The sequence below is a fragment of the Tympanuchus pallidicinctus genome, unplaced genomic scaffold, assembly GCF_026119805.1.
Source record: "Tympanuchus pallidicinctus isolate F22 unplaced genomic scaffold, pur_lepc_1.0 scaffold2, whole genome shotgun sequence".
NCBI classification, from domain to species: domain Eukaryota; kingdom Metazoa; phylum Chordata; class Aves; order Galliformes; family Phasianidae; genus Tympanuchus; species Tympanuchus pallidicinctus.
Window position 1 is genome coordinate 32,457,440 of NW_026294721.1, and position 71,458 is coordinate 32,528,897.

At 43.0% G+C, this 71,458-nt stretch overlaps 1 protein-coding gene and 1 long non-coding RNA gene across 3 annotated transcripts; one reads left to right on the forward strand and one right to left on the reverse strand.

Moving 5' to 3' along the window:
• Positions 1–1,016: 1,016 nt before the first annotated feature.
• Positions 1,017–12,200, reverse strand: PITX2 (paired like homeodomain 2). Of its 2 annotated transcripts, XM_052682534.1 has the most exons (4): positions 12,106–12,200; positions 10,039–10,094; positions 3,678–3,883; positions 1,017–2,282 (listed from the first exon to the last, which is right to left on the reverse strand). In XM_052682534.1, exons 2-4 carry the CDS (start codon positions 10,082–10,084, stop codon positions 1,719–1,721), a joined length of 816 nt encoding a protein of 271 aa, XP_052538494.1. In that variant the 5' UTR covers positions 10,085–10,094; positions 12,106–12,200; the 3' UTR covers positions 1,017–1,718. The 2 variants fall into 2 exon arrangements, with proteins under 2 accessions (XP_052538494.1, XP_052538493.1); XM_052682533.1 differs by lacking the exons at positions 10,039–10,094; positions 12,106–12,200 and adding an exon at positions 4,898–5,211.
• A 10,152-nt stretch (positions 12,201–22,352) lies between these two features.
• Positions 22,353–46,603, forward strand: LOC128080424 (uncharacterized). Its single transcript, XR_008206672.1, has 3 exons — positions 22,353–22,611; positions 34,047–34,239; positions 46,557–46,603. It is a non-coding gene; the product is annotated as an uncharacterized LOC128080424 (long non-coding RNA).
• The last annotated feature ends 24,855 nt before the right edge of the window (positions 46,604–71,458 follow it).

A 71,458-nucleotide genomic window follows, 5' to 3' on the forward strand; every position in this document is an offset into this window, starting at 1 on the left:
CTGCCTGCCTCAGAGCGGGGGGATCCCGGTATCGGGCGGGGGGAGCTTATCCCGTGGGCCCGATCTCTCCCCAGGCCTCGGTCCCTCTCTCCCTCTTCCTATCCCGCCGCTCATTCCCCCCGGCCCGCCGGGAGGTGCTCACTCCCCGCCCCCCTGCGCCCCGACGGTCCCGCTCCGGGGGGCGCCCGCCCGGGGGTCTCAGCCCGGCTGCCGCGAGTTCCCCCCCGCTCCCGAGCGCGCTCCGCTCTCTGGAGGGACCCTCCGCTCACTCCGCCGAGCCTCCCGGCAGCCCGGGTGGGAACCGCCGGGAGGGCCGAGCGGCAATTCATCTTGATTTGCCTCATTGTCCGGAGCTCGCGAGCTATAATCCCGTATAATTTCAGGAACAAGCAGGTTTAGAATTAATGGGTCACCCGTATTTAAAACAAAACACGCGAGAGCACGACCTTTCCCTCGGAGCGCGCGGCGCGGCGCGGCGCGGCAGGAAGCGGGGGCTCACCTCTCACCCCGCGCCGCGCTGCGCCCGCTCTTTGTTTCCGTACCATCCGCGCGGGGCTTCGGAAATAGCGATGCAGCGCTGCGTGAAGGAGCTGCCGCTCCGCTGAGAAGGTGAGCGTGGGGGGCGACTGCCGCACGGGAGCGGGTTGTTTTGCGGACGGGCTTTGCTTCTTCTTCTCGATTTTTTTTTTCTTTCTTTTTTTCTCCCCCTCCCTCTTCTTTAAGGCGATAAAAGCTCTCTCTGCGGCTCTACGGCCGCCAATTCCCGAGCGCACCACTGCAACCGCTCTCTTGGGGTGCGCAGGGGGACAGACAGAGGGATATCCTCCGCTCTGTGCCGCGCACCTCCAGAGGGAAAAGGGGTTTTCCATATGTATTTTTTTCCGCATGAAAAAGCGCGTCGTTGTTTCGTACCGCGCTCAAAAGCGGCGCCGCAGGAGTGCAGCAAAAGACATCCGCGGCTGCGGAGCGGCTGCCGCTGCGCGCCCCTTCGGAAATAAAGCGCTGGACAGAAGAAGTGAATGCTGCATCTTTTACTCCCATGAAATAAAACACATTATTTTTCATGTCGGCTGAAAAGTAAAACGAGAATATTGTACGAAATGTTATACACAGGGCATGTTTTACATTGCAATATCAGAAACATCTTTGCATCCACCAGAGGTACTATTCTAAAACCGATATTCACACAATGTTTTTTTTTTTTTAATAATTATATGTTAGAAACATACAGTGTCGCATTTAGTATATACATTCCCTTGCTCGCAAGCGAAAAACTCCTAATCGCTTCTGTGTAACATGCTTTATTTTAAAGCCTACCCTTTTAAAAACACTGTTGTGATATTACTAACAACTGCTTTTATAAAATTAATTTGACATTTCGATATATATACATCCTTTCCGTCATTTTTTATGTTAACAACGCTAAACTTAAAAAATAACAAGCTTATAGGAACATTAAAATGTCATATCATATCCAGTCAACCATTTGTCCGTATATATATATATATATATATATGTCCTTGTAACTGCTGAAATACTCTTAGCGAAGATCTCCCGATCCGTAGAGGTCCTTTGAAAACAAAGGAACTATCTCAATTCAGTGGTTTCCTTTACTCCCTTCTCTCCTCTTTCTCCTCTCTGTTTACCCCCTCTCCTCCTCCACGGTGCCCACCGCTCTCCAGCGCAGCTCAGTCCGTGGCAGCGGGGTTGGGTTGGGCTCACACAGGCCTATCCACGGCATACTGGCAGGCGCTCAGGTTGGACGCAGGGTTCTGCACACTGGCGTAGCCAAAGCTGGAGTGCTGCTTGGCTTTGAGTCTCAGGCTGGCCAAGCTCGAGTTACACGTGTCCCTATAAACGTATGGAGGCGTCGGAGGGGCGTATGGACAGGCCGGCGTGGGCACCGCTGAGTTGAGGGAGGGGTTGCTCAGGTTGTTCAAGTTGTTCAGGCTGTTGAGGCCGGAGCCGGGCACGCCGGTGACCGCCGAGGGCACCATGCTGGAGGACATGCTCATTGAGGAGATGGAGTTGGGAGGGGAGAACATGCTCTGGGAGGACAGCGGGTTGACATTCATGGAGTTGAAGAAGGGGAAACTCTTGGTAGAGAGGGAGGCTGAGGTGAGGCCCTTGGCCGCCCAGTTGTTGTACGAGTACCCGGGGTACATGTCGTCGTAGGGCTGCATCAAGCCATTGAACTGCGGCCCAAAGCCGTTCTTGCACAGCTCGGCCTGCTGGTTCCTCTCTCTTTTCCTCCATTTGGCTCTGCGGTTCTTGAACCAAACCTTTAGAAACGGGGGAGGGGGGGAGATGGAGAAGCGTGTTAGTGGGGGCTGCCCCGAGCCTACCATCCCCAGATGGGTACAGAGCTTCTCCCATAGATGGCTGTGCTCTCATTCCAACCACAGGAAAGAACGTGGTTTTTTTGTTTTGTTTTGTTTTTTACTCCCCTTCCCCTCTCCCCCCCCCCCCCCCCCCCCCCGTTTATTTTTCTTTCTGTCTTTCTGTCCTTTCTTCTTTTTTTTTTTTCTTTTTTTTTTTCTTCCCCCCCCCCCCCTCTCCGATTCTCTCTCTCTTTCTTTTATTTTTTTCCCCGTTCCTTGGCTCAATCCAAAGCACCACCATCCAGGGGAAATACAAGAGTGCAAAAACGGACGGCAGAGAGCCTGGAAAGCGGCGGAACTTTAAGGCAATGTTTCCTATTACGGGGAGGGAGAGGGAAGCCAGCAACTCATAAATCGTTGCTTCACTTGGTTAAAGCTCCGAGTTCCCCCTGAGAGAGCTTCCAGAGCCGGGAACCACTTCTAAACAAACTCGTTCGACCGCTCTTTAGTAAAAAGGAAAAAAAAAAAAAAAATAGGGGGAGAGAGGCGAGGGGGGGAGAAAGAAAAGAAAATCGCTTCTTAACAACGTGCTAAATGAGGTCTGAGGGAGCCTCCCCGCAGACAAAGGGCAGCGCGCTCTCTCCAATCCACACGCGGGTGTCTGAGCGCCGGGCGGCGGCGGCGAAGCCGCGGAGTCGGTGTGGATTGGAACCCCGGGGGGTGCGGAGCCGGCGGCGGCAGAGCGGAGCAGGGAGCGGAGATCAGCGCCGGGCACACCGACGCACAGTTCCCAGCGCCGCTCCGCATTGCTAGCCTTCTGCCTTCTCCAAGAGAAGAGGTTTAGGTGTTGTTTTGTTGGTTTGTTTTCCCGAACATTTGGGAGGTTCGGTTCAGCTCACTGTATATCTTTTAATTTATTTTATTATATATTATTATTATTATTATTATTTTCCCAGCTTTTGCACGCACGCAGGATGTGGCCTCGGGAAGTCCGCAGCGCACCGATGGCTCCCATAAATCTCAGAGAGGGGAAAGGGCGGAGAGGCGCTCGGCGAATTGCGAAGCGAAAGAAAATGCGAGGATGGGCACGTCGGGAGCGAGGCCACGGCCCGCGTGTGTTGTACATCTTTTTCTCGTTAGAAGCCGCGCAGGTCGCAGCCTGATCCCGGCCGCTCTCCCGGCCAGTGGTTTCCGTAGGCTCTCGTCGGAAGGAGCGGCACCGTGACGGCAGAAAGCTCCGCGGGGGGCCGCGCTCCGCAGCGAGAACAGAGCCGGAGGGCCGAGCGCCACTCTCCGCGACGACCCGAAACCGAAAGAGGCCGCGGATCTCTCTCCCCGCTCCGCCCCCAGACTCACCCGAACCCGGGCCTCGGTGAGGTTGGTCCAGACGGCAATCTCCTCGCGGGTGGACATGTCGGGGTAGCGGTTCCGCTGGAAGGTGGCCTCCAGCTCCTGCAGCTGCTGGCTGGTGAAGTGCGTCCGCTGCCGCCGCTGCCTCTTCTTCTTGGAGGGGTCCTCGGGCCCTGCATCCTCACTCTTGCCCTGCTGGCTCTTCTCTTTCTCTGCGAGGGGGGAAGAGAAAACAGCGGGGCGGAAAACAGGGGCACCTCAGCCTCCCAAGCCTCGCCCCGCTCCCCGCGGACTGCCCCCGCGCCGCTAATCATTAACCCGCGCCCGGCCCCCGCCAGCTCCGCTCTCCTCTGCGGGTTTTCCGCCGCCCGCTACGGGAGTTGCGTTCTCCCATCCGTTTGCGCTCCCGACGCCGGCGGTGTTCCTCTCTCCGCGTACGCGTAACGCGTTACCGGCCGGAGGACAGCCGAAGTGCGGCCCGTCCCCACCAGCGCTGGCCGCCCGCCTCTACCCGCAGCGCTCGCCCGTTGTCGTCCGTTACCGCTCATCCTCTGTTCGTATCACTCGTTTGTTTATACCTGTGTTGTTCACCCTATTGCCTCCGTATTATTCACGTTCCGTAACAGTGTTATCCGCCCGTCTACATCCATGTTATTTGTGTATCCTACATCCTTTTATCTGTACCATTCGCCCATCTGCCCGTATATACACATCCCCGCCTATACACATCCACGTTACTCGCCTATCTGTATCCATGCTGCTCATCATACGGTCGCCTATTTGTATCCACATTACCTCCTTTCTGTACCCACATTACCTGCCCACTGTATCCATGTCATTCGTCCTCAGTATCCATTTCATTCACCCATCTGCACCCACACGATTCGACATATATTCGTAAGCCTGTACCCATTTTATCTGCCCTGTGTACCCGTACAATTCGGCCATCTGTATCCACGTTATTCACTATATATTCACCTGTCTGTTATCCACATTACTGAGCCTTCTGTATCAATATATTCCGCCCTCTGCGTCCTAACATTCGCTCATCTGTACTCACTTCACTCTCCACGTTGTTCACCCATTCGCTCCCCCATCACTCGCCCTCAACACACGATCTCTCGCCCGCTCCACTTACACCGTTCTCCCGCAGCAGTCACCACCCGCCCCGAGCCAGGACCGAGGCGCTGCGGGCCGGGGGCTCCGCGCCGCTCGCCGCCTCTTACCTGCGGCTTCGGGACTGGAGGTGTCGGAGATAGTGTGCACCTCCAGCCGGTGCTTGGCGGCCTCCAGGGAGGAGCGAGCCTGCCCCGGCGCCAGCGCCGTCGCCATGGCCAGCGCGGACTGCTGGTGATGGCAGGAGGACGAGGAAGAGGAGGAGGAAGGTGAGGAAGAGCACAGCTTATTATTCCCGGCTCCCAGGCGCTCCAGGCTTAACGGGTCCTTCATGCAACTCATCGGCGAAAGGACGCCGAAGCCGACGGGCGCGCCCGGGAGGGCTGACGGGAGAAGGAGCGCGTGTGCCCGGGGGGGCGGCCCGGACCGTCGCGGCGCGCCCTCCTTGGGCGGCCTCCCGGGGCTCTGCTAGCGCCTGGGCGGGCGGGCGCGCCCCGGAGCCCCCGCCGCCCGAGGGGGCGCGGTGGCGGCAGGCGAGCGAGAGGCTCCGGTCCCGCAAGAGCCGTCACGGCCACACCGCAGTTCCCCGGCAGGCGGCCCCCGGCCCGCCGCGGGGCTCGGCGGCGCTCCGCGGGGCGCTCCGCTCCGCCGCCCGCGCATGGACCCGCGCCGCGCCGCGGCCAGCCCCGCACCGCATCAGCTCAGACGCTTCCCTCTTGGCCTGACATCTTAAACCGGTGGCGGCCTTCCCCGCGCCGGCACGTCACCCGCGCCCGCCCCGCTCCGCCCCCGCGCCGCCTCCCGCCGCCCGCCCCCGCCGCGCCCCGCCCCGTCCTCCCGGGCCTCCCCCGCGGCGGCACCGGGCTGCCGGAGCGGAGCGGGGCGGCCCCGGGAGGAGAGGCCGGGCTCCGGCCCCGGCTGGGCAATAAGAGCGAGGGCCTTGCGGCGGGTGGGACAGGCTCGTGGCCGCTGACAGCGGCGCCGGCGGTCGCGAATGGCCCTAACGAGCGCGAAGGCAACGAAGAGACGACGGCCGAGAGCAGCTCTCCGCGGCGCGGTTCGGGAAGCCCCCACCTCGCAGCCACCGATGCGGGAAGGGCTGCGCGAATCCCGGCCCCGAGCACGCGTAATCTCCGCGCCTCCGCCCGGACCCGCCGGAGAAGCCTCCCGCTACGGCCCCGCGCCCTCCCCGCAGCAGTGCCCGCCCCGTCCTCCTCCCCCCCTCCGGGGCTCAGGTGCCGCCGGCCCGTGGGACAGTTCCTCCTCCTTCCTCCCCTCCCTTCATTCCCCCCTCCGAGGTCTCTCCGCCCGCTGATGTTCGCACCGTTCCTCGCAATGGCACTTATCGCCGAACGGCACATATTCCTTTGGCGGGCTGTTAGTAAAGAAGGTTAAATTAATTTACATTCTGCTCATTATCTGCCGTTTAAATGACGCGTTTTTATCCCCGAGATTTGGCAGCGAATCTCTTTCCTCAGACCCCACAGCGTTTCGGCGGAGACAACGCTCTTACATTTGTAGTGGATTTTAATCTGATAAGACTCTAATTTGCTTAAGTCTCTTAAATAGGGGGTTTAAAATGATTCTAGCCGTTTTCTTATTGAATTTCCTCTAATTCCCCCAAGATCATAAAGTATATGTGTAAAGTAAATATTTCCTCCCTCCGCACCGGCAGCCGATGACCTATAACTGAGTCAATACGAAGCCGGCTCCGCTCCGCGCAATTTGTTTACCGATCCTGTCCCCGCACCCTTCCCAACCCTCGCTACCGCTGTCGGACCCCCCCGGTGCGGACCCGGCCCTGCGTCCTCCGCTCCCACCGGGGGGGGGGAAAGCAGATCCCCAAAAGCGAGGGGGTTTAGGCTCTTCCTCCCTCCTACAGCCCCGCACCCGGCTGGGAGGGGAGCGGGCAGGCGGCGTTAGTTGTCATGGCGACCATAAATCACCTAAATCCAAAAATACCCACCTAGAAGCTGAGATGAAGCTTTTATTTCCCAAGCGAAATAATATTTTAGAAGCTATCAGCCAACCGAAAAACAAGCTCATTGTAGGCACCCAAGCCATATATTAGCGCTAAAGGTTCCAATTAAAATGTCAGAAGTCTTTTTTTTTTTTTTTTTTTTTTAAACTTTTCCTTTCCCTCTGGCAGCTCCCATCCGTTCTCGGGCCCGCACTCCTCTTTGCGGGGCCGCCCCAAAGCCCAGCCCGGGGTGCCGGGCGCAACACCTAATAATAGGGACCGAGGAACCCTTCCTTCTCCTTTTGCTATTCTTTGGTTGTATTCGGTTTATTTTTATCTTATTCTGAGTGTTATTTTGCCCCCTTCCCTCCTCCCCACCCACCACCTCCCGCAGGTCTTTACTTTCCCACTTTTCCTTTATCTCCCTATAGGATCGTTGTGTAACCCTCTCCCCGACCGACACCTCGGGGTTGCGCAGTCCCGCTCGCTTTACCGGCTGCTCCCCTCCCTTGTTGTCTCCCGCCTATCTCGGATTACCGCGTATTCTCCTCGATGAAGAGCCATTAATTACCCATTCAGTCAATATTAGGAAGACTACAGAGCTTTTTACATAGGATTAAGAAGACATCAGATTGTTCCATTAGTATATTCCTCCTCACGAATAAGCTTTCCTTATACATTTCGTTTTCCCTGGAGTGAGGCTAACAACTGCTGCATATATTATTCTCACGCGCCGGCTGGGAAGGAAAAAAATAAACCACAATTGATGCGACAGCCGAAACGCGGTATCAAACTTTCGGGTGAGGGGTCTGTCCCCGTCCGGCAGCGGGGGGAGGCGGGGCCACAGCACACACCGGGCACCTTCCGTGGGGCTGGGCGTAAGGCGGGATCACTGCTCCATTTTTCACTTTTTTTTTTTTTTGTTTTTCTTTTTCTTTTTTTTTTTTTTTTAAGCGATATGAAGTTACTGAGTGTTCAGCTCAAAGAACGATTTCTTCTTCTTTTCTGCTCCTTTTTTTTTTTTTTTTTTTCTTCTTCCCCCCCCTCCCATCCGAGGGGTTGAAACAATCGATTCGCGCTGGTGCCGCTGATACGGGGCGTACTGTAATCCCAGTGCTTTATACTGGGAGGTGGCCGCTGTTGTAGCGACACTCGCGTTAGCGATTGATGGGGAAGGAATTCTGCAGCACAATTCGGGCAGCTAACGAATTCTATAGATTCTATTCGTTCAATTAAAAACGCACAGGTAGAATCTAAGCATCCCTTGGCCCTTCATAAAAATTATTCGAATAAGCCCCTCAGAAGCCAGCCTTCCTGTTGGGTGCTTTTCCAACCATATGCACCCAGCAGCAATTTTTCCGCCTCTCCAGGTAATCAGGGCACCCGCCTTTGCCACTCTCGGCTGTAGCGCTATTTTCGCACTTGACTATTTCCATTTCCCCGGGAGCAGCGGTCCCGCTCCCAAGCCGGAGCCCCGGAGCCCCAGAGCCCGCCTCGCTTGCGGCATCTCCGCCCGAATTTCGTTCCCTCCTCCCGCAGGAGCGCTGCATTCACCCGACGCTCGCGTTCGCGCTGCCGTTAGAGGCATCCGTAGGCAGCAACTCCTCGCCGTGCGTCCACCTATAGCTCCCAACCCGCGCAATCACTGCGTCGCGCTGCCCGTTCCCAAACATGCGTTCCGACAGAAGCAGTCCCGGACGGTACCCTCACTATTCCACTATCCTACGTCTGACGCACAGAAGGACGAAAAATTTTTCTCGGAGTAAACTACGTAAAACCTGAAGTTTTGATGCTCAGGCACAGCCCGCAACCGACGAGCACCGTGGGATTCATAGCGCAACGAAACGAAGGGGGAAAAAAAAAATCGATAAAACCTCTGCGCAAACCTCGACGGAATTCGAAGACAAATCGCAGAGATTCGGGCTCTGCCCTGCACGTCGGGGCGCTCCGAGAGCTGCCACCCGAGCACATCTGCCCCACAACAGCAAGTTGTACAACCCAGCGCTGCTCCATGGGTTCTTGTTCAATTAATGGCATTCAAGCTATTCGGGTAGAGATTTCCCCCTCAGCCCGACGGGTGGGACGCAGAACGGATGATAGGGGAACGAGGCAGGGCATTGTACGTGCATGACAATAACCCGCGTTCCTAATTGAAGGTTAAGAAAATATCCGTTTGTTTCTCGGCGGGAGAAGTAAAAGTGAGCATGTCAGCGAGCGCATGGTGGCATTACTTTTGTAAATATTTTGAAGAGTAAAGCTGGCAGGGAAGGGCTCGTAAATTTCTTCTATCGGAAAGGTTCCCACTTCCCCATTAGCTTGCGCTCAGAGCTCTGATTAAGACCACCTGTTGGTCGGGAGGGAGGAAGGCCCTCCTTATTTCCCAACCATACATAAAGCGATGTCACCCTTCCTTTCCACGTTATTTAACACTTATTACCGGCAGAAGGACAAAGTGCCAGCACCCGGCAAAACCGATTTGAGCCCAATTCAACATGGCGTATGTTTCCGGGATTAAAACTTATTGGCTCCTAAAACCTGCACGGCCGGGATCACCCCGCATTTCACTCTCTGCCGCCCCCGATCCTCACCGTAGTGCCTGGGGGGTTGCGATGTCCGATGGCCTCATGGTGCTCTGAGCCTGAGGCTACTCCCAGAGCAGCACTGAGCCGCGGGGGTTAACGCGGCATTCCCACAGGGGAGTGTTTAACCACGACACTGGCAAGGCGTGCATTATTAATTCCGTCTAGTTTCCTGTATTATTAATTCAGGTTAATATATTTTATTTAAACAAAATTACGTTTATCTTGGATTAAACAGTCTCTTGGAATACAGAGCGCTTGTTTTCTTCTTTATAATGTGTTTGCCTGGGTGTTTTTCTTTATCACCCCTTGGGCTCGCCCACCCTCGGGCCCCCTGCAGCGGGCAGAGGATGTGAAGGCGGTGTGGCACCCCTCAGCTATGGGGAGGTTATGGGGGGCTAAAAATGGAAACAATTAAGAAAAAAAAATCCCCAAGCTAGCAGAGAGAACCCGCCGGCAGCGGAGAGGCACGGTGCGAGCGCTGCGAGCGTTTCGGGGCGCTGCTGGAAGCGGGCGGCTGGGGGAGGGTGCGCACCTGGAGGCGCCGCGCGAGCGGCCGGCGGCCGGCAGGGGGCGCCATAGTGCCGCGCAGGCGGGCGGCCGGGCGCGGAGCGGCGAGGCCCGCGGAGGAGCTGTGGGCGGCGGGTCCCTGCGTTCCCCCGGCGCCTCCCGGCTCCCCGATCGGAGGCCGCGGGGCGGTGGGTTCTCTTACCTAGCTGCACGCAGGCTGAGACAAGTTTACGGCAGTTGGACTCCATTACCCGTTATCTGCAAAAGACGAAGCGGGTTGGGTTGTTAAAGCAACGAATCGAGGACTACAGTTACATATATAATAAATATAATAATCACAGCACTTATAATAGCAATTATAATAACAACAGGTGCCCAGGAGCCCCGTCGCAGCCATGCTGACGTGACCTCCCCCCACGGAGAGAGGTCGCACCCGGGGAAAATAGAGCGCAGCCCCCGATGCGGCTCCCGGCCCGGCTCCCTCCTGCCTCCACGTTTTGGGGATGCGGAGGAAGGTCCCCAGCCCCCCCGGTCCGAGCGGCTGGGCGGTAAAATCATGGGATTAGTGCCTGATTGAGATGTCTGTTCGGGAGATATTACAAAATTCATTATCACAGCTCTCTACTAACTCGATATGAAGTAACACAGATGGGATTTTATTAGTCCAGGCTTCCAGTGTTTACTTATGATAATTTCGGGGACAATTTGCATGTCACCGTCGCTTCGGTGCGCTTCGTTGCTGCCCCTTTTGTAACGCCCAAGCCGGGCCGGGTCTCGGCAATACCGCAGATGTGACCGGTGCCGGCGGGCAGCGCTCCGTCCACCCCGGCAGCTACGAGAAGGAAAGAGGGACGGGAAAACCCAAAGCAAAGTATCGAGAGGCACGGTACGAGCCTGGCGGTCCCGGGACGCCGTGACACAGCGCTTCTGCCCGAGGCCGACGCGGCTCCGAACGGACGCTGGGCCTAGCGCCGGGCACGGCCTATTTGGGACGCGGCCCGCAGCCCTCGTTCTCCTCCGGCTGCCCGAAACGAGTCCTGCACAGCCAGCGGCCGCCTGCCCACCTCGGGGTCTCGCCTGACCCACGGACGGGACAGCGGCCACGCCGGGGGGGAAGTTTGTTCTCCGTATTCACCCGCTTCGATGAAGAAAAATGCCTTTGCAGGGCCGATTTCTGCTCCTTGACTGTAATGCTCCTTCCCTTTCTCACCCTCTTCATTTTGTTTCTTTCTTTTCTTTTTTTTTTTTTTTTTTTTTTTTTTTTTTTTTTAATAAAATTCGTATTTTTTGATAAACCACATTGCAGAGCAGGTCCAAGAGGAACGAGAAGCATTTCCCTATAGTCTGCAGCGCGGTGCCTCAATTGCAGGCGGCTCTGCCCTCCACCTATAGTGCCGTTGCTAGTGCCGTATCTCTGCACACTCCTCGTTCACAATTAAACATTTCTGCAGGCTCACACTAGCAGCCCAGAGAGTTCCCTTCCCTTCCGTTCCCTTCCCTTCCCGGGCCGGCTCCACTAGGGAAGAACCTGCTAGCAGAACTACCATTGTAAAACCTGCAAGACGCGAACAACGAAGCAGTGTCACACAATGTATTTTTATCTCTTCTTCCCCCGACCCTCCTCGCCCCCCCCCCCCCCCCCCCCTTTTTTTTTTCTTTGTACCTATTGCTATTCTTTAAGAGACAAAAAAGAAAAAAAAAAGGAAAAAAAAAAAAAAAAAAAAAAAGAAATAAGCTGAGTCTCCCGGCACGCATCCCAACAACTCCCGAAGCACGGAGGGCTGTGGGAGCGGCTTTACGCCGGGATTTCGGCCCACGGTCGCCGCCTCCACAACGAAAGCGGCTCGGAGCGAGGCCGTCCACCCGCCGGTGACTGCCGAGACCGCCGTCCCGGGGACACCCCCACCGCAAGGCACGGGCTCCCCGGCCGCAGCCACCCCACGCAGAGACGCGGCCGGCTCTGCCGTACCCGCCCCAACGGGGAAAGCCGGGACGCAGCGGCAGCAGCCGTTCCCAAAGAACTCCGGCTCTCGACGGGCCAAGAGAAGCCGTTTAGAAATTAGGATCGAGAGGGCCGACCGCTCGTAATTGCCTTTCGCAGGAGCAGGGCCAGGCCCACAGGTAACCGCGGGCCTGCTCCTGCAAAGAAGGAGCCTCTCGCTACCCCCCGAGCCCGGGCAGCCTCCGGGGACGGGCAGCTCTGGCTTCGGCCCCGTCCCGTCCCGTCCCGTCCCGCCCCGTCGTGCCCCTCTCTCCGTGCACCACTCACCGGGGCCGGCCGCCGTTCGCCCCGCCGCTCTGCTGCTGCCGCTACCGCTGCTGCCGGGGGCGGCGGGGCCGCGGCGGGCTCCTGCGCTGGCTGCGGGGCTCGGAGCCGCCACCGCCTCCCTCCGGCCCCGGCCCCCGCCCCCGGGCCTGACGTCACGGAGCCTCCTCCGAGTGCCCCGGGGCCGGGCCGGGCGGCGGCTCCGCGGCGCTACGCTGCGCGGGGCCGGGCGCGGGCGCAGGGGGCAGGCGGCGGAGCAGCGGCGGCGGCGGCAGGAGGGCTGGGTGGCCGCAGAAGAGCCGAGGTGAGAGAGAGAGGGCGGCCGTGGCCCCTCCGCGCCCGCGTAGAGCGCGCCCCGCCCGCCCGGGAGGCGCGAGTTTGTGTGCGAGAAGTTTCCCAGGCCGGGCCGGTCCTGCTCAGGTGTAGAGACGTAGCGCCGGGCTGTGGCGAGAGGTCTCTGCTTCCACCCACCTCCCCCTGTCCATTCTTTTCTTTTCTTTCTTTCTTTCTCTTTTTTTTTCCTTCTTTTTTTTTTTTTTCTTTTTTTTTTTCTTTTTTTTTCTTTCCTTTTTCCCCTCGCTTTTTTCTTTCTTTTTTTCTTTTTCACTTTTTTTTCTCTTTTCTCTTTTTCTCTTTTCTCTTTTTTCTTTTCCCTTTCTGTTTTTCCCCCATCTTTTCCTTTCTTTTTCCTTTTTTGTCTTTTTATCTTTTTTCCTTTTTTTTTCTTTCCATTTTCCCCTTTTTTCCTTTCCTCTTTCTTTCCTCTTTCTTTTCTTTTCTTTCCTTTTTCTTTTCTTTTCTTTTCTTTTCTTTTCTTTTCTTTTCTTTTCTTTTCTTTTCTTTTCTTTTCTTTTCTTTTCTTTTCTTTTCTTTTCTTTTCTTTTCCCTTTTTCTTTTCCCTTTTTCTTTTCCCTTTTTCTCTAAATCCGCGGGGTTATTGTTCTCATCCGACCACCAACGCAGAGCCGAGGCAGCGAAAATGCCCCTCTGCCCCGCGCTGCTCGTTCGTGCCGGGATCACTCCTGGCCCCGTTTGCCCCGAACGGCCCCGACCCAGCGGCGGAGGGAGAGGTTTTCGATTTTAAGCCGTTTTCGGCTTTTGAGAAACAAACGAAGTCGGATGTATTTACTTAGAACAAACCAAACGGAATGCTTTTTTTCGCAGCATTTTCATAGTTTTGTTTCTGGAGGGACTATGCGGAAAAAAAAAAAAGAAAAGAAAAAAAAAAGGAAAAAAAAGAAATGATACATTTTCTTTACACATTTTCTCAGTTCGAGGGCAGCACTAGGTCTATCGGTGGCTGTTTTGAAAAGATTTCAGCCGCGGTGCATTGGAGCTCTCTGCTTCCCGGCCCCGCGCAGCGCAGCATAGCGGAGGGGTTGCAGCTGCAGTTACCGTGTGCCCCTCGCCGATGTGAGGGGTTCTATGGGAGAACCGAATGGACGGAGCGTGCCCTCGGATGCCTGTTTCTGTCCTTGAGACCGCAGAGCCGAGTGAAACACATTTTTCCCTGCGCATCCGAGAAAGGAGAGGCAGCACTGCCGGCTCCCAGCCGGCGTTTCCCGGGGTTTAACGGGGAGTCGCGCGGGTGCGCAGCCCCGCGGGGCCGCAGCCCGGCCCCACTCTCACCCTCGTTACCCCTCTGCAGCCCAAGTGAGCAGCTGGTGGGAAATGCAAATGGCTCCTGGAGGAACAGAGGAGAGCGGGTGATTTTCATTCCCTCCTCGAGTGTGTGGAAGGAGCTGGACATACGTTTCACGCTCCTAATCCTTCTTTTACATTTTTAGTCATACTCCTATTAAACAACTAATTAATGCCCGGAGTCACCGGGGAATACATTAGACATGCTGCTGTGGAAGAGGGTCCAGGGTGGCTGGAAACCGCGGAGCCGCCTGAATGCCCGGATTCCAATTTTTTCTCTCCCCTTCTGTCAAAAAGAGAAACGGAAGAGCACAACCGGGGCAGCAAAGGCCGCTCAAAGAGCTGCCACGGCGGTGACAGCCCGAGGGCGGCTGACGGAAAGGGCTCGGCCCGGGGTTCTCTTCCGAAGAAATGAAAATTAAGACTCCCCCCAGCCGGCAACGTGAGGCAACGAAACGTCCCTCGGTGTTTTCCATCGGCCTCCGCGGAGGTACCGAAGGAGAGCGGAGTTCTGCTGCGCAGCGCCGAGCGCTGGATTGCCTTTGCTGGCAGACTGTGCTCCGTCCCTCTGCCCTCAGCTCCCCCCCCCCCCCCCGCCTCTCTGCGCTCCTTATCTGGAGGCGAACGCGTATGGAGATACCTAGGGCGGCTCTGTTAACGCGCTCAGACGCTATCGATCTGTTGGGCTGCTCGAATATTTTCTTCCCGTCCAGAGTCGGTTTCAAAATTGCTCATTCGGACGGCTGATCCCGGCGTTACAACACAATGATTGTTCCAAAATTAAGCGTTTCGAACGGACGCAGCGATTTGCATATAAATTACAGGGGCCCTGCCTCGCGTTTTCCGGCCGTTTTATCATCGGTTCGAAATGAGTGCTTAACCACTCGAACTAAAAGAATACCTAATGAATTGCCCAATTAGGGTGCTCCGTGGAGCCCGCTCGTTAGGTACATCGGGGCACGCCGGGGTGAGGACGGCAGTGCGGATGGGGCGCAGTGATCTCCCTATGCACAAAGTAACCTCAAGCCCCTTATTTGTTTTTCTTTTCTTTGATCCCTTACTCCTCTCCTATTAATTCTTTCTTTCTTTCTTTCTTTCTTTTTTTCCAGAAGGAGAGGGAAGAGGAGACACCACCCGGGCCCTCCAGTTCTGCGATATCCCGGGGCAGTGGGTGGCAGTAGCCCGTGTCGCGATAGTGTGCGAGCCGAGAGCTTACCTTCGTCATGAGCATAGGCATAAAGGCGTCTCCGCTACGAGAGGCAGCGCACAGCGCGAGAAGTTCAGAAAAAGAGAGCGGCGGTGCGAAAATCTGTAGCCTCGGGGGCTAGCCGGCAGCCCCTTTCATTTCAAGCGCTTATTGATTTGCTGTTGTCATCTTTGGCGACGCAGAAGGACACTTGAAAGAATTTCTGATGGGGCTCTGATCTGAGAAACGAGATGACCTGACCGGGCTCTCACCAAATTCTTAATTACCACATCAACTGCCTTAAAAATAAAAAGGGAGAGAGGAGGAGGGAGAGGGGAAAAAAAAAAAAAAAGAAAAAAAGGGGGAGGGGGGGGGGGGGGGGGGGGGAATCTCTCTGACAGCAGCTGAATTTGCTTATCGAGAACTTTTTTAACCATTCCCAAACTCTCCTTCCCACCTCCGCGGCCTCAGCCTTATCCTCGCCCCCACCCCGCTACCCGAGCGAGTCCCGGGGCCGAGGTAAAACGCAGCCCACCGCCCCCCCCCCCCCCCCCCCCCCCCTCTCCCTCCCGCCCCAGAGCAGCTCCGCGACTCCTTCCCCCGGCAGAGAGAGGAGCTGCCCTGGGGCTGGGAAGGCAATGAGGACGGAGCAAACGCATCGGGTTGGGGTGGAGAAGTGTGGAGAGAGGTCAGCACGAGGGGGGAAGGAGGTGAACGTGTGTATGTATGTGTGTGTGTGTTGCACCCACCAGACATGCAAGCCTGCAACTTGTCTGCAGCCAGATAACAGAATATCAAAACTGGATGCATACATCTTTCCAAAAGGAAAATTCATATGAGAGTAACAACAGAAACCTGTTATCAAAGACACCAAGAAGCACGTCGTGCGTGGTGTTGCTCGTTTGCAGGCATATAGGACTGAGAGATGACAGCGGGGCTTTCCAATAGGGCTGAAAGGCAAGGAGCTGCCTTTGTCCCACATGGTGCACACACACAGGCACATTCCTTCTTCCTGCTCTGGCTGCTGTTTCTTCAGGACAAAGCAAGCTGTTGCTTACAGGCATCTTCCTCCTTTTTTTTTTTTTTTTTTTTTTTTCTTTTTCCCCTCCTGTTTTGTATGTGTTCACTCCTTATTTCAGAGTCAGAAAGCAGAGTCAGAAGGATGGGGTTAGCACCTATGCTGGCTTCTCTCATTCTGTCCACTCCATAGCAGCATCCCAACCCAGGTTGTGAATGCTCAGAGGGCTCCTGCTCGGTGTGTGGTTACTCTGTGGATTACTCTGCAGGATCGCTGCCTTTTCTCAGCACATGGCAGTCTGACCAGCTCATGTCTCACCTCTGAGCAGGGCTGATGATGTCCATGTCATCAGTGTGTGCCACCCATCACTCATGAGCCAGCTACTGAGCTACAGCAACCAGGATTGTCTGGTTAGACCTAAGCCTTACACTCCCCGTTGAGCCTCATCTCCTCACAATCTGGTTTGTGCAGTAGCAACACTTATCAGTGAGGATTAGATGGCCTAGCACTGGTTTTCAAGCCTCATTGTATGGATTCAGTCGTTTGTGACAGGACTTTTCAGCCCATAGCTTGCTCATATCCCATGTCCAGCTCAGTGTACTTAACACGTCTTTCTTCTCCCTCTATCTGACTTTGCAGTACTGTCATTGGACTTCTTTCTCAGTAGTGTCATGTTGTAGTTCAGCAATTGAATGAAACCACCCCTTGTTTCCTTGTAGGAGCTGGATTCAAATTTGGGGGATTTGAGAGCTTAGCAGAGAAACCCTAGAAGGGGTGCCACTTGGAGGGTTTTTTTTTAGCATGGCTTTCTACACTGCTTTGTACATCTTGTCCAAAGCTTATGGAAATCCAAGATCTTCATGTAGTTGCTTAATTCATTTTCATCCGTGCTTGGTGAAATTAGACGTTCTGCTAAGCGCTGCAGGTGTAGGCTGAAGGGGATGTCACATTTTTCAAAAAACAGGTATAGCCCAACAGTACTGCTACTGTTGGGGTGTCCCAGCTCACTGCCTTCCTATTGCTCTCATCCGGAAACCACGCAGGTGTCACACCTTCTGATGGCTGCGGCGTGCTGGATCTCATTGCTCATGCTGTGAGTGTTCGCACTGTTTGTGCTCACTCTCCTTGCTATGCTTGTCACATAGCTGCTTCTGCTGGACTTCGTGTTTTTTTGGTGCTACTCCATCCCTCAAGCTGTAAAATGTTCAGCTTGAGGTGTTTGTGTGTGGTGCTCGGCTCTGGTCTGAATGCTTCTGAATGAGAAGAGTGAAAATAATGCCAGAATGACTTCAAAATATCTGAATACCATAGTTTTGTTACAAGAGAGTATTTCTTATTACTTTTATTATATTTATTGGTTGTGAACTGATTGTGAAGAAGCTTACTGAAGATGAGGTAAATATGCATCACTTAGGCTTTTTCTTCTTGCACAGTTTTTGGGACGTCTGATGTCATGATTTGCGCCCAGCCTGTCTACAGTGTTCTACATGGTGTATCCAGAGTATCTAGTAAGTATCCAACAGATATCATGTCATTCCTCATGTCAGTCCTCACAGCAAATCACTTTCTCATCTTTCTGTTTTCCAAGGCCTTCAAGTTGCCACTGATTTATCTCTCTCTCTCTCTTTGTGTGTGTGTGTAAACTATCTTAAATCAGAAGAACATGTCAGAAATCTTCCATCTCTCAGCACAGGTCTCTTTCCCCCATCACAGCTTCTCACTGAGGAAGCAGAAAAACCCAAGCAAATTTCATCAAAATAAAATTATCCAAAAGAATTTTGTTTGCTTTATTTTTTTTTCTTTCTTCCTAACAGAAGTAGAATTTCTCTACAAACCTGAAACTGCAGTGGTCATTAAGATCACTGCAGTAGTGCTGCAACTGCAGCTTAAACCCCGTGCTATAAAATATCCCATATTTTCTCTGTGGTGGTTTTTCCTTTTGCTTGCTTCACTTTCTGCCAGCCATGAAGAGAGAAAGCCTATGTTTCAGGCTGCACACCTTCTTATGTTGAAACTTTCCCTGTGCTGGATGGTCATGAGCAGTGTGACTTCATCAATCCAACACTTCTGTGGGGAAAATGGCACCTGGCCTTCTTGAAAGCCATTCTGTAGTAGTGTTGGGATAAATCAGTGCATGGGCATTGCCCAGCTACTGTCTGTTGGCGGTGTCCCCACCCTGATGTGGGTCACCACAGGCCCCTGGGGTGTCCCGGCTGATGTCCCAGCTGATGTGTGCCATCCATGAGCCCTCAGACCATCCCTGCTCTGATGTGAGTTACCATGGCCCTCAGCAGTCCATTGTGGCAGTGGTCCTTCAGGGTAGCTGCTCCCATTCTCCGTGGAGGCTCTGGAGTATGTCTCTCACCTCATGTCTGCCACTTTTTCTTGGTAAAATTGTTTGGGAAAGGGTCTGGTGTGCATTTGTGCAATTTTGAAATTTCAAGGCAGAAGACTTTGAGGCATAACAGTCAGGTTTTGGTACGCATTGAGGTTGTTCCACTCTGTGGCCTTCAGAGCCCACTAGAAGCAGGCAGGCTCATGGATGTCTCAGGCAGCTCTGCCACCACCATGGTACCATGGCTGCCCCTGCTGCCACTGCCACCGTCGTGCCTCTTCACAGGGAAATAGTGAGAGACATGCCATGGTCTGACCCCAGGCTGCTCACTGGCTGTGACAGGGGCAGGAACACTGACATGGTGTCCCTGCTCTCCCCACAGAGCCCAGAAGAGTTTAACATATTAACCAGCGATTGGGGAAACCTCTTGTGTAAGAGCAATGTGGTGGCACCCAGTGAGCTTCTCTTTGCCTGGGAGTGCAGCCAAGTTGCTTACTCACTGTAACGTACCGTGTCAAAGAGCTGGCTCCTTATTAGACAGTTCTTTTAAAAAGTGTTTCGCTTGGAAACATAATGGCAAATTTTCTTCATCAGTTCAGCATTGCTTCATTTTTTTTTTTTTAAACTTGTATTTTTATATGAAGCTGTTCTGGCATCCCCTGTCAGAGAAAACCTTAAATGCTTTTAGAAAAATATTTGTTCTGATGGAATTTATGATGTGATCTGTTATTCAAATTTATAGTTAGCTTAACGTGGTAGTCTGGATGAAATGGCTCCTGATGACATTGCAGCAATCACATAAAGCCATACTTAGGCATGTTTGGACAGCTTATCAAAAAGTGTTTGGAAACAGAGCGTAGGTATAATAAAATGCAAAGAAGAGTTGGAAAGATCTCCGGCTAAAAAAAACCCAAACAACACACACCAAAGCCCTAAACTGTAAGACGAGTTTATATACAGCCTATAGGAGTGCCTCTGCTTCACCCAGGCAAAGAGACATTGACTTTGAAGCTGGGCTTGGAGAGGACAGTTAAAAGGTGCTTCTTTTTGGCAATGGTGAAAAAAGGGAATCCGAACGTGTTTGTTGTGTCCAAACCGCTCCAGCAGACAAGGAAGGAGAAGAGATCTGAGGGCAGGTTTCCCTCCTTTCAGGAGCCTGGCTTCCCAGCTGTGAGATGCTCACAGATGCTACCCTGCTGAACGTGAGCAGGTCCTTCACAACATGGAGCCTGCTCCTGTCTCATGGCCTTCCCTGGGAGTGGTAGTACTGCCTCATGAGGATGACTGCCACGTACAGCACCGCTCTGCTCAGAGAGGCCATTACTTATCTGTCAACTGTAGCTAACTCAGCTCTGTGGATTAATAGGAATGCATGTTTATGGATTTGCTTGCAGTAACTACAGTCATTGATCTCATGACTGAGCTCTTTCTGCAATGGGTATATCGTGCTTTTTCTGTCTGCTGTCTACTGGCCTTATTTTGTGGGCTTATTTTAGCCTGGGCTTATTTACACCACCATTGCTGGGGATGAGAGCCATGCTGCCTTCCTGTGCTCCTTAAATCAACACAATCCCCATGCACCCTTTGGGGAGGAAATCAAAAGGCCCTTTAAATTTGGTAGGCAAAAGTTATTGGGGTCGTAAGGAGATCTTTCTGCAGCTCATTTCCCTATCTTTCTCTGCTGCTGGGTAGCTATTGCTGATCCTGGTTATTGTTTCCCCTCTTGATTTCTGAGCCCCAAACATTTTCACACAACCCACTTGACTTTAATTTATTTTCTTTTTTGCCTTGAAGCGCTGGGAATGCAGGGGCTGTGAATGCTTTGTGGCCACAACCTCCCAATGAAATGAAAGCCCACGTCAAAGCAGGGAGGCTCACAAAACACTGGACAGTAAGAACAGCCAGGAAGTTAATTCTGTCCTCTTGGATTTTAAAAGCTACTGAACATACCTGTGATTATAAGTGAGCTGTAGGTCAATAAAAATGTCTGTTAGTGCTTTCATTATAATCTCAATTGTTGGGAGTTTACATAGCACAAACATTTGCTTTGTGGTAAAAGCACAGCATGTAAGCCTTTTGATCTACACTCAGTGAAAAAAATAACTTTTTGCTTTGTTTTCATTCCCTCCAAACATGCTTTACAAACTGGATTACAGCAGGAGTGATCTGATGTTTGAGCTATAAAACACGGCATGAATATAGATGACATTGGCCACTCCTACTTTGTTTAGTTGGGGAGAAAAATCCTTTTAAAAGGCATGATAAGATCTCCTCTGACTACTCTCAGTAGCAGACTCTACCGTCTCTGCAAAGAGATGAGAAAGTCTGAAATATAGCCTTCCCCCCAGGTATAGCTGGGTGATGAGTAATAGGTGGGGGCACTCCCTCTGCTGCTCTGAGACATGTGAGAGGGCAGAGAGACATTCAAAACGTGGTGAGGGTGAAAACTTTGATATTCTTCAGTTCATAGAGGGCAAGGACACACACACACTAAAACAAAACCAACCAACCAACAAAAACAACAACAACAAAAAAACAGCCTCAAGTTGCCTTTCTCTCCTTCTTTCCCTCTTTCAGTTTAAGACTCCTCCGATGAAAAAGGAGTGAAGCCCATTTGTGGCTTCTCCATGCCTTCCCAAAGAGCTCAGCAATGAAATGCTGAACAGCTGAGCTCCTTGGCACTTCGCAGATGAGGGAGCGAGAGAAAAAATTTCCAAACACTGAAGTAGGAGTCACAGCTGCAGCAGACAGCATAATTTTTTCAGGGAACAGGCAGGTACACAGCTGGGCAGTGGCTGGGCAGGCTGAGCAATCAGGAGTGGGCAGGGAAAAGAGCGTGATAGGCAGCAGCATCATTGCATGCCAAACTCCAGCTCTTCCTGGTACCCAAAAAGGCCTGGCAACATCAGCTCTTGTGCAGTGGAGGCAGTGCCTGCCCAGTCTGTATCAAATGACAGGCTGTTTTTTTGCAAACCTGTCTGTGGGCTTTCCTAATCTGCTGAATGAAACACAAAGCGTTCCATTTTGGGGCTGCTTGTCATGCCTGCTGAGCTATGGTACAAACAGCAAGTAATCCTTTATTTGCAGATGATAGGAAGATATAAAAGGAAGGCATATTTAGATCATTCAGGCATTCCTTAAAGTTTTTTTGTGCTTGACTTAGAAGGATGAGCTACAAAGCTGATTACGATCTTCCTGTCCCAGAGCCCTGCCAGAGGGCTCACTTCTGGAGCTTTTCCACTCCAGAGCCCAGGTCTCACACATCCACTTTAGCTTTCCCTTTGGGGGATGTTTACACACAGATTCTACGAGGATTAGAATTTAGCCTGATGTATTTTCCTATGGAAAACATACCCAAAGCAGAACCCCACTTGCCTTTAGATAGCAGGTCTTACTTAGAAAGTGTTAGTATACCAAAAGTTCTCAAGATTTGAGAAATCTCTTGTTATTTTGCCTTTCTCTTCTTCTGATAATCATAGAATTGTTTGAGTTGGAAGGGACCTTTTAAAGTCCATTTGGTCCAATTTCCTGCAGTGAGCAGAGACACCTACAGCTCCTTCAAGTGCTCAGAGCCCCTCCAGCTTGACCTTGGGTGCCTCCATGGATAGGGCATCCCACCTCTCTGGACAATCTGTGCCAGTACCTCATTACATTTACTGTAGAAAAAAAAATTCTTATATCCTATCTAAATCTCTTTTTGTTTGAAACCATTCCTCCTTATCCTGTCAAGACTTATCTATGCACTTACCAGTGTTTGCTTTTTGCTTTTTTTTTTTCCCCTCCCTATTTTATTTTTATTTAAAAAAAAAAATTGCATCTTCAACACAAAAGTGCCTCCCTGATTAGCATTTAGCATTGTTACAGGCAACTAAAAGCAATGATCTTAGAACAGCAGTTTAAGGGAACCTTGAGTACTGGAGAAAAACACACCCAGAGATAATTAACAGCACAATTCTTGCAACTTCTAACACCTGCTGATCCCAGTCAGGTGCTGGCACTCTAAATGCCAGCTGTAAGAGGGCTGAGTTTTGGGTCTGAGTACCATGGACGAGCTAAGGATTTAAACAGATTTTGTTTTAATGTATTTCAGAGGAAGTTTTGTTTTTATAGTTAATAACTTTGTTTTGTGGATAGGCATATTAGTTCAAGTCTTTTAATAGTTATACTGTACAAGCTAGAGGAGACCAAAGTGTCTTTACTTATGGGATCTCAGTTATGACTTCTGAGTAGCTAATACAACAAACACAAGGTTAGAAAGAACAACCCGTCTGCTAAGGGAATGGACTGTGTTAGTCTATAGAGAGGAGGATTATATCTGCTGATGATGTGGTAGGTAAAACCTGTAGGTTGCTCTTAGTTAATCGTATTTCTACTGCTGATTCTGCTTCTCAGTAATCTTAGGGTCTTGTTTGCTCATGGGTTTGGCAATTTCTATGTGTAGCTCAGACACTTTCTTTCCTGGTTTGTTATTGTTATTTCATTAGTTCTCAAGCAAGCATAAAGTTTTCAAGGGAAAGCAACACTTCATGTATTTAAGAAGCTCCTACTTCCACTCTTCAGTGAAACAGGCCTTTGTTCTTCCTGATATTTTGTGCGAGAAAGAAGGCAAATATACCTCCTGTGTACATCTATGCTTCTGCCTTTCTACTAGAATCTCTGAAACTGTACTGAGTTTGTGCAGATTGCTGTATTTCTGATCCAGCAGTATCAATGTTTTAAACAGATAATAAATGAATACACAAGATAATTAAATGCTATCCTTATAACAACACAAATAACTGGGACACAATTGATCTGCTTTATATAATATATATATATTTTATACCCCCTATCTTCCATATGTTGAGTTCTTCACTGCTCTCTACCTAATGGTGAGGGCGACTTAGTTTTAGCAGTGGTGTGGGAAATGCTGTGTTTTGTTTTTTTTTTTTTTCCTTCTTCTTTTTAGGGTGGGAGGTGAAGTAAATCTGGATTTTAATATATTAAAAAAATCAAAGCTTATTTATCAGGCTAGCATTTAATAATCTTTAGCAGAGCTTGCTGTTCTAAATCATTAAGCTGTTATATTTATTAGGATTATTATACAATAAATTCAATTTAAAGCAATTTAGATATGTCTTTTGGAGACTAAGACATGTTTGCATGTTCTTCCTGAGCAAAACCAAACAAACAAAAACGACAAAACAAACCAAAAAGCAAAAACCTGATTGTGCAATTCAACAAACTGATGTGCAAGCTTGTCTATTAATTGTGCATTTGAAGGCTGCTGCATCTCTGAACGTTTGTTAAAAGCACTTGATAATGCAAACGTTAAAGTGTACCCTTTGGTTCTGTAACCTGGCTGAGCTGATGAGAAGGAGTCAAATGCGGTGATAGGAATATACCTAGAAAAGCCTAACTAAGCAGCAAGGTGCTTAACTTACAGCAGTGAGATTGCTGGTACAATCTGTAGATATGCTAAGTGCTTAATGCTCCTATTGGTGGCAATAAAATAAAGATGTGGCAGAGGGTGCAGTTGTAAAATTTACTCTTCCAAATCAGATAATTAGAGTAACAGTGCTCCTTTTACTTTGCAATCCCAGGTGATCTCTACATATGGAAGAAGCTAATGCTTCCTTCTGTCTGCATAGTAGAAAAACATTTTTCTCTGATTACAGAATTCAGTTACTTTTTTTTTTTTTTTAAATAGAAAGTAACAAGGAGGCAAAAATGCAAGATCATAATTAGAGCACTGATTTCCCTCCACTGTCCTTCCGTACCCCCCTTTGTCTTTGTCCTGGACTATCTAACCAAGATGAGGAGCACTCATTGAGGAATTCTGTGATTTCTATTGATGTTTAAGACCTGGAGAAACCAGCGTGCCCCCATCTGCTGTTGTTTGAGTCTGATTGCTTCTGATGCACCAGGACTGAAATTCTTTGGTTCATGTCAGCTGTGCAGCAGGACCAGGACATTCACAGATCCTTAGCTGAAAGTTGCCATATATTTCAGCATGTTCTTGTCTGCCTGAAAACATTTACAGCTGGCCAGCTGAATGATTGCCTCAAGTAAAAAATGGAGGGGCTTACCTCATTCTGTGGATGATATTGTCTCTAGTAATTTAGCAGTGGGGGAGAATAGGATTACGACACAAAGAGGACCAAAATACTAATTAAAGACTCCATATGCCAGGTTTGAAGACTTCTGTAAATCATGATTAAAATCAGAAAAAGAGAACTCCTATTTCTGAAGTGGTGTTCTCTTATTGCTGTCAAATTGCGAGTATGGCATTGTATGGGAGCTGCTGAATCATGGCCCGAAGCTCTGATTGACCACCTGAGGCAAGCAATGAGTCAGTCATGGGGAGCACAGGTGAAGGCAATTCAACTGTGCTACTGGAAGGGGTGGAGCCTGGCTGCACCTCTCCTAGACCCATTTAAGAACTGACTGCCCCCAAGGAAGATTCTCTTCCTGGAGATCCTGCCTCGTGGAGAATATTATGAGCCTACAACATCGGTAAGCATTTTCTGCTTATTATCTTTCCACTGCAATAATCCTACTTAACCTAGAACTCTGTACGGCAATTGATTTTACACCTCTGTACACTTATTGATTGTACAGGCTGGATGAGAAACAACTCTCCCTGTCCCAGTTGTGTTTACGTACTTGATGTGACACAACTCTGGAGGTAGTTTTCTTTGTTTTGAAATTGTCCTCTGCTGCTCATGAAGACCTGTGTGTTTGTATTGGCTCAGAGGATACCTAAGAATTTGGAATTATTTGGCTTTTCATGAAAATGTTATGAGTATTTATAGATCATCGAATTGTTTGAGTTGGAAAGGACCCTAAAAGGCCATCTATGCAATGAGCAAGGACTCTTACAACTTCATTAAGTGCTCAGAGACCCCCTCCCGTGTCCCCCCCAGACTGATGTTAGATGTTTCCAAGGACAAGACATCCACCATCTCTCTGGGCAACCTGAGCCACTGCCTCACCACCTGTATTGCAAAGAAGATTTTTCTTTATGTCCAATCTAAATCTCTCCTCTTGCTGTATTCTCTTTCATCTTGTGTGTACTTTTAAGTGTATCTTGGAGGAAATGATGGTTAATGGCTTTGTTCCTTGGCTGGGGACTGAGGTTTGTTTCCTTTCGTTATTAGTTTTGTGTCACTGCAGAAAGTAGGCTAACGTTATTTTGAGTTTGCCGTTCTTTTTTCTTGACATATTGGGATGAATTGCTCAGCATAACAAATTATTGTTATATGCTTTAGTTTCCAGTTTTTTTTAATGTAGAATCCAAGTCCCAGCATCAGGATTCAATTAAATGATAGTTTGATTTGACTGAAAAATTAATGGTCCGGAACAGAAACCCCGGAGTATTTTTTTGAAGTTATTATTTTCAGTACTTCTGTTTTAAATAAAAATCTGGACTCAGCCCAGTAACATGAAGTGACATGTTCTCTCATCAACTAAACATACATAATGATTAAATTTAACAGTGATTGTTTGCTTATTGCTCTTTCTGGTTACGTAGGTATTTTTTTGCAGTCATGAAATGAATTCCCTGGCTATAAGTGGCACTGCACTGAGTTGCTGTGAAAAGTTTGTTGCTACTGTCTGTTGCCCTTCTTAGGAAACAGTGATTTGCCAAGTGCAAATCATATTCTATAATTGCACGTCATTTTCAATGACAGCTTGAACATTCAACTTCTGTTTACGCTTGAATCAGACATATTGATTTTTCATTTTAATGATAAACAGATTGGCATGTAAAACACTTGATGATACATCTGCTGAAAACGTGCTAAGATCTCTGAATGAAAAAAGCAATTGCAATGTGGACTATTGGAGGCATTGAGAGTGTACATAAGATGAGGATGCAAGCTACTCAGGGGTAATTTACACCAAAAGAGTGCGAGTACTTTAATCTGGTATCAATGTAAGCATATTTATAGTTTGCTTGCAGTCTGTCATTTGGCCAAGAACAGTTTTTGCAGCCAAGAATACTGGGAGAATGTTAAAACATAATATTAATAATACTGTGGCTTTCCTTGAAAAATATTTTTGGTTTTGAATTTTGGTTTGTTCTCATCATCAGAATTTACTGTGATTATAAATGGGGCTTGGCCAAAGAGTGACGCTTAACCTCTTGTTACCTGTGTTTTCTCTTGGAGATTTTTTGACATAGTTTTATAGAGCTGTGTACGTGAATCTTAACATTTTGGGGGAGTGTGTACTGTACTGATTGTATTAATAACTTCTTCTACCAAACTGTTGCTCATAGATAAAAATGTATATTTCTTGTAATTCTCTGATATGACTAACGTAAGGGTTAAGCAAACATTAACTTATGGTTTCTTGAGAATATAAAGACACCCTAAAACCAAAAGGTTGATCTTAAAATCTTCTTGTGTACTTTTATAAGGAATTGAGAACTTGGCTTTATTGTATGCTACATAGATGTTACCTAAAATCTGTCTGTCTTCCTCTGTATAGGGTAGGCTGTGGTGGAAGCAGAGTTTTGATAGGGTAGCAGATATGAAACAGGAAAATACATGCATGCTGTGCATGTACAGAAACAAACGGTTAGTGTTCTGAACTGCTTAGTTTTGACTAGAAAATGAATGACATCCTTTGGGTGGGGAGGGGGAGGTAGAAGGGGAAGCATGGAAAAAAAAAAAAAACCACCAACATTGTGGAAGTAAGAATTAGTTTACATTGGAAAACATGAACAACGATTTATTATAAACACCTTACATGCTTTCTGCTTTGTGGTTTGCAAAATACCTAATTGACTCTTTCAGGTAATCTCAACTTGTTCTGTGACATGAAGCACAGAGCTGCACATCTTGAGGTCCTGCTCAGTCAGTTAGTGAGACCAGCAGATATGCTCTGTGTCAAAGTATCTTTGTTTATGATATTTTTTTTTATTTTAAAGCTGTATTCTCCTTTGGAATTCTTTCAAGGTCTCTTCTAATCCTGATACGCAAGTGTCTCAGAACTGCATACCACAGATGGATATATTATGCATTTTAATAGTCATGAACAGTTTCAAAGCAACTTGGAACAGCTGTTTTGCTGCTCAAAGTGGAATGAGCCCTGAGTACCTGGTATTTTCTTTGGTGTATGTTTTCTTCTTTATTTTTGTATCTCCTATCCTCTTTTTTTTTTTTTTTTTTTTCTGTAATAAGCTGGCCCTTCATAGGCTGGCCTTAGTATATATGACTTAAGCTTGGTCTTCAACAAAAAGATGATGCAGTGATTCCTTTGAGTTGTCCAAGGGCACCAGACTTCCCTGGTTAGTTTGCTGGTATAATTCTTTCTGGACCCTGTGCTCTTCTGTCTGCATTCTATTAGTCCCTTTCAGTTCTCCCTCTTTTCTTTGATCTCATTCTCTTGTACCCTCAGGGTGCTGTCTTTAAATGTAGTTGTATTTGTACCTGTATTGCACAGGAGGCACATTTCTGGCCACATTCTATGCTCTCTGAGCATGGCTCATCACAACTCTACCTGTGAGGTGCACAGCAGCACATCTAGGGCATAGGCCCTGGTCCTGTGAGTAAAGTTCTTAAGGATCAAGTAGCAAACAGCTGTACAAAATCAACCAGTGCTCCAGATGGCTGTACTATTACATTAATTGCTAATGTTTGGCCGGGAAGTCAAGAGCACGAGCAGTAGTAGGCAGGTCTGACTCAGGAAAGCTTGTACTAAGCAAATTTCTTTGTGTGTATGTGTGCACTAATGGGACTTCTTGTTAGGGTATAAGGGGAGAGAAGCCCTACTTGGAAGGCAATCCTCCATTTCCTTCTGTTAGTGTGCTCCTCCAGTCATGCCTTTAATTCAGGGTTCTAAAGCATAAATTTGTTCTGTTCTTATAAAAGGTGAGGTGCAGGATCCTTCCCTAACCCTCTGGCAGGTTACTGGCAGGCATTGTGCTCTGCTTTGTGTGTGTGGAGCCCCATGTGGGCCCACACTCCAAATGATGGCTGAGTTGAACTGAATATTATATTTCATACTGAGCATTTTATATTTGTGCATTAACTGATTAGATCAAAAGGTGTATTAAATACTTTCATTGTCAATTAAAAAGTGATCTGTAATGGATGTGAACTTGCTGTTGCTTCCAAAATACAAAAGGAGTGGTATGTTGTCTGTCCCAAGGAAGCATGACTTTCCTGCTATCCAGGCAGCTGATTTGGGGAGGGAGAGAAAACAAGCCACTAGGCATGTAAGCCTTTCTTCATGTTTGACTCATACACAATACGCTGATGTAACAGATCCTTTGGACACACGTGCCTGCTACAAGATGCTTTTATTCTGTAATGATGTAGGCTTTTTCATGTAAATGAATGAATTCATGTGTATTAAATACCAGAGATGGGATCTTCAATGTGTAATTAGTAAAATACTCATCAGGTCATCTTAATTTTCTCATTAGTGAGGACATATGTTTCTAGAGCCAATGTAACATTATTTATCTTAAATAATACTTTTACCAAATGTAATGATTTAGTATAAGGTACCTAGGAGATGTAGAGGGAAAGCAGAACTTAAATAGCTGCCTATGAGAAGGAGTAGAGTTCTGTCTATTCATTGGGTTTAAAGTGGTTCTCAAGTATACAAGAAGCACTTTGATTATATCCTTAAAAACAAGAAATATCTGATTTCTATGGTTTGGCTGTAGGCAGTTCAGCAGCTGTTTATGCTTGGATTTGCATCTTGTCCTTAACTGCAATGTTTAGAACTGAGGTTTAAAATAGCAGTTTTTATTTTTTCCTGCTGTGAAAACACTTCAATTCCTGGGAAAGGGCAAGAGTTCCTCAGCTGGTGGGCATCTGCCCAGTCATATGTAGCTCAACAAGGTAGAAATCTGAGTGCTGCAGAGTCCATATACTTCATTAAAAATCCTTTGCTTAGACACAACCAAAGGGTTGGACAGAAGCAATCTGGCAGTATTGTCCCAGGTATGTCCAGCGTATGTCCAGGGCACAGAAGCCTCCTGGCAGAGACAGGGGAGGAAGATGACCCTTGTATGTTGTTTGTTGCAAAGGGTGTGCAAGCATGTGGGCATAGCTGGGGAAAGCTGCCGTCTAGAAGACACCCCTAGAAACAGTTGAAGAGGGTAACTTGGCCTCTGACTTGTTCAGTGCATAGCAGAGACCAGAAATCTTCTTGGCAGACCCTTTTATTACTCTTCAGCAGAACCCACAAAAATAACAGAAACAGGCTGTTACTAGGGAAGAAAGGATGAGTATTTGCAAAGGGCACCTCTAGTAACTAGCAGAAGTGGTGGCATCAAACCATAAGAGCTGAGCTCTCCTGCTGATTTTAATATAGTTTGGCTACTTGAATTGTTCCTATTGTCAGATTATATGTGGGTGTTCATAATTATCCCTGCTATTAAGACTTTTTTTTTCCTCCCTGCACTTGCATTTGTTGTTAAATTGCAAGCTCTGTTCAAGGGGTAGCAAAAAGAGGATTAGATTATTAGCCTCCTTGTGGTGTCTTGGGGCTGATGCCTGGGCGGGTTGCTCACGGTTGTGCTGAAAGCATCCAAGCAGAGAGCAGAAACAAGGGCAGCTGTCTTCAGGCACTTATATACCACCTCTCCGCAAAACACAGAATCCTTTCTTCTCTCTGAGCAAACTATCACTCTAATCCTGGTCTCACTGGCATGCTCTTAAGGTGTCAAACTGCAGAACAGGTGAACCCTTCCTCTGCTGCTTGTTTTAACTCATGGATGAGGCTGAGTGCCCTGAAAGTAGAGCTGCAGTGAGCACCGTGACGCGGGATATGAGTGCTGCTGGACGGTGGTGCATTTGAAATCTGAACCCAAACGTTGCTGCTTATATTCTTTTCTGCTTAAAGATGCCTGCCCATGTGCCTGTTCAGTCCCACTGCCTACTTCAGCAGCTGTGGGCTGCAGGCAGACAGGAGCACACGTGCACTTGGCTAAAATAACCAGCCAGTCTGTCCCTTTGCTATTGCTGGGGTCTCATGTTGTTGAAGAGAGTTTTAGGATCAGATCTGGCTTCTCAGTTTTCTTTATTCCTTTGCCCCAAAACAGCAGGAAGGCCTCATCAGGTTGGCCAGCCCTCTTATTCTTTTCAGTATAGAGTTTAAAAAAAATAGTAATTCTGGGAACATAGAATCATTTAGACTGTATTTTTTGTAAACTTAAAATAATGTAGGTTAGGAAAATCTTTTTTGGGAAGCAGCTTCAGGTTTTTTCCTTCCATAAGTGCTCATTTTTAGTACTGTGTTTAAAAATGTTGTAATATTTACTTTGTGTACTCATCACTGTACAAGCAAGGGCTTCTGTTCTTCTCTTGCCCGGTGCATTCTTATAAAGCAGGTTAGCTAGAAATGCAACTTGTCTGCTGTTCTCTTCAAATTTGCCCCATGTATATAAATGACACGAATGTGAAATTTTTAATGCAAAGAGCATCCTTTAAAGACTGACGCTGCTCCTATGCATGGGTGAAAATAAACTCGTTTGTATTTTTGGGCACCACTCAGAAATACAACCCAAGCTGAAGGTTTATACACTCATCCAGAATCAAATTTTCGTGGTCAAATTGTAAGCTCCTGGAAAAAATGATTTTACAGGGGGTATGTCAAAAGACCCTCAAGTTTAGGACCAGACACAGCTATAATTTTACAGGCATTAAGCATCTGACTTTGTCTGAAGATTACATTGGGATTTGTCCCCCATTTTCTAGAAAATACTTAACATTGAACTGCATTTTATGTACACAAGGAGACTTTATTTCATAATATAAGGAGCTCAGAGATTTACATTCCTATATTCAACACTGCTATTACTCTAGTGTTTTTTCACTTGCATGGAGTTCTCATGATCTGTGCATTTCTAACTTTCAAGCTAAATTCATGGAGGGGAAAAAGTATGGAATCTTGATTCTGTGTATTTAAGGTGGAGAGTATCACACTAATGATGATTGTTTAAATAACCTCTATTAACAGGCTCTTGTAATTTTCCTTATTATTTTATTAAATGCCTTAAAATAAATTTTTATCTAAAAATGCTTTATTTATGTGAGGAAGACTTGCTGGGACTACCTCTTGCATATGGAGAGGAAGTGAACGGAGAGTCCTCCTTCTACCAAATAGGAAAAAATATGTGCAGTGTGCTTGGGTGCAATGGAAGAAATTCTCCTGGCTAGCTGGAATGAGGGCAAGGTCTGTAAGGAGGTTGTGCTGCAGTGACAGGATGCGTGTCCAATTCCTGCAACAGCCAGCTGTTGGTGTGCACTCCCTTGACATAAGGAACAGCAATTTATCACTGTCAGAATGTCATGCTGGCTTTTGGGCGTTAGTTTATACTTCTTGAATGTCTTGTAGTGATTGAAGTTCTCCTATATAGGACTGTTTTTTTTTTTTTTTTTTTTTTTTTTTTTTTTTTAAAAAAAAGCACCGCCTCAAACTTGTCTTCAAGCAGTGCTACTCCTGCTGATCTTGAGTAATAATCTGGTTCCTTGGTAATACAGCGTGTTTGGAGGGGAGAGTTGAAATGTTCTCTTTTCCATCCTGTAAGTGATGGAGAACGGAGAACAGGTCACGTGCCACAGGACTCTGAGCACAAGCTGAGTACTGCGATTGAATCAGTTAATTAACATCTCATAGGACTGCATCGTCAACAGTCTGGGTGACAAAGACTATACACTAAGTACTCCTCACTGTGCTGGGATGCTTGGAATTTATTTTCAGACAGATTACTACAAGCTTAATCAACAAGTGCCGTTACGTGCACCTCACTTTTCTTTGAAAAGTTCAGTTCAACAGTGTGTGCTCATGTACTGTGGAGGAGAGGTGATATGGGCGATTTCATAAAGATTTCTGCTAATTCATCTTTTGCCCTGTTTTGCCTTGTTTTCACTTCTTTCATTGTTTTGTTTCAGCTGCTGCTTTGGAACTGCTATTAGTTATATTTTAGTCTTACAATAGGGTTTTTTTTTTAAAAAAAAAAAAAAAAAAAAAAACAGTTGCAAGAATTAATTATTAAGATGATTATGGTGTTTTAATATAGGTTTCATATCTCCTGTCACTTGGAGAGGCTGCTGCTACAGCAAGGAAATATCTGCAAGAAAGCTCTCATTAGTCAAATATTTAAGTGAAGCGTGAGCTGAACCACACATGAATTTACCAATGTAAAGTATTGTAGTGATAACATAATCCACTGAAGAGACAGGCATTGCCATTATTCTTGTTGGTGATTAATCATTTACCAAATTAGAGAGCAAATATATCCTGAGCGGTCAGATCAGGCTGGCTTTTCACCAACAAAACAAGTTTGCTGTGGCTGAAGGAGTTACCTACCTATCTGTGGGAGGTAAGCTTAGGAGCAGAAGGAAGGGAGGAAACTGGTAACCCTGATTAAGTTGTGTAGCTGTTTCTTTACACTGTGCATAAACAAAATAGCTTCTAAGGACTCCCTCAGTAGTCTGCCTTCTCTCTCTCTCTCTCTCTCTCTCTCTCTCTTTTTTTTTTTTTTTTTTTAATCAATAAAAATGTTACAGTTCTTGTGAGGCTTAAATTTGGGTGCAATTTAGTAATTAATAATTTTAAATTAAAAAGTGGATTAAATTGTTCACTCAGAAAACAAAATCCCCTTACTCAAAGACGGAGTGCTGCATAGATTATTTATATTTTTACTTGCACATTTCAAAAGCTTGCTCAGTTCTAGTAAATGAAGAAACTTTCCAGCTCTTCAGTAAATTGTTACCATCTTAATTCAAAATCGTTTGCTTGGGCCAGGCACGATACTATCATCTTTCTTGAAATGCTTTCCTTCTATGCTTTTTGTCAGACAACACTGAGGTCTCCATTCTCATCCTAATAACAAAAATGTGTTTTACAGAGACCTCAGCTAAAATCTTGGTTCTTTAGATCTCAGAGTTGTCCTAGCAAAGAACAATTTCAACCTGTCCCATGGGAAGTGGTTCAAATGAATGAATTCCACCACCTTTTCATATTGGACCTGTTAGAGTGTGTACAAAGGAGGACCACAGAAAAATTCCAAGGGATGTAGCACCTCCATATGAGGACAGGCTGAAGAGCTGTGTAGACTGGAGAGGAGAAGGCGCTGTGAAAACCAGAGAGCATCCTTTCAGTATCTAAAAGGGGGCATCTAAGAAGGAAGTGGACAGAATCTTTAGGGGAGTCTGTTGTAACAGAGCAAGGGGAAATGGCTTCAAACTAGAACAGGGGAGATTTGTGCTGGATATAAGGAAGTTTTTCTGCAGTGAAAGTGGTGAGGCACTGGCATGGGCTGCCTAGAGAGGCAGTGGATGTCCTGTCCCTGGAGACACCCAAGGTCAGGCTAGAGGGGCAAATGCAGTGCATTGCTTCATTAATTCTGAGCCCAGCATCATGTTGGGTTTCTGGGGATGTGAGCAGCAGTGCCCACTGAGTTTTGCTGCTCTCTCACAGCTGGCTCCAGCATCAGCTGAATGTGGTGTTGCATTGCTTTGTGTAGGCAGGTCCTGAATGCCTCAGTATCTGTCAAATTTCCTGTAAGATGAGATTCAGAAGTAGCTTTAATGCATTTTTATGGGTAATGGGGGTGACAACTTATTTTTGCTCAAGGCTGTGCTGAAAGTTTTGAAGACAGAATTATGAAGTCTTGGCATTCAAATCCTTGGAGTTCTTTGTCTTCATACATAGCCCAATATGCTTTGGATGCAGATACGTTATGTTGACTGTTTGTGAGTTGTTTCACAACTGCTTCTTGTTGTTTTTTTTTTTTTTTTTTTTTTTTTGTTAAGGTAAAAGATCATGTGAAGCTGAAACTTGTGGATGTGTCAAAAAGCGTGAATGCGACAGAAATGAGATTGAGATGAAATCAGACATTCTTGGAGAACACATGGAGAGCTTATGTGGAAGTGGTTACTTCAGTCAAATAATCTGTTCAGAGATCTGTATAAATCGGAGCACAGGAGCGGCTTGTGAATCGTAAAGGTATGTGCTGTTTTTATATAAACTTTATGGAGGCGTGTTAATTGGTGAAAATTTAAGCAGGGGGGTGGTAACTATGTCAAAGTTAATGTTCTAAAAAAAAAATAAAATCACTGTGAGCAATACTTATAAAAAGGTTCAAAACAAGATTTGGTTTGAGTTGTGCAGACTTCTCAGTTCATTGTCTGTTATTTATCTATTGTAGTCTCAATGAGTAATAGGGGTGGCTAGAGAACAGCTGTCCTGGAGGTGCTCAAGAGACTGCTTTATTCTAACTGCGAATTGTTTCATTTCCTGAATGATACAAACTGATGATTTCTTGTCACTTTTTTTTTTTTTTACACATGTCTAAATAAGTGCAGGAAATCATTCTGTAAGCCATAATGCTATGATATGCTTTCTATCAACAGCTGAAAACATTTGAGTAAGCACAGGTCTCTGAAGTCTTAGAGGTTTTGAGGAATGCTAGAATTGACACTAATCAAATTTACTACTGCAGCTTTTTCAATGAACTGTATGTATGGTTGAGGAAAGTAACTTGGGTTGACAGGAGGTTAGAGAGAAAGATCTGCAAAAGAGAGTTAAAGTAAGACTGAATGCTTTTTTTCCAGTAGGAATGGGAATTTTAATGGGAACTTGTGTAATTGATGCTTAAAAACTATTTATAGGCTTTTTTCTATAATGGGTGAATTATTAAAAAATGTAACTTGAATATGGATTTGTACCATATGTTAACAAGAACTAAGCATTGAATCTGATATCTGAAGATAACCAGTAGATGTACTTTGCATCTTTATGAGTGAGTTAACATTATTTTAAAAGTTATTGAATGTTTAGGATTTTTTATTTAAAAATTAAGGAACTTCCAGTAAATATTGAGTGTGTACATAGGTATTTACCAATTTATTCTATTCATAGATTGATAGGTATTAGTCCAACAGATATGTATAAATTAGGATATTCTATATCTTCCCTCTTTTAATCCACTGAGAGTCCTGTTCATTATTACATTAAGTCACTTCAAATTTTTAAAAGTAGCTGTCAGTATGGTAACAATAACAGTCCCATTGGAATGGGAGTAGTGGGAATTCCCTGTGGATTGCAAACAACTCAAGTACAGTTGTATTGGAGGAAAATATATAGGCTGAAAGTTGTATTTTATAATACTTGAATATCTCTTACTGGCTTGAAGCATTTTATCTGTCATTTAAAATGTCCTGTGATTGTTAGAGTTGTAGCAGACATATACAACCTGTGGGCCACATGTGGCCCAGCATAGTTCCTACTGGGGCCTGCCTTATTCCATCATGCCCTGGGCATGCACCCATTACTCAGCATCACCTGGACCTCAGTGTGTGCCATCAGCACTGTCTGGGCTGAAACCACAGGGTATGGGGAAGGGTACAGTGCTGATTCAAGTGATGGCAAATAAGCTTATCCATTGTGATACACTGGCTAAACACAGTTTCAAGAACAGTGAAAAATATGAAGCTGTATTTCCATTGTGATAAAGGAATCTGATAACAGGTTTCAAAGGTGCAAAAAAAAAATATCATGAATTTTCTGGATATCTGTGACTTGATTTTCAGTTGGTATAAATACATTATGTGCCAATTTTCAAATGGAAGATATGGAGTTGCAGTCAGGTACTCAACACAAAAATGTGATCACATCTCTCTACCCAATTTTTAAGACCTCTCTTACTGGAGAAAAAAACAGCCTTATTCATGTTGTCCAAAAAATGGATTCATTGCTGGGTGTGCAAGGAGTCAATCACTGTGCACTCAGGAGAGATACTACTAACTTATTTCAGGATTGCTCACCACTTGGTAATTGGTGGTTACCCACAGATCAAGCACAGTGTAACATTATCTGCACAACATCTAACACAAATGTCACAAAGTTAATAATTTTCCAGTCAGTTCTCCTCATGATGGTTGTTAGCAATTTTCATACCATCATAAGAATTCACAGACCCTGGATTTTCTTGCCACATTGGCAATGTCTCCAAAATATTCTTCAAGGCCTTCTGGCTCTGGGAAGTCCCTGGTTAAGAAAACTAAGTATTCTTCTGATATCTAATACAATGGTAGCCCAGTTTGTTTAGAATTAGCCCTCAACAGCACTATTGCTTTTTGATGGTAGGTACTTTTGTGAACAATTTCTGAAGGATGAAGCACAGAAAGAGTAAAATTTCATCAAAAATCTGATGGGCACCTTGAACGCAAGGCTTAAAACAATTTCTTTCCACTCAGTGTAGCCCACGCAGGCCAAAATTGTGACATCCACCTGCTATAGTAAGCTTTGTTTAGAAGGTACAGTAGATGCTGCTTGTAGAAGAAATACATGCCTATATATTCTTTTCCTAAATTCAGAGAAGAGGGATTTTAAAGACAAGAAGTGCCAATAGTTGTGCTAACTCTAACAGAAGTCTTCTTCCTTGCGACTCAACTGTTATAAATTCCAAGTCTAAAAGGGCTTGCAGAATTTGCCAGATGTCTGAAATAAAGCCAGTAAATCTCTTGCAGCAGCAGCGATACAGGAACGATCTTAAAATCTTTCACCTACCATGTGTCCAGTGGCTGCAGATCCGACAGTGGATGCTCACTGGATACCTATGGGAGGTTTAGGCACACTTGTGTTTCTTCTGCACATTATTACATCTGTGTCAAACATGTCTGTTGTTAGATTTACCTGGTGCTACTGACAAAACATACTCTATTTGTGTTGCTCATCACAGACTCCTATTTACTTTTTTCATAGAGCTTTTTGCAAGACTGCAGAAAAGATGAACTGGCAGGTCTGCAGCTTAGTTACCCTCTGTGAAGTAGCTGTAATGTTGGCTTAACCCGTGGCTGGAAGACTCTTCTGTTGACAGAAGGTCACAAGAATAGCACTCATTGCCTGAAAAGGATTCTACTTTCCTGTTCAGTGTAAGCGTTCTTTGCTTTTCTGAGCAAAAGTGGTTAGGCTGCAACTTTGCAACATGCTGGGAACTTCTGGCTGCCAGAATGTCTCTTTGGGTCCATATGAAGGGGAGTGTGAGCTATCAAGCCTGAGATGAGCCCAAGCACAAAGGGAAATAAATGTGAATACAATAGAAAACTCCTGTGAGGAAGAACTATAAATATGCAGTTTAGACTTAGGGCTGATTTCTCTACAGCAGAGATCTCACTGTAAAATTTGAGATGTGACAGAGATGAGTGGGAGTAACATAAGAGTGATAGGGTAAAAGGAAGGTGTAGGGGAGGGGGGAATTTACATTCACTATCCTGTGTACCTCAGACACACAAAGTAGCAGCTGCCTACTGTCACTCTCCATTTTATTCTTTACTTCTTGATTGAAGATGTGCTGAGATCAGCACTGTGTATCAGTATCTAGAAGGCCTCCATGCTGTTCTGAGGACTTTGTGCCTCACCATAACACTGGCTTTAGATGTGAGGCTGCCTCATACTTCATATGCTAGCAGTCCCTTTGCTGACAAGATGCTTCTCTGGACATGTGGGTTTTGATAGCTGTGGCTACAATGCTGCTGTGTGAAACTTCAGAAGGTCTTGTTTATGGAATGTAGATTTTATTGCCCAATTGTTGGCAGAAAGCCATAGAAACTTAATAGAAATGAAAACCTTCAATTCTTGCAAAGGAATATGGACTGTAAGGTGCAAAATTTTTTGTGATTATCTTAAGCTATGTTCATATGTCTTTGCCAGTACTGATGATGAGACATTATCTTCAAATCTTGAGAGAAGAATCTCCCTCTCCTACTGCTGTTGCAGTCACTCCTTTGGCATTGTCAAGTAGAAGGATGCAGAGATGTGGATGGTCAAATTAGTCAGTGGATTTTTGATGAAGGAGGGAAGAAGCGTTAATACAAAGGAAACAGTTATATAAGGTGGTAGTTAATTTGTTCCCTCCCTCTTAAAGAGTAAAGGATACAGCCCATCTTTCCTCTGTCATCAAAGGGAGTAATCTCACTAGCTTCATGCACTGCATATACAGATTTGGGGCCTGATTTAATTTCAAAGATGAAAGAGATTTGTCCCAGGTGTTCTGTGTGTTTTTACCAGGAGTCCTAATGTAGACAGACAAAGGGTCATGAACTCAGAAGACCGGTAGTTCATACCTGAATGGGAGTTTTGAGCAACAAAAATCAGCAAGCTCTTGCAGTAGCTGTGGGCTGCACTGCAATCTGCAGAGAGTTAAAATGAACGCTGTTAACTTGACCGAAGCCAGAGCTTTATAAATGCATGGAGACTGTGTGAGGGTCTTGCATGGATGTTTTAGATGTTAAAACAGGGCAGGTTGTGCCCATCCTGGTAATTTGTTATTGAGTGTGTTTTCAACAAGCAAATAAGAGGAGATGCCTTTTTTTTTTTTTTTTTTTTCCCTCCCCCCCCCTGTAAATCTCCTGGGATTTTTCCTCTAAGGTGTGAAGAGCTCTAGCAAAAAGCTGTCTGTAGGAATAATTTAGAAGGAAAACCTGCAAAATATTGAGTGTGCACACATATATGGGCATCTTTGAGCTCAATTTATCATTTACAATTAGGAAAAAATTCAGTTTGGAAAACATTGTATGAAATTAATTATTTTGAGCAGTGTAAAGAGTACGTGCTTTTGTACTGGGAATTGATGTCAATCCAGTATGCTTTACATGTATTTGTTAATGGATACAACGTGCTTGTATTATTGTACTGATTTCATTCTTGGATGATTTCCCCTTTGGCATACTAGTGACAGCTTTTCATTGGTTATTCATTTATATTATTGATTAACACCTACTGGACCAATTTATTAGTCCCTCTGAATCAGGATTTTCTAATGGAGAAATATCTGTTAGAGAATACTAACATCTCAGTTGTAAAATTTTTGCTGGATTAATTTATTGAACCACATATAACATAAAATATCGCTCCACAAATTGATGTCCTGCTGGGGCAAGCCTCCAGTGGCTTTTGCAATATGGAACTGTTTCCTGGTGCACAAGTTTAGGTTGTATTCTTCTGTAAGACTTGTGAGGTTTTCCCACTTGACAGATCCCAAGAGAAACTAATGAAAGAGCTTTTCCCCTCTTCTGGGTGTACTTGCAGAAATGAGCACGTGCTGTCTCATTTACTGTGCTGGGGAAAGGGTGGGGACTGGCGCTGTTTGTCCTTTAGGGAATTGAGAAGGAATCAGGGAAGGGAAAGGAAAAGACAGCACTGGTTGCTCTGCTTCAGCAGCATTCACTATTATACTTCTCATGAAAATTTCTTTGCACATCACTCTATATATTTAAAAAAGCATAGAAGTTGTCAAATACCTAATGTGTGATTTGCACATGCCAAAATTACTGATTAAAGGCTCAAATCCTGAACAATGGTTCATTCAGGATTATGCCTATCACTGTTCACTACATCTATTAGCTCCCTTGACCAATGTTCTGCAGTCACTGGCCGTTTTCTTTGTTTTCCCTATCAGCTGCTAAGGGTTGTTTTACTTTGAATTTTCTAACTTCGTTATGCGTGGTGACTGATGCAAGATGGATGGCTGATGTATGTCTGCTTACAAGATGGTAGCACGATGCCTGGAGCAGATCTAGGTATGCTGAGGGGGCTAGGAAAGCTGGGGTTCAAAAACATAAGTTGTGATAAGGGCCATTCTTCTGAACTTCTGCTAGTTCCCTCTGGAATGAATAGTGAAAATCAGTGTGTGTGTTTTTTTGTTTGTTTTTGTTTTTTAATTTTCTGCTGCTCTCAGACCATGAAGTACTTGAAAAAAAACTCCCCGTCTTTATTTGTTAAAGATTAAGAGTAACCAGCAAAATAGAAGTAATAATAATAATTAAAAAAGATTGTTTGCGTATCATAACTCTCGAGTAGTTCCTAGCATTCCTCCCAGTAGGCCGTGTACAAATGGGGCTTGTACTTTTACCAGGGGAACATAACTAGGGAGAGTTCATAGCAAGGCAGTGATTTAAGATGCAAACAGATGTTGGCCAGTGATGTGTCAGCAGCAGATGAACAGGTGATGAATCAGGAGAGCTTTGCATAGCACAAAGGGTAAATGTCAACACAAGTTGTCCTGTTTCTTTTCTTTAGAGACACCTCATTTGGGATGTGCTCTCTTTTACTAAATGAAACGTAATGACTTCTCTGACTTGGTAACTACTTTGAAACTGGATAAAGCATAGACTGCAATTATAAATTAGAATTTACTGAAGCTGAGCATACACTTTATGGTGTTATATTTCTTTGAAGCCAGACACTTCATACTTAATGCATTTCATGAGATCAAAAATCAAACTTTAGCTAACTGCAAGTGTTGCACGAACTTGAACTTAAAATTTATTTTTCAATGTCATCATCATCATGCAATAAAGTCATGTAGTCCAATGAGATTTGCAAAGCAGAGAAAACTTGTGTGAGGATATTCCCTAGCATTCTTATTTAACCTCTTCAGAAACACCGTTTCTTGCAACCTGTGAGGTCCAAATGTTGCTTAGAGAAGTCCGTGGCCCTAAACTAGAGAGGAAATAGTCCAGATTAAAAAATGTCCACGAGATGTAGAAAGAATTTGATGCTGACTAATGCTTTCCTCATAGGCTCCCTTCTGCAGTGAGGAGGAGCTGCATTTCACAGAGTATTTGCAGAAAGCTCCAGCAGAGCTGCTCCATGGAGTTTGTATGCTCCAGACCTCTTAAGTGAGAAAGAAGCTTTATGCTCTGTGTGGAGGAGAGGGGCACCATGGAGGTGCTGTCTGCTGCACCTTCCAGCAGTCTATGGGTTGTTTCCTAATGGAGAAATTGATGCAGCCTGGTTATCTCTCTTAAGCATGTGCTTAGGTTATTTACTTTCTCTTCTGACTTAGGCTGTTTCCCCGTTCTGATACTGCCATGGGCTGAATGTGCAAGAAGAAATGAAATCAAGGTTGAGGAGTAGATATAATGTGCTGTTTCATATGTAGGCTTCTGAGGAAAACCCTAAGAATCTAAAAACCTGGTCCTGCTACACTGACTTACGCATTGTAAGCATAGACTTTTAATAAACAAATAAACTTTTACGTAACTCTATGTATTTATTTTATCAACACTTAGAGCCTTGCACAAGGTAATCTTCCAGCTGCTTCTTTTTCATGTTTTTCCTCTGAGCTCAGAATGAGCATACAGTGTACTGAATAACTTTTCATTTGTTTTCAGTTACTTGCTTTTGTAGTTGAATTCATGGTGAGGTACAGGATGTCCCTTCAGAAGGCAGTAGGTTGATTATGGGGTGGCTCTCCACTTGGTTGGAGGAAGACTCAGCTTAAGACATTTCTCTTTCAGAGGCGACTTGCCCTTGTATTATTGTTGAGGTATTTGTAGATTCCTATCTAGATCTCTGAAGAAAGCTACTCTAACCTCTGAAGGAGCTGGAGATCACAACCCTGTGCTTATGCTTACTGTTCTGGTTTATAAAACCAGCATCTCTTCAAAGGTTTGGTGTGAAGTACAATCTCACGTGCATATGAATCAGTGCCAGGAAGGTGATAGGAACTTTTGGAGACAGGCAGCTATGACTGCATAATATGAAATCTGAAAGGCAAAGCTGCTTGCAGCCTGCTCTGCTGTAAGAAGGAGCAACTTGGAGCTGCAAATGTAGTCTGTGATTCAACGGTCCTCTCTGCCAGGCCAAGGCACAGACTAATGAGGCTGGGATCAACACAGGCTCCTGGCTGTGCTGCTGTGAACCCAACGTGGTACATACTGTACTGTTGCCAGCAGCTTGTGCCAGCTGTAGGAGTGGGACCGATACCCAATCTGGCATCAAGTTCAAGTTCAGGGTGGTGCAGACAGATGACACCTGATCTTGCCTGCTCTGCTGGAACAGCTACTCCTTGAACTACTACTTCGAACAGATCTGAAATGGCAAACTGAGTTTTTACTGATTCTGTAGCCTGCGTCATGGTCTCAGCATTCCTGATGCAGTAGTAAGCATCTTTGGGCAACATTATCCACATCACAAAGCTGTGCCTTGAAGTATGCTGTCTTAACAAACACCTGCATCTGTCATAGGGGGGTTTAGAGAATATGCCTCATAGAGAGGAGATTAAAAAACAGAAGGCAAATTCTAGTTGTGGAAATTTTTACTACTTAGTTGACAGGTGGTTCTGTGCCAAATGCCAGGTCCTGTGAGTGCTTAAGAGTGAGCTCAGTTTTGGCTTCAGTGAGCGCTTAAGTTATCAGGCTGACACTTGTTGGCTGCTGGTGTGACTCAAATCCGAAGCCAAAGAAAGTTTTCTGTGTTAGTAGGGTAAACTTTACAAACACCACTTAGTTTAATTGGGAGTCAGTTGGAGTCTGATTGTAAGTAATAACCCCTTAAGGACTATCAACAAACTTCATTGCAAGTTGGACTGGTATCTAAAGCAGAAAAAGCATTTTTGGTATGTTACTATTGGTGTCCCTTTGTTTTCTGTCAGCTCGAGGAGAGTTTGAATGCCATGTTTAATAAACTACAGCCTGTGTGTGTGTGCATCTATCTGGAAGCAGATTCTGGGACTTTTTTTTAGGTGCAGTTTTGTGTTAATAACACAGAAGTGTGGCCTGTCTTCTCATAGCCCTAAAAGTGAGGTAATCCCTGTGTAAGAAATCAGTAAGTATGGTCTGCTTAATCTAGTCCCAGTGTGAAACTGTTGACATTTGTTCTTTTTTTTCTATCATTATGTGACTGGGCCTGTTTTGTGCTGGATTAGACACAAATCTCCTATGCAGCACATTTGGCATGTTACTAGTAGTTTAACTTCATTAATAATGTATGAAGGAAATGTAATCCATGACAAGGAAGGAAAGAAAAGTATTTTTACAGCTACCAAATCCTCTGGAATGGGTAATTATTCAAGATCTGATGTTTGATGTTATAGTTTACAATTGAGATCCCTTTGCAGAATTAGGGGGGAAAAAAGGCGCACACTCAATATAATGACACTATAAGGAGGGAAAAACCCTGTTCTTTGTTATTTATGCTTGTGTGTACTGATTAAGAAGGCACCAAGTGTGAAGAGAAATACAGATTTTAAAGAGAAATTTAGATTTTTTTTAAAGAGAAAGTGCTTTATCTTAAATGTCATAAACAGCAGTTTATTCATGTCTTAATGAAAAAAAAAACCATAGCAGGATTTTCCCTTTTCTTTGTGGGTAAAAATGCAGGCACTGAATTTTGTTGACTTACAGATACTAAAGGATGAATTATATGTATGCATCACCTAAACAACATAGGTAGAAGTTTGGTCTGGTTGCTATAAATTCTGTTCTTATTCAGAAATTGAGTAACATACTTGGTGTTCCCTCTTGCCTGCAAGTCAGTCCTAAACAGCCTTAGTATTTGTGGTGGCTGAAAAGCTGCTGTGTGGCCCAGAGAACCCAAAGCAGCGGTCAGTCACAGCTACTTGGAGCTCTACGCTCCTGTCGCATTTGTGCTATCAGAGCAACAGCTGGGGGGACTTGTTCAACAAAGATGAGTGTCAGATAATCCTGATGAGATTCCACATCCAACATCTTTTGTAATTATGTCACATTCAGCTGTAATGGAATAATTCAAGCTGAAAGGACAAGCTTTGATCCTTTCTTAAACCTTTCCCTGTGGACTGGCTATCTAAAAGATTTAAAGATATTTCTGTTACTAGACCTAGTGTTTCCTCAGAGAAGTAATATCTCTGAAATAGCAAGATATGTAAGAGCAATATTATTTGCCAAACATTTCTCAAAGCATATTTATTAAATAAAGATGTCAATAAGAGGATGCTGTTTGATAATCAGTAAGTTGGAATTCATTTTAATATTCTTTAACTCAAATGAGTGTATATAAAATGGACTTTATTTAGTAGCGAATCACAGTACTGTAATCTATGAATGGTGGTTTATAGATATATTTGTGTTGAAGCATTTGTTTTGGCAAAGATCATATGCATTGGGAATATCTGCTTAGTGAATTACATGCATCTGAATATCTATTTTCTGCAAATAATTAGTAATTTAAGAATAATTGGATTTTTGAAATGAGACTTAGTGGCCAGTCTTCCATTGAATTTCAATGCATCTTCAGTACCTTTTGTGCTGGACTCTTTTGGAAAACTTAGTTAACACAAAAAGCAGTTTAGGTATGTAGGAAAAAAAAGCAAAAGACCTTGGTGTTCTTTAGAGGATTTTTTATTGTTTGAAATAACAATATTTTGTGTTTGTTAATGTTACAGCTCATGGCACTGGCTATTTCTTATTTCCAAATGGCATGATGTGCCTATGTATATGGAAACTAATGGAGAAACTCCTTGCCTGGGGTCCCTTTGGCCTCTGTTTGGAGGACAGATTTTGGATCCCTAATCTTTTCTGCGTGTCAGATTTATGCCAATGTAAATCCCTTGACTTCAGTAGGCGTTTTTCATTCATTTCCTGGCCTCCACTGGAAGGAGAACGATTTCTTAAGGTTTTCACACATGGACTACATTAAGGGGTCACATTCAGATGGTACTCTTCTGGCGTTTCCATCAGCTAGGGGTCAATAAAGTGCTATCTGTGTTAAGAATATAGGGTAGGGCATGTGTTTAGTCAGCTCCAAATTTCCCATCTGTCAGACATGAGAAATTCAGTGTCTGTTTGTGCATGCCTGCCTGTTTAGGGCCCACGAATCAGTGTGGCAGGGGTCATTTCGAAGGGCTGTGCTGGTGCAGTCCTCTGGTATGCCTCCCAAATAACCCTGTGCGTGCCTCGTTCCCATGTAGCAGTGTTTAATGCTCACTGATGTTTATGGTCCTGATTTTTGTGAGGCCTGTGATAGAAGGTGACCTCTTCAGAGGAGTACGTATGGGAGAGACCTGCTTTCACAGTGTTTTAGAGCCTTCCTTCTCTCCTCCAACTTTCTGCTAGATACATAGAAAGCTATTAATTTAGCCTTAGCTCTTTTTTAATAAATAAAATTAATAACCAAGGTCCTGAGAGAATGTTTTTCTCTCTTTCCCAGGATCTATTTCAGTTTATCTGCAAGCTAATAAATGGTAGTGACTAATGATTGGTATGAGTAAACCTCAGGAGCATCAATTCAAAAATCAACGTTGAGTTTGGACATTTATCCAAGTTAGCTGTGTCTCTTGAGTGATCAGTCCAGACTGGGAGCTTGAAGGATTTCTTCCTCCATTTTTTTCTGGTTGAGAGATATTGTTATGCCTGTGGTTCAGGAGGGTGAAATTCTGGATGTAATACGCAAAATTTGTCTGTGCCTCTGAGGATGGATGCTGAGAACACTGACTTCTTTAACTGTTTCGTATCCATCAACACTGAATGGGTCAGTTACATGCTGTAGCCAGTACAGTTAATATTTTATAATGCAGTTAATCACCCCATTAAACGCAGATGCAAAAAAAAAAAAAAAAAAAAAAAAAAATCTCAAAAATGATGTTTCTGCATGATCCAAAAAGTAAGACTTGGATTTCTTTTCACATCATCCGGCCTCGTCTTCAAAATGAAGTGATTTATTCTGTTATTTAGTATCTTTCTAAATTTGTTGAGGGTGGTTGAAATACTAAAAAGCTGAGTAAAGGGACAATGCTTATTTAAAGAGGGTTGGCAAAAGAAAAGGAGCAGGGAACCTTGTAGACTAGTCAAACTGATTTTACTCTCTTGCAACATTTTGGAACAAATTAATGTACAGTTTGGAAGTATCTGGGAAATAAAGGATGAAAAGCAGCCAAAAATATTTCAAGAAAAAATCATGTTTAACTAATGTAACTGCCTTCCATGGCTGGTCAATGTATCTGTGGATAGAGGCAAAGCAATAAATCCTTCTGTATTCTGGCTTCAGAAAGGCTTTTAAAAGTCTTGCACAACACTTTCATAATGAATTCAAGACGTGAGGTAGGTGAAGCTATTGTAAGGTAGGTACAAAATCAGTTGGGCAATTGTACCGTAGAATAGTTACTAGTGATTTGTGGTTGTAGCAAAGGGCTCTATCACACAAACTTTTTCAGGAGTATATTTGGAGCCTGCTTCTGTTTGAAAATTTCCTTGATGACATGGCTGCTTTTTTTTTTATTATTTTGTTTTAAAGGGTAGTATGAACCAAAGATGAGCTGAGCCACGATTTTAGTTGAGGATGGGATTAGAATTAAAAATGTTTTGGTAAATTAGGAATGATCTAAAAAGTGTCAGGTAAATTCAATGGGTTTGAGTGATTATGTGGTGATGATAACTGCTTTTGCAAATATGGACAAGAAAGCAATAGGGTTAAGCGTAAGTTCTGCAGAGAAAGATTCAGCGCTTACAATGAGTCGCAAGAGATTTAACTGTGTTGTGCTTTTTCTAACATTTGAATAGGACAGTAGCAAGAAGGACCTCAGCTTTTCTCCTCTCTCTGTAAGACTGGATCCAGAATGCTGGAGTTTCATCATTAGGTTCCAAAAAAGAATTAGACTGTTTGCTGGGAGAACAAAGGAAAGCACTGAGTCATTAGATACTTAGGAAGAGGATCCATGAAGAAAGGCTGAATGGACAGGATTCTTTAAGGTGAGAAAAAGAACGCTGGAGGATGACACAATAGTTTACAAATCTATTCTAGAAACAAAATAATGGTCCTGTGGTGAGTAGGACAATGGACTTCATTGGTAGAAAGTTAAATTAGAAGGAGGTTTTCGGTGACTTCATCTGTAGGAAAAAATATTAAATGCTGGAGTATCTTTTTTAGGAGACTGTAAAGTCTCTTTTATTGGGGAACATAAAGAATATTTGAAGCATGTACTTGTCAAGAATGATCTAAGTGTGGTTGTTCCTGTGTTGGAAACTGGGCACAGTAGATGATCTCCTAATGTGCCTTATGGCTATACTTAAGAAGCTATAGTCCATCCTCCATAATGCTGTAGCTGCACAATGCTAAAAGTATAGCTGGAACTAAGATGCCATTATAAAGATGACAAGGGCACCTGTTTTAATTTTTTTCCCGAGTCTGGTTTATGCTGATGAGCCGATTCTTCAGCTACCGCAATATGAAGTAGGGCATGTTTATGGGGGTATGATCTCGTAACTTCTAAGGACCAAAAGAGAAGCTAGTTTTTGGTTTAGTGAAAGCTTCTGTTATAGCTTTGGTGTCCATGTAATTGCAAGGGAAATTCAGATTCAGATACAGTGGTTCAAGTTTCACTGAGCTGAAGTCATAGAATGGCCTGGGTTGAGAAGGACCATAATGATCATCTAGCTTCAACCCCCCAGCTGTATACAGGATCACCAACCAGCAGACCAGGCTGCCACAACCAACCTGCACTTGAATGCCTCCAGGGATAGGGCATCTACAGCCTCCTTAGGCAATCCTGTTCCAGTGCGTTGCCACCCTCTGTGTGGAAAAACTTCCTCCTAATATCCAACCTAAACTTCCCCTGTCTTAGTTTAAGACCATTCCCCCTTGTTCCTATCACTATCCACCCTCATAAACAGTGGTTCTCCCTCCTGTTTATGCGCACCTTTCAAATATTCAAAGGCCATAATGAGGTCTTCCCAGAGCCTTCTCTTCTCCAAGCTAAACAATTCCAGTTTCATCAACCTTTCTCGTAGGAAAAGTGCTCCAGTCCTCTGATCATCTTAGTGGTCCTCCTTTGGACCCACTCCAAGAGCCCCATGTCCTTGTGCTGAACCCACTACTCCAAATGGGGCCTCACAAGAGCTGAGTAGAGGGTGACAATCACCTCCCTCTTCCTGCTGGCCACCCCTTTTTTAATGCAGCCCAGAACACAGTTGGCCTTCTGGGCTGCAAGTGCACGCTGCTGGCTCAAGTCCATGATCCCCAAGTCTTTCTCTTCAAGGCTGCTCTCAAGGAGTTCTCCCAGTTTGTATAAGTACTTGGCATTGCCCTGGCCCACATGCAGCACCTTGCACTTGTGTTGAACCTCCTTTAGTTCTCATGGGCCCACTTCTTCAGCCTGTCCAGGTCCTTCTTGATGGCTTCCCTTCCTTCCAATGTATTGACTGTGCCACTCAGTTTGGTGTCATCTGCAAACTGGCTGAGTGAGGAAATGTATTTGCAATTTGGAAAAATTAAAGCAAATGTAACTAGTTCAGTGAGCTCAGTGTGCTGTAAGGAGACTACTCGTAGTGCAAGTCAGTGCACTCATTGATAGGTATTGTTGCTCTTTAAGTCTTCTGATCTCATTCCCATATCTGCATCCTGTTTACCTGCTGGTATTCTTATAATTGCTTAAGTCTGTTATTGTAGCGCTCAGATTATGTCTAAAAAGGAAATTTTTGAAAGTATTTGTGGAAGAGTGCAAGATATTTGAAGAATGTAATCCCCTTTGAATTAGGATAAAAAGTGAGTTATGTCAAAGTTTGGTTGTAGATTTAGAAATATTTTTGTCCAAAGATTGCTAATACATGTATTCTGTTGCAAACTGCTATGTAAGACAAGATACGTGATGACTCAGTTGTGCAGATGATCTCCTTCTTGGTCCTTTTATCCAATCCACATATGTTAATACTTCATTACTAGCTGCTGTTTGTTATTGCAGTGGTGAAAAGAAGAGAATAGTGTGACTTAATAGCAAAAGTATCTTTTGTAGATACGTGGAAACCTACTGTATCACATGATTTGATTTTTCTTTGTTTATTGAAAGAATAGTTTAAAACTCATGGTTAAAATGAGAACATCTGAAGACAAAACAGTTGCTTACTTATTACCAGAGTTGGTTTTATCTTTTTAATGGATCTAAAACTCAGAGCATTTGAAAATCTAGTCATTGGAGTTCATTAGTTTCCTGTTTTGTGCATGTGACTCTAATATTCATGCTCATGCCTGGTTATGTGAATGAACAAATATCCAACATGCTTTAATGTGTGGAATATTGCAGTATTAAGGCCAGACTATCCCTGTTAAATATAATGTTACATTTACTCTTCAGTGTGAAATACAGGATTTCTTGCAAATGAATGCATCTTAATGTTATTGTATTTAAATTACTACTATGTGATTCAAGGTACTTGTGAAGGTCAACATGTGTAATGGAAATGCAAGTCATGGCTTGAACCAGTGATTAAGTACCTGGCAGGAAGGCAAAGCCAGCCCAGGGGAGCTCAGGTGCATGCAATATGCCTGACTGACTGGAGGGGGTGCAGCCAGGATCCACTCCTTTGCAAACTTCATTTAAGGGCTGGCAGTGGAGGGAAAGGTATCTCCCTAAAGATCCCTGCCTACCTGGGGCCTTCTAAGGGTAAGCAGATTATTTCCTTTGTTTCTATGGCTGCTGCATTTGAACATATTCTCACCTGATGCAGTGCAGGACTTTGCTACCCCACTGTTATTACTGTGTTTTCCATTGTCTGTACTTGAAGGCAATAGAGAAAAGGTGATCTTGGAAGATCTAATGAAGTACTGTTCATATCCTTATATGCACATGAAATCTATAATTATAAGAATATAACATTTTGTGAAACCTTTTAAAAAACTTGCATAATTGTAGATATCTATGTACAAGGAGTAAAGACTTGTAGTGAACAGCGTGGCAAAATACGATGTGAAAGGTTTTGCTTTGTAAAATTAGGGAATCAGCCCAATACATACAAAATACATACAGTGTTGGTGTCAAATTGGCATGTCATGGTAAAATTAACTTGAAATTTATTAGGGAATTCCTCAGGAAATGAATACCTACTAATATTTTTATAGCTGCCTTATGAATGGTATCAATGGAGAACTATTTTTGTAGCTCATTTTATCAATAAATATTGATAAAATTGTAAAACTGTTTCTGAAATAGGAAAGTGAAAATATGGCAAGCCTATTTTTTCATGAGCCTTGAACTACAGGTCCTAATGTTGGAGTGATGCAGACTAGATTTTCTTCTTTGTTTGTTCCAATTTGTCAGATTCAGTAACTAGACCTAGAGGAACTTTACTGTCTTTCAATGTGTCTTGAGAGCAAATGCTTAACAACACATTTCAGTATGTATGAGTCTGAACCTGAATGTGCTGCTCATCCCAGAAAGACATATGACTTTATTTAAATGTAGTCAAAAAGCTTTGGATACTACAAAATATTGAGGGGTTCCAAATTTATGCTTGCTTTTGACCTGAGGAAGTAGGCAATGTCATTTTTTAGAGCACCATTTGCCCAAGTGCCCTGCTATTTCCTGTCTCATCCAGATCAGGAAAATAGCAGATTATTTCTCTTTAAATCAGCTAAGGACTAGCAGCCGTTTCAGAAGTCACAAACTTACATTACTGCTAGAGTTTCTGCTAACTTATGTCAAGTCCTTATATACCATTGTGTGGTTCCCAAATAAGCTGTATTTGCAGTGGAGCTTAGCTAACCACTGTGTGACCTTCTGTTCCTACTTGTGTGTGCATAATAGAAGAAACTCGCTCTTGAAGTCTACATCTGCATAATTTCACATTTCTGAGTAAGAGCTCAGTCAGCTTAGTGGATACAAAATCTCTCTTTTCACTTTCTTCAGTTGAAGTATTTAATGGGAATCAAAAGAAACCGTTAGCCATTTTTTTTTTTTTTTTCCTATGGATCATCCTAGATCAAAAACCTAAATTACATTTTAGGTTTGTAAAGACAATGTTACATGAAAGTTTTAGGTGATTACAACAGAATACGCACATAAAAGGTAGCCTTAAAGTAAGAATCAGCCTACTGACTGACAAAAGCTTAAATTTCTATTCCTTCCCCTCCCTGCCACATAAGCTACTTCTTCCCACATGTTAGAAAGCTGAATGCTTTCTTCAAGAAATGGAATTAATCATATCCCTTCCCTACAGCTTCACTGTATCTTCCGAAAGCCTATCTATCTTTGGTTTCTCCTGGCTCCTCTTCTCTCCTTCCCAGAGCTGAACACTTTCTGAAGTGCAGGAATTTCTTTTTAACTTGTCCAGATTTTTTTCTTTTTTTCAAGGGTGCTAAAGTCAGATGCATAAATAAATGTGATGAATGTGTTTTGTGGAAGAATAAATATCCAGTGTTTCTGTACATGTTTTTAGTTTTATATCAAGCTAAATATGGAGTAAATTTTCACTGAAAATCATAGAATGGCTTAGTTTGGAGAGAACATTAAGGATCATCTGGTTTCAACCCTCTGCTTTGGGCAAAATTGCCAACCACCAGGTCATGCTGCTGAGGGCTCTATCCAGCCTGGCCTTGACTACCTCCAGGGATGTGATATCCACAACCTTCTGGGCAGCCAGTGCCTCTTCCTCTCTGAATAAAAAATGTCTTCCTAATCGAACCTAAATTTCCCTTATTTTAGTTTGAAGCCATTCCACTTTGTCTTATTGTTATAAGACTGTGTAAAAAAAATTAATTAAAAAAAAAAGTGGCTGCCCTCCTGCTTTTAAGCTCCCTTCAAGTACTGGAAGGCTGCAATGATGTCTCCCTGGAGCCTTCTCCAAGCTGAACAAGCCCACCTCCCTCAACTTTTCTTCATAGGAGAGATGCTTCAGCCCTCTGATCATCTTGGTGTCCCAGCTCTGCACCCACTCCACCAGCTCCACGTCCTTCCTGTGCAGGGGACCCAGACTTGGACACTCCAGCTGGGGCCTCGTGTGGGTAGAACAGAGGGGATGATTCCCCCTTCCTCTCTCTGCTGCCATCGCTTTGTTGATGTAGCCCAAAATAATGCTGGCCTTCTGGGCTTCAAATGCACATTGCTGGTGCATGTCCAGATTTTCCAGATCAGGACCTTCTCTTCAGGGTTGCTCCCAGTGAATTCTACTCCTAGTCTGTGTTTGCATCTGGGATTGCCTCAACTCAAATGCAACGCCTTGCACTTGGCCTTGTTAAATCTTGTTAAGTTCTTATGTGTCTGCTTTTAGAGCCTGTTCAGGTCCCTTTGGGTAGTTTCCCTCCTTTCTCTTATGTCAGTGGCACCACTCAGCTTGGTGTCATCTGCAAACTTGTTGAAGGTTCACTCAATTCCACTGTTTATGTTGTTGAGAAAGATGTTGAAGGTGTTTTCCCCAGTTCTCTATAGTGGCTAACAGCACAACATTTAGCCAGTAAACATAGGTAAAAGGAGAGAGGTTTCTGGGGCTGAAGTAAGTGAAGCAATTTTCCATAACCTTAGATTGTCTTCAAGTTTGTGTTTATTTTGCTTAGTAGTAAAACTCCAAATGTTATTGCTGAGTTTAAGTGTCCTCATTAGCATCAGAGTTAACATCTACTGAAATGAATCAAGTTAACGTAGCATGCTCTGCTTTCTCAGTCTCTCCAGAGTTGTGGATATTCTGGCTTTAGCTCGTGGTATTCATGTTGCTTAGTCTCTGAGGCAGGTGAGGACTGAACTCTGAATATTACTCTGGAAAGGATCAAAGGGTAAGATCCAGGAAGAGGGCAAGGCTTTCGTCTTGGCAACCAGCAAAAAATAAGACATAAAGGCAAAACAGTGTAAAATGTTGGTCACTGAATGTGTAGAAAGAAAAATAATTAAAAAAAAAAAAAAAAGCTATTAATGAAATCAAGTAAGAGGAAACTGTGTGTTTCAGTAATCCTTAGGGTTTTATAGCTGTTGATACTTACAAAAAGGCATTTCAAAGTCACTTCTCAGCAGTAGATTGTAAGCTGTATTCTAAGAGGGTTAAGTAGCATTTTCCTGCCTAGGCTGTGGATGTATAAGGGAAGTGAGCTTTCTAGAGCTCTTATTGCAGAATCTTATACTCCTTTCTGACTATAGGATATAGAAGATCTATCATCGCTGCTTTAATAAATACTGTTTAGCAGGTGACATGAATTTCACCTATTGAATGAAATACTTGAGAGTAGCTCCATCCCTGACACTGTGAATCTGCCGTGGCTGGGGTACTTAGTACTCAGCATTTAAGAAAGCTGAACATAAAATCACAGAATTGTTTGAGTTGGAAGAAACCCTGTAAATCTATCTAGTTCAACTTTCCTGCAATGAACAGGGACATCAGGTGCTCAGAGCCCAGTCTTGCTTGACCTTGGATATCTTGAGGAACAGGGCATCCACCACATCTCTAGGCAACCTGTTCCCAGTGCCTCACTACCCTTAAGTGTGAAGATCTTCCTTATATCCAATCTAAATCTCCTCTCTTTTAGTTTGGAACAATTATATTTTGCTGAATATTTTAGTTTGTTCTGTGTAGGGATTATATAAATATGATAGTTGTGTTGCCAGAAATTGTTAGAAGTCATGGGGCTAATTACTTATCACCTGCTTACATTGTTATGACTTTTTTGGAGAAAACAGGGAACAATAACAGTATTCTGCTTTTCTCTCTCTTGCGAGAGTTTCAACTATATTTCTTGTTACTTTAATTATTCCTTGTTCTTCCTTTCATTTGGTTCTAAGACACTTGTGTTTCTTGCTTTGCAAAGAAATGGTGTTTAGAAGAAAATCATCTTATTATTCCTTCACTGTCACTTACTGAACAGCAGAAGGTTCACACTGAGCTTAAAAAAAAAAATAAGCAGTGAACTCTGCCTTCCCCTAACCTGACTTTATAGCCCATTGAAGATGCTTGTCTTCATCACAGTCTTTGTTGGGAGGGGGGGGGGTAGGGAGGGGGAGGGAGGGATGAGAGAAAGAAAAGGAAAAAAAGAATTCCCAGAGGAATTGGTTGGGTAGATTGTGGCCTGGGTATGTAATCTTGCATCTCTTTCTGAATTGAATACTAATTTTTGCTGTTAGTGAGCATATCCAGTTTTTCTCTTGTCCATATACAAATGTTTATTTGGTGGTTTGTTCTGGAATTGCGTCTTGACAGCAGCATCAGATGGGCTGTTTAACTTTTTATCAAGTTAGGAAAAATCCTATGTAGTAATTGCCATATTGGATTGTGCTTGTAGTTTTTCAAATGTGCTACCAGTTCTCTGATGACCATACCAGATGCTTGAGATGAGGATGGTAGACCCCACAGGAATTAGAGGCTTCTATGAAAATTTCATTCTAATCCCTTCTAATGAGAAATTGAGCTAAAACTGAAGCAGGAGGTTTTATCCTTTTCAGCAGATCTCCTAGGTTTGTGACTACTAAATATTGAATCTAGATTTGTCTGCCTTTGGATTCTAGTGAATTTCTCATGCCAATGAATTTTGGAGCCCTCTGCATGAAGTGTGATAGACTTGGCACAAATTCTTTTTCTAATTTTATTGAATGTCTGCTTTCCTCTTGCGCAAGTCCTTCAGGAGTATTATAAATAAGATGGCTTTACAATTGAAAACAAAACAAAAAAATCCAAGGCAGGGAACAGTTACAGTCTCTATCTTTTTGTGGCGGAAGATTGCCTAATAGTTATGATCAGTGACTGTGAACGTCTGTGTTGTGGATGTCTGTGTGATTCATGAGCAACTATCTGGTGGCTTGGATCTTGCTGGAGCCTGCCTCATCCCCTGGGGACTGGAAGCGCTTCCATGTACCTGGAGAGGTTAGGTGCTGGTAGATATCTCTCTTTGTAAGAACCATTTGGCTCCTTGATTGGCATCAGCATCAGTAGTGTGTGTATACTGATTAGGAACTTAATGAGCAGAAGAGAGCAAGTTCATAGAATGAGAGGGAGTTCATTTGAGAGACTGTGAATCTCAGCCAAATAGCTTGTTTCTAATAAAAGATCTGTGTGTTTCTTAATTATAGTAATAAACTCTTTAGTTCATTCTAGAGCTCTACACAATGAGAACTTGACCACAGTTATTGAAAGTTGAAATGTTATTAGTCACCAACTACTTCCAGTTTCTGGATTACACTTTTTTTTGCTATATCCAAGCTTTATATGTGCATGATTAAATAGCATGCTCTCTAGCCACCAATTAAATGGAGTACATTACAGTAAGCATGAAACTGGACTGAGTTTAATTTCATTAATTTCAAGACCAGCATATGTTGTTTTCCCATAATAAGCATGCTTTCCTCATGGAACAATTTCCAAAGACAGCACTGAAATGGCACTTATGAAGCATCTCATTGATGCATGAATTCATGGAAGCTTTCAAACCTCTTGTGAAAGTATCTGACTGACATCTACTCTCAGCCACTTGTATTTCCTCTGCTTGGGTATTCTTTCCAATTGGTTTCAGTGTCATTGGCTAAATGTACTTTGCATCTGAGCTATGGTAAAGTATGAAGTCTGGGTCACTGTTACACAAGATCCCCCATGGGCATAAGATGGGGAAAAGGTGCTACAGGTACCAGTGATTGCAATTAAAACATCCAACAAATGACAACGATAGATATATATGCAGAAAGTGTACTTCCATTGGCTTCAAAGCTGAGTTTTTTGGAGGTGGCCATTGTGGAGAGGAGAGTTTTATGAAGGGACTTAAATGAGAAGATATAGAATGTTTTGGAGGGTTGAGGGTAGCTTTTATTTAACAGTGCTTCTATGTCCCTAGTAACATCTCACAGTAATGCAGGTTTTCAGTTTTGAATGTCTTCTATTTATTCTTTTTTCAAATTGTGTTCTGAAAGCAAATTAGGAAGAAGTTAAATTCTGAATACTCAGTTCAAGTGTAGAAATATTTAAGTGAAGGAGTTCTGGAAAAAATACTAATCTTTGTTTTATTTTGAGTGAGGAATTACAGAATTACAGAAACATTAAAGTTGGAAAAGACCTCTAAGATCACTTAATCGAACCATCAACCCCTCGCTGCCATTCCCACTAAATTGAGTCCTAAATGCCATGTAAGCATCTTCAGTTATACTTTGCAACAAGCTCCTGGGTGACATAGATCTTATGCTCAGGTTTGAAACCCAGAAGAGTAGCAGCCCAGCCTCACAAGCCTTGTAATATCTAGAGAAGTTGAGCATAGTAGATTCCCCCAAGAACTCTGAATGTTACCATGTTACTGCCAGCAACAGGAACTGATACTTGGCTATATTTGACTGGCCTTCAAAGAATGATGATAAATACCATCAAAAACTGTTTCTCCCAGTTTTTTTTTTTTTTTTCCAGTTTTGTTAGACATTACTAAACGGTTTAAAATCAATGTTTTAAATGCAATTTTAAAGTTATGTGTGACCAATGCAGTAAGTTTGAGTTTTTTTTCTTTCAGTTAAGCTGAACAGAGGAATATTTCTTCTTACTGGGCAACCCAGCAGCAATGCAATGCTGCTCACCTATCTGCAGTCCGTAAGACCAAATCCCTAATAAGTAATGCACCAAGAGGCAGACTGACAATTACAGCTAAATGACTAATTTTCTCCTTCAAAAGTCCATCTGTGGGTATTCATGTTTTTTCACTGCTGTTGAGTATTTCGTTGGTGTGAGCAATTTCAAAAGTCTTGTTTAATTGGTCTTTCTTTCACAAGAAATGCAAGGAAAATCCAAATGCTTCACAGGAACCTAACAGCCCTGATATTTTTCAGGGGACTTACAGTGCTGTGGCATGTGAAAACATAAATGTTCTCCAGCAAGTAGCATTTAAACTATTCCACATATGCATATGTCTTCTCTAAAAGAGAAAACTGCGCTGATGAAATTCCAGACTTGTTTAGGAGCAGATTAGTTGAGACAATATAACTTTGGACATCCCATTCATAATTTTGCAGCAGCCAAACTTATTTGACTTGTCTTGGCTCTAATTCTGGAGATGAAGTTGTTATGGTATCTGAATAACATGCGCATCTCTACAAAATTTGATGGAGAAATCTTTTTTTTTTCCCTTAAGTTTTGGTGGTTACCTTAAAGATCTGTTATCTTTGAATAGCTTTTAGCATTTGTAACTTTCTCATTTACAGACAAAAAAGAACCTTAAGCACAATTCATCTATGTTTTTTTCCTGTACTCTTCTATTTTCTCTTTATATTTACTGAAAGACAGAAAACAAGATCTGATTTCACAAGCTGTCTTTTAATACTTCAAGAATGTTCTGCATTTACTGGGATTGATTTTACCGAGGCAGTGGGTCTCTCAATTACTTTTCATTGCATTGGATCTAAACCTCTGGGAAAGCTTTAGAAACATAATTTTCTCAGCTTCTAAAATAATTAGAAGATTCAAAACCGGAGGGAATGTATTTCCAGGAAAGACTTCTCTAATATTTTGGGTTTATTTTTTTTCTTTACTTTTTAGCAGCACTCTGGTTATTTTTGCAATCTGATTACCCTTTGAGGATCTGTCTGTGTGAACTAGAAAAGTCTCTTAAAGATGAGCTCCCATGTTTTCATTCAAAGACTATGTAAATCTGAGCCTGTTGAATTTCTTATGAAAAATGGTGTTGTAGCATCTAATGGAGAAATCTCCCCTGACGTGATATTCTGCTCTCTTCTGCTTGGGCTTGCCATTTCCCTCTATTGCAAGTGAGTGGATCTTAGTTACAAAAAGCAAATCTAATGGTGGAAATAAATCTGAAGAGGCCTGAAACCACTTGGAATGCGTCGTGCATCAACTCTGCTACACCATTAAAGGTGAAAAATTAAAACTCATTCCACGCCCACAGAAACAAGGATGTGGCTCCCTGCCTGTTCCAGGCAGCCTTGGGTACATGGATTTCCTGCTGTCTTTCAAGCATGAAGAATACTATCTAGAATTATGGAAAGCATATATTTTTTTTTCCAATTAATCATCTGTGCTGTCTATGGAATGCTAAGAGCTGTACCATGTAGTTCTAGAAAACTGTAGGAGTCTCTGAGCATTTTGAAATGCCAACAGCACTTGCAATTCTGGGTCAGAAGCAATAACTGAGCTTGCCTCTTTTTTTTCTTGCTAGTGGGTTGCAGCAGATTTTACTAGTAATGACTTTCATATGAAAAAACATTAAGTAATTATAAAAAATGATTTGCAGAAACAGTCTAAAGCTGCAGAGTTAAACGAACAAATGCATTTCGATAAAAAACACTTGTATGAAAGGAACTGTCTTTCACAGCAAACTAGCAGCTGACAATTCCTAAGAGTACAGAAGAATAGCTATCAAAGAATGGCTGGCATCAGCTTTTGCAAAGAATGGCATAATGTGTGATGTGAAGGCTAGAGTTTTCTTGAATGGGACTTCAGAGCGAATACTTAAACACTTTTGATGGAGTCATTGGGAAACTTGGCATGTTTTATTTTTTTACTTGTGGGCAAGAAGCATCACCCAAGAATTCAAATAAATGCCAGAAAAACCCAAACCCACCTTTCACTTGCCCTAGACCCTTCACATAAAAGGAGCCCATCATTTCTTCCATGCAAATGCTGTGGGTATTGCTTCACCCAGGGCTGGAGAGCACTCATGCCGCAGAGAGGGCTCCAGGGAGAACTGAGAGTGGTGGCTTTTCAATATCTATAGGGGGTCTATGAGAAAGAAGGGGCCAGATGTGTTAGTAGAATTTGTTGTGATTAGAAAAGGGTATATAGTTTTATGCTAAAAGAGGGGAGATTTAGGTTGGATATAAAGAAATAGTTTTTTCACAGTGAGGGTGGAGAGGCATACACACAGGTTTCCTGGAGTGTTCCATCCCTGGATATACCAAAAGTCAGGCTGGAGGAATTTTGAGCATTCAGTGGAGCTGTATGTGTCCCTCTTCATTGCAGGGGGATTGAGCTGGGAACCTTTCAGGGTTCCTTCCGACTCAAACAGTTCTATGATCCTACAGTCCTACAAACTGCACAGCTACTTGTGGAATCATGCAGAATGGTTAAGGGCAGAAGTAACTTTTGGATGTCATCTGCTCCCAATCCTCTGTTCAAGCATAGTTCTTGTAGCAGCTGCAGAATGATATCCAACCTTTGCAACTGCTGTTAAAGAGTCATTTCAGCACATTTTATTGACATTAGGTCAGATCCTGGTGAAGCTGAGTTTTTTGTTGTTTCCTGGGTATCTCACAGTACCTCTACAACTTAAATCGTTCTGCAATGCATGATATCTCTGGTCTCCACATTGAAGAAAATGACTTAATTCTTCTAAGTGGAAGTCTTAACTTTGCAGGCATTTTGAAACCAGCTCTGCAACTCATTTATTAGCCTTCAGAATAACCTCTCTTTTAAAAATAAGAATTCCTCTGCTGAAAAGTATTCTGTGGTTGTCCTCTTCCATTTTCCAGCTGGCTTGAGGCAAATGGTGGTCTGACTTTCCAAGGAAAAGAAACTCAGCTCCAAAGAGCTCCATGTTCCTTATGCATTCTGGTGTAGGAGTATTTAAGGTCTTCTCCACTGAAATACTTTTCAGTGATCATTGCTGAGCAAATCTGAAATTAACAAGTGGAATGACCTCACTATATAAGAAAAAGTTGAGCAGAGCATATAAAGCTAACTTGTGTGAAATGAAAACATTAAATTACTTCTGGAAGAAAAAAGATCTCTTTCAAAGGGGGGGGAGAAGTTGCTTGGTACTTTTTTTCTGAATCTTAGAGATTGAGCTGTTCAGTGTATTTTTAAATCTGCATTTACAAATATCTAACTGTCCTTGCTACAAAGAAATATTTATGCATCTTTCAAGAACAACAGATGAGAATGAAAAATATCCTCTAAGACAAAGCAGATGCAAAGCACCCTTTCTCAGGCTAGTGTAAAACTGTGGATGATTTGAGTGTATTTTTTCCTGTCGTGTTTTTTCCTCACATGAACTGTTTTTTCCTTGTCTTCTGAATAACCAGATTGAATGACAGGCAAGGGATAATGGAACTCCTCCTTTTGAGCTTTCGTACCCTTGCAGGCTCTCCCTGCAGTAGATGTTCATTTAGGAAGAATGCAAGGGGCAATTTGTTCTTAATGTTGCATAATCTTAATGTTGGATGTGAACTTCTCACAGCAGAGTTTCACCTATTGCCTTGGAAATGCAGAACAATTTCAGGTATTGTATCTCCTATCTCCTGTTCGTAACTTCTAGATGAATGCTTTTTGATTTTTCCAGAATCATTTGTAAAAATACAAAACAAAAGCACATTTTTAAACATAAAGTTTCTCCATGATTTAAAAAAAATAAATAAGGCACATGAAGTAACGCAAGATGGTATCTTTGTATGGTCACATTTTGCATATCATTTTTGATAAAGAAAAAGAAATGGCACTGTAGCATATGAACATATAGTTGTGGCTGTGAGAACTTCACAGTGTTTATTTATAAAATTAACAGAGAAGCAAGTAGAGGGCATCTGTTTTGGATACCTGTGTAATTCAGTTTTGGAGCTTCTTGACATGGGACTGTGCAAAGTATATCTTGAGATATATCTAGCAATGGAAGATAGAGATGCTGTTAGCTGTACTGGGATGAAAAGAATACATAATTCTGGAAATGATGAGTGTACTCGTATACATAGGGGAAAGGATGCTCTCTTCAGCCTCTCCTAGGTCAATAGCTTTTATCTGGTCCCGCATTTCATTATTTGTTTCTAGACCTTTATTTGGTTGGAGTTGGCTGTTTTTACGTTCCCAGGTTTGCATTAGTACACCTGTACTGAATAAAAGATCAATGCTATGTCTTGTTTTCAGATCACTGAAGCTACAGGGATCAGACTTTTTGCTTTGGCTCTCATTATAATGAAGGATGGTATGATGTGTGGTATTTGAGACATCAGGTCCATGTAGTTTCACTGGCATTATATTAGAGAATTGTTCCCCAAAAAGAGAAAAAGAACAGAACTGGAACAAATAGGATATAATTAAATATCTAAGAGCTCCTCAAATATTTGTTCTGAGTACTAGATCACCTAAATCTGGATAGATTTGGAACAAGTATTCTGGATGTGCTTTTGGAGGATGAATATGATGATGTTTTTCACAGGTGTTGTATTATCAGATTCTAAAGTGATGAATATGAGCATGTGGCCAGTTCCAGATGCTGATCAGTTACTCATTTGATTAGTGCTGCATTATGTTTTTTTTTTTCTTTTTTCCAAACCACATTATTCATTGTTCCTTGCAGAGCAGTTTCCTTAGGACTATCTGGACTTGTGAGGCTAGGGAAGGAGAAGCTATATATGTGAGTGATTTGCCTTTATTCTTCTCTATCAACACAGCAGCACAGAAGCACCTCTGACTTCTAACAAGGCAGTATTTATTTACTTTAAATGTTGGTTTGCTTCCCTTAAGTCTAATAATACACCTGTCATCTACAGCTATATAGTAGATAAATCTGCCTACAGAGGTATAGATAATACAGGAATATTGCACTCCAAACAGACTGTGCTGAGCACTGCTGACTGCAGACACTGAGGACTTCACAGCCCAGTGCTGTCAGCTTGTGCCTGTATCTTGTAGCTTTAGAGATCTGGGCAGGTTTATAGGACCAGTTGCAGTTATGGATTTGTATATTTTTAGCGGTCTGTGTCTGATAACCATAGATTGGCATTATTTATTGAGCTTGATTTCTGGGGTATATTTGTCTTATTTAACAATGATATGTTTAAAATACCACCAGCAACTAATCCTAACTAGATGAATTGGGACTGCAGGCATAAGCTACTCTAGAGACTTTAGTTGATGTCTTTTGCTGTCACTGTTGCTATTACATTCATTCATTATCTGCACATATCTGAGCTTGCAACATGTGACTACCCCGGACTGAAGCACCTGTGGAGCATCTCATGTGCTAGCCTACAGCACTTCAAGGCAACACAAATTCTGCTGCTGGTCAAGAACGCCACAGAGATGTGGCTAAAATAGGTTAAAAAAAAAAAAAAAAAAAAAAAAAAAAAGCAAAGCAAAACAAAACCATTTAATACAGCCTGTGCTGAATTGTGACAATAAAGCTCTTCAGTCATTAAGGCAAACCCAAGAAAAGGCTTTGTGGACCAGATGAAAGAGACATGTGGATCCTTGTGATTTTTCTGACTATCTTGAGTGCAATTGAGTAGGATTTTAAATATGAAAAAGTGTAAATATGAAAAAGAAAATCCATATAGTGTACCTGACCTGCTTTTTCAACCAGTGTACCTTGAAACCATGCCGTAGTCTCCTGCTTAGTAAAAATTTCCTAGTAATTTTACATGTTAGCTTATGCTTTTACAGTTCAGCTGGTATGTTGGAAAATGTTCTGCAAGTGCTCCAGTGTCTTTCTGTATAGTAGTAATGAATGTAAGTCTTGAGGTAGGTATGTGTAGTAACTTTGCTATTTATTCTTTTGTTATACGATTTACTAACATTACACACATAATGTTTTGTATAATGTCATTTCAGACTGCATAGTGAAAGCTGATTTCTTGTCCTCCACCCTGATTTTCTGAAAAATAGTCCATAAGAGGACCTTCTCTTTGATTGTTTAATAGCAAGGCTTCTTCACAGTGTGAAGGATGTTACCAAATGGATAGGAATCTGTATAGTTATAGGAGCAATTTGTCTGTAGATGTGTGTGTAGAGGAGTATATCATCAGGAATTTGATTCTTTTTGATTTCTGTTGGCCTCTGGCTCTAAAGACTTCCTTCAGCCTAAATCCCTGCATTCTCACAGGAGGTCAATGGCAAAACAAAAAAACATGAATGTACTGTGTGTGTGTGTATTTAAGCTAGAGTATTTGAATTGCTTATTTAGTGACCAGATAGAAAAGGAAGTTGTGATGGTGATGCTGAATGCTGCCATAGGGTTGATGAAAATGTGACTTGTGTGGGCAGCAGAAACTTTATTGATATAATCTAATGTATCTGTCAGTGAAAGCAAGGAAACATTTGGGAAATGAGTTTGAACAGAATGGAAAAAAGATGTTCAAGGATTTCATAGAGTAAGTTGAAAGGAATCTCTGAAAATTGACTGCTCCAATTCCACTCTGAAGAAGGGCCAGCTGTGACCATTTTGGTGTTCCTCATAGTGGTGCTTACATTACCTTAACCTGCCACAAACGAGGCCAAAAGTCTGAGGAGGAAAAAAATTCTGTAATTCCAGAATAACTGGTAGAAATGAATCTAGTCAATGTAACAGTGATGCACTTGAGTAATACCTAATTCTAATCTAAACTGACAGCAAAAACTTTGGAATTCTTTGACATACTATGAAAGAATGAAGTATAACTGAAATACTGTTTCGTATCATTTTGCTACTCCATTGTAATCTACTTTTAATATTGCATTTTTAATTTTTTGAAACGAAGTGGCGTTCAAATGGCTTAATGAGGCCAGAGCCGATGGAATGTTTTGAAAGGGAAGAATATGTTTTGGCAAGTCCACTTGATATATGTCAGAATATTTAGAGTTTGATTCAGGTTAGAATTGAAACCATATCCCCTTACTACCATGAAGTTATACATTGTGAAGGGCTGCTTCCAAGAACAAAATACTTCTATCTGTTTTTGTTCTCTTTATCCTTGGTGCTCAAAAAAGCTGAGTAGCATTTGTGTGAAAAATAAGCTAGATTCCACTCAAGTACAAGTCACAAATAATTACCCTGATAATTTTGCTCGAGGTAATTTTTTGGGAGCATCCTCAAGGAGAGCAATGGAGCTTATTGAAATGAGTCTGCCATTAAAAGGCTTCACTTCATTGACAGCAGCTCAAAATGCTAACGATAAGCTATTAGATCTAATGTCACTTGAAGAAATTCAATATATTTGACCTTTCTGATTATCAAATGAAGAAACATAAATCCTACTTCTGGGAGGGGGTGTTTACATAATAAGATTTCTAGGGTTCAACATGAAAATAAACAGTCTGAATATCTATCTGGAGCAAATCACTTTGTCTTCAGATTTTTTTCCATTACAGAGGCAATGTACTGGCTTTTGAAATAAGAAGTGGGATACTGCCGTGTCTGTTGTTGCCAAGTATTTACAGTGACCTGTTTCCATCATTTACTCAGAACACATTTTCAATCTGGCTAGGCAGAGTGCAGATGTGGAACAGTTGGATGTTCTTAAACGTAGTGGTTTTCATTCTTTTTTCTTTTTCTTTCTTTCTTTTTTTTTTTTTTTTTTTTTTTTTTTTAAAAGATCCCACTATCCTGCTGTTAAGCTCATACAGCCACTGACACAGATGGTGAGGAATGAAATGTGTCAGTGGTTGAAAGTGAGAGTCTGTAGCAGTGTGAGGGGGAGTCATGTTGATTGTGAGTCCCAACAGGCACTAGGGTAACTCTTAAAAGTCCTGAACATACCTGTGGAGAGAGAACTGAAAAGAAGTCTAGCTGAGGAAAGATACTCAACAGAAAAAGCTACTGTATCTATGTTTTTGTTATAAGTGACAGTTTTAGTTCTAGATATTGTACTCATTTAAAGCAAGATATCTTCTGCTTCCAGCCAGCTATTGCGTGTGATTAAATAAACTAAATTTTGGGAGAAAAGTAGGAAAAGGTTGTGTGGTGAAGTTGTTTTGTCAGAAAAGGTCTCTCTTTGTTATCTTCAGACCTCCCCCTTCAAACGTGCACAATTTTTGGAGCATGTTTGGAGCAAAATTTCTGGAACATATTAAGTCACTGTGGAACATCCCATTCCTGAAGCAGTGCAGACATTTTGTAAGGCTAGAGTTGTTTTGAAACACTTGCACTTTAAAACAGAATGGACACAATTTCTTTAGGTATGCTTGGGGAAGGATAGGGCTGTTATTGTACATGCTCACTTAAGCAAAGAACTTGAAAAGTGTTGGTATCTGTGTTCACATTCCATGGAGTCAGAGACAACATGGTGAAGGATGTAATTCAACATTTGGTGTGAACAACTAGTATAGATATAGCGGAATGGGGAAATATCATCTGTGATCAGAAAGAGGCCCCCCAAAATGGAATGATGTTCCCAAGGTCACACAGGAAGTCTCTGGGAGAGACAGAAATTGAATGCAGGTTTCCCGAATCCTGATCCAGTGCCTTAAGAGATCTAAAAATCAGATATTCATACCAATCACAATGACTGAATTTTCCTAACCTAATAATGCTCCTTTCAGAAGTGCCTTAGGCTGTGTAACAAGAGGTTTCTTTCTTTTTGGGGTTGCACTGCATTAAAGACTCTGATCTTGGAAGTCATGGTTCACTTTTAATGGTATTGCATAAACAAAGGGTGCTACCTTTATGTGGTGAAAGTAGTGGTTGTTCAGCTTCAAAATATCAACTCTTACGTATTTTGGAGGCCTTTAGCCTCCAACCTCTATGAAAGCCCTATCGAGGTAGCACATAACAACTGATGATTTCTGGATAGAACTAGACAGAGAGACTACTGCAGTTTCCTATTTAGTTTTCTATTATTTTCAGGGGCTTTGTTAGCAAGCCCCTCACAAGCCTATTGTGAATTTTCTACTGGCAGCATCTATCACCCGAACTCTCCTTTTCCGGATTTCACAGCTTACTCCAAAATAGTCTCTTGAGTATGAAATTCTCTTTTTAATAAAGTACTACCTCTCAAGCTGATGATGACTGGCATTAGGCCACGTTTGCCTCTCTTGGGCATGTTTCAGTCTACAGTATTTTGTTTTCACTGAGAATTTCTGCTTTAACTTTTTTTCACTTTTAAGTTCTCCAATAACATAAGCTCTTCTGTGATCCTGTCAGCCTTCTTCTACTTAAAACCAGGCTCGATCTCTTGGCAGATTTTCCCAAATGCTCAGGTTCTGATAGAGTCCTCTTGACTCTAAGCAAATCACAGCAAGAGAGTTTTTCAAGTCTTTCTTCCGTGGTTGTATTTTGCATTTCATCTCTTTGAAGCACTTTCTGTTATAAGTCAGTTGCTTCAGGTGGGATGTTCAAAGAGCCCTGCCTAAGCATTGGCTTCACTCAGAGCAATACTTTTTTTTTTTTTTTTTTTTAAATCTTTCTTATGTCCTTCATTTAACAGGAAAAATCTGCAAATATTCTGCAGGAAGTAGTGAATGCAGTTTAGTCTGAAGATGCATGGAGCTTCTTAGTGCTCTCCTTTAATTTCTATGTACGTGGATAGTGAGAATGGTTATAATAACTAGAAAAATACTTATTTACATCTGTTTCAGTATAGCAAAATAGGTTGCAATTAATTAGGAAGTTTCTGGTGTGGTAAAAATCATCTTATAGGAAGAATGTGCACACATGATTTCCAAAGAGAAATTTAATTCCATATGGGTTGCACCCTCTCTCAGCTAGAGATTAATTGTAACTTTAAAGAAGATGTGATTATGTCTGTTTAAAAATAAAAATCAGCAAGAAAAATCCAACCTCCGTGCATACCCGTGTTTTCAATACTTGAAAAAATGTAAATGATTTTAATTTAAACTTTTCTTTCATTACTTTGCTCAAGTTGAGAGAGTGCTTTGATCAACATTCGAGTTATAATTTATTAGAGTAAAGGGAAGAGGATAACCTTCAGATGTCTTCTGTGGTAAAGCACTGATGCTGAAAATGTTAAATGTTTGCAGACTGAGAGCATGCTTGGCTGAGAAGACCAAAAAAAGAATAAACAAAATGTGACATGTTTTATTTTGTTTTTTTATCCCCTAGTAAAAATACACAACAAAAGTAAATGTAAATCATATCTTATTCAAAACACTGGCATGAGTTGTCTGGAATGCACCTTTGTGGTGGTGTCCTGCCACACCACATATGATGTCAAAACATATGCAGTTAGCTTTAAGGTTGTCAGTACAGCAATTTTGCTAAATCCTTCTAGCTTCTTAATATATACATTGTAAATCCTGGGAAGGATGGTTGTATATCCTTATTGACATATGTCATAGACTGTGCTGTTCTGCTGCAGCTCTGCAGATTAGGGGCTCTGGCTCTGCTTTCCATAGCCTATTGCTTATTTCCTAAAGGTGTTTCACTCAGTTTTCCTTCTTATAGCTGTGGTGTAAATCTGAGCACCTACATCCTTAATTCCTTGGCTGCTGGTGCTGACAGAGTAATTAGGAGAAAAAGCATTCAGATTTGCATTTCTGATTTCTTGTGGGGGCACAAATTAAAACAGCTGAAAATACTGTGTGTAAACAATGTATTGACTGGCAGAATAAGGAAGTGAGAGGATAACACATGCTGTGTGGCAAAGTGGTATGAGTTTTGAGGGAAACCCTACGGTGAGCTGGGAAAAGAACTGGAGGGGTTGCTTTCTTCTGAGTGGAATGACCTTTCCTCTGACATCTAATGAGCAAGTTGAGATGAGAATATCTGGCCCTCTCCCAAATGCTACTGAGCATCAGTCAGGGGGATAGAAATTTCACATCCTGTGAAATGCATTGGAACTTGGGTATTTTAGAAAGAAAAATTACAATGCAAAGTGAGAAATGCTGAGGTCATTCAATGAATGGCATGTTTTGCTGCACAGCGTTTGGAATTCAGTGCTAGCCTATGCAAATATCACCCTTGGAAGATGCAGATACAGTTGCACCTGAGATGTTCTAATACACGGTCCCGCTTGTTTTCTGAGTAGGGGCTGCTCAGGATCATAGCAATCACTTATGCAGCCATTGTCTGCTGGGACTGAAGCTGTTCAGATGGTGGGTGCTTCCCCTATTTGTGTGTCAAACCTCATTTTGTGGCTTGAGTGTTTGCTGAGGTGGTTTAGGGCAGATCTGATCTTATGTTTCTGTGTACTGTAACTTCAAAAGCATGGCCTATGTTGGCTTCCTGTAAACGTTCAAAATTTCAGTTTGAATGCCACAGAAGCAGAGGATATGTGGAGCACAATGCAACTCTCTGCTAACACCATCTTTGTCAGTAGAGGGAGAAGACATAAGACATGTGGTATCACTACTTCTGTAACAAAGAGCTGATTACAAAGTAAAGTGATATTTGAGTGGATGGTGAAACGTGATAATATTTCATCAGAAAGTAGAGGAAAGCAGAAAGAAAGTTTAGTAAAATGTGGCTTAATTCTAGGCATAGGTGGGACTATCTTGGAAATGAGTTTTGGGGTCTCACAGGACATGGAACCAGAACCATGGGAATGAGATATGGAGGGTCAAAGGCTTAGATTAGAATACGATCTGTCTGGTCTGTCTGTTTTGTGCCAAGATGGAAGACTGTCTAGTTCCATCCTTAGTACATAGAGATAGATTCCCATTCAGTATTTTGAGATGAAAAACAGCTTCCAAAAAACATCCTTGATTTGAAGTGAAATTTTTCCAGCTTTCTGGTAGTTTGTACAGTGGTTAATCATCTGCTTAAAAAAAAACAAAACAACAAACAAAAAAAAACCTACCAAAGAAAACAAACATCACTTTTATTTCATTTGTGTTTCCCTGGCTTTACTCAGAAAATACTATTGAAAACACTCACCATGAGCGCATAAAATCTCTTAGAATTTTTTACTACTTATTTCAGTAAGAATAACAGAATACTCTGCATTGAAAGCTCAGTCTGATTGGGTTGCTAAAGTCTGTTGAGCATTTTCTCCAATTCTAAAGATCTTTTTGCAGCTCTTTTCTGCACCATTTCAAATTTGCAGTGTACTTAAAAAAAATAATCTGGATAGCAGATATTTATACAATATTGAGTTTTTAATTCTTTGTTTTTAACTTGATGAAATCTATATATTTTCTCCCATTCTTTAAATCTGCCAGCCCTTTCTGAAAAGTAGTATTTCTCCTTGTCAATTAAACCCATTTATTAATTGTCTTGGGACTTCCAATTTTCAGTTGTGATGTCTAATTCTTTTCTTCCTATTAGATTATCTTAGAGATTCCTCAGTTCTGAACTTTCGAAGCTTGGATTATTTAAACCTCAGAAATTTAGGACTGTGCTTTCCCTAGTTCTTTTTCCACCCTTCTCTGCCTCCATTGAGTGCTACTGCACCTTCTTAGCCTCCATGAATTGCAAGCTTCCAATGGAACTTTCCTATTTAATCCTATATTTGACAGGATTACCTTGTGGAGATCTTTTACCAAAATCTTCAGTTTAACTAGCTGGATTGTTCCCACCGTTGCAGTTTAACGTTAAGTATTTAGTTGAGAGGGTTTGGACTTGCTTATTCCTCTTCAGCTCCTTCATAGTACCCAAAGTCTTCTCTATGATGTCATTCTGCAGTGGGGTATTTTCCAGATGATGAGACAAGACAATAAAATTACGTAAGTAGTAGAGATATGCAAGATAAATTAAGACTCAAAAGGTTCATGATATGTTTTGCAGAAACAAGAAAAGGTTTTTTTCCTGTCTTTCCTGATTGTGGAACAATCTGTTCCATCAGTTTTTTTTCTTTTTTAAACCTTGTAGAATGTGATTTAACAACTTTCTGAACTCAGTTGTAGGTGTTAACTCTGTACTGACCCACATATATCTTGCTATTCTGTTCCACTTCAATATTGCTCAAGTATTTTTCTTATTTCCTGCAGCATGTAATTCTGTAGTCCAATGACAGTGTTGGACAATTTTGAATTTGTAAAAACCTCTTGGTTTTGAATTTACACATTGAAAAATAGCTATTATAACAGTCTTCCACTCCACAGCTTCTTTCAGTGGTTCTTCTAGTTGCTTCTGGTTCATCTAATGCTTCAAATTCCAGTCCTGTGGATGGACTTTCACCCTGCATTTCCTCACTCTCAGCAACTTTGTCTTTACATCCTTTGATTTTACAAATATTGAGATTTAATAAAAAAAAAAAAAAACTCTCTGAAAATAAAGGAATTCTGTATGAGCAGTTGCATAGTAAATTCACTGCAAATTCAGAATACTGGATGTCTACGTGTGAGAGATAAACAGACCAAATGGAATTTAGGTCAAAATAGAGTACATTTGGAAATTACATTTTCATTCCAGTCTTTTAAATAAAGGGGAAAAAGTAAAGATCAGTTAAGTTTGGAAGAAAATGGTTATTTGTTTTTTGGGGGGAGCAAACAGTCATGAAGGAGGAAAACAACCTTTTGATTTCTCAGCCAAAGAGAGGAAAGTAATCCACTATGATCAGCTGTGTTTTGGTGCTTCATAGATTCCATGCTGTAATTGACATATTAAGGGATTTTGGAAATTAAATCAATTTAATTCAGTCTCTGAAATTTGGCTCTGTCTATATGTGGGGAAAAAAAAAAATCCCTTATCTGTTTTCACAAATCTGGGGGAAACAAATCTGCCCTTTCCTACTTCTTGACTTAAACTGCGGAAAGATCTGATTTGCAAAGGGGTCTGATCGCTGTCTTCTTTGTGTGCATAACTCCACACGTGTAAACACCTGCAAATTCATTTTTCATGCTCTAGACTTTAAGACCTGTTATTTGTATATGTGCTTTAATATTGTTATCCACCAAGATAATATCAGAGTATATGTCCCAAACTTATTCAGTGAGGCACATATCTTCTTGATATACATCTTGGTTCTGTTCAGCTGTGCCTGTGAGTATTTGGATGACGCTATGCTGCAGAAGAAGATGCAGTGTCGATTATTAGCTACATTAGGCGTCTGAGGGTGGCAATCAGTGTTACTTTAATAGCTATTTTTTGTTATCTTGTAGTACTTAAAACAAATTGTTTGGAGAACCCTGTTGATAGCTGTCTTATCATGTCTAAAGAAAACAGAGCCAAACTTCCCAATAGTGAGGGACATTTATGAGTAACTCCTCAGGTGTGAGAGCAGAGGAACACCTAAACTGACTTATGTTTGGCATAAGGAAGCAGATTTGGAGAGCTGCACACTCCCACTGGACCTGCTGAAAATGTGCAACGCAGGGCTGGGCAGGGTTTGGCTGGCAGTGTATTTAAACATAACTTCAACATGGAAGGAAAGATACTCTTTCATGGCCATGGAAGGTGACCATTCAGATCTTTTAGTCTGGTTCTCCACCTGCTGATCTGTGTCTTAAGTTGGCAGTGAATTCACTTTAGAGGAATTTTGTCTTTAGCCATGCTTGTCTAGGTAAAATTCTGTGTTGTTTTATTTTTTTAACCAAATTCGTGAAGTGATATAGCCTTTTGCCTAGTTGAGCTAGAGAAATGGACTGTTAGTTACAATTATTTATTTCTGTGCAAGGGATGCAAAGGGTGTCTTCCCATTGTTTTAATTTGAGCATAAATTAAAATCACCCTGTAAAATGGTTTAAAACACACACACACACACACAAAATTTAAAAAAAAAAAACAAAAACAAAAAATCTGAGTAGTGTGTTAAAGCTGAAATCTGGCCTCTTTCTTTTGTTCAGCCAGACTGAAATGATACACTTCAGCAGTAAAACCAGTCACGCTTTCACTTCATAGAAGTGGATAAATGGGTGTTGGAGCAATGTTGGGAACATGATCTTTGCCTCCCTGGAGTGGAACAGCCAAAGGACTGCATTCCTCTGGAGTGGGACAGAACTGGAGATGGGGACAGTTGTTTGTACTGACCCACAGGTTTGTGTAGTGGGGAAGAAAGCATTTATGGTGCTCAGCTGGAAGAATTTGAGGCCGGGGGAGAGGAGCCTGAAGAATCGATTGGATCTGAAATTGCACATTGAATATGTGTAGTTTGACAGGTTGGAAGAAGAAGGGGTTTTCTTAAGAGTCCATCTGGGTGAAAGTCCTGTAT

Bases quoted from the DNA above. Each gene is read 5' to 3' on its own strand.
- PITX2 (XM_052682533.1), bottom strand. From the start codon at position 5,129: ATGAGTTGCATGAAGGACCCGTTAAGCCTGGAGCGCCTGGGAGCCGGG. The intron at 3,884-4,897 runs GTAAGAGGCGGC...CCCCCCTCGCAG, and splicing joins CTCCAGTCCCGAAGCCGCAG to AGAAAGAGAAGAGCCAGCAG. The intron at 2,283-3,677 runs GTGAGTCTGGGG...CCGTTTCTAAAG, and splicing joins TCACCGAGGCCCGGGTTCGG to GTTTGGTTCAAGAACCGCAG.